Here is a 60,948-nt window from a genome sequence, read left to right on the forward strand (position 1 = left end):
TCCCTCCTATAAATACAAGGGGAGGGGGTGTGAATTGAAGACACACCACACCATTCACTCTTCTCTTGAGTTCTCACTTGGGTGAGAGTTGTCTTAGTGAGTTTAGGAGTAGAGGTACTCAGGAGGGGCGCCGGTAACGGTGCTCTTCTCCAAATTATACCACTACGAGAGTGAGGGAGATAGTCGGGGGAAGTGCCGGGCTTGTCGGCGCTCTTATCTGCTTGTACCTCGATGGATGCTTATTCGGTTGTAAGTGTTCGAGACTTTCTTTGTTTATTTAGAATTAGAGTTTAGATCGCAAGTTATCATCTCTGTCTTATATTAGTTGATGTGTATGCTTAGCGAGTAGCATTTGACTCTAGAGTTGGGCTCCGAATAGAAAAGGATAACCCTCATCGCCCCTGGAGTTAGTAGGGAAAGGCGTAGACGTGGTGTTTAGGCTGGACTATATCACTCAGTTGTCCGATAGTCCCATGGTTTGTAGAGGTAGCCGGCAGGTGGTGACAGCCCTGTTCGAGCCTTAGTAATCCTCCATGTTCGGATATCGGATAGAGCATTATTACTGGAGCTATCGGCTTGAACAAGCCGGTCGAAACCAGTAGCTCGAAGTATAACGGCAATGTGATCTCTTCTTCTAAACATAGATTCTAGATCTTAGCAAGTCCTCTATTTTCTATCCTCCTATACCAGTGTGTGTGCCCTTGGACGAGCCTGAACCCGTAGATAGTGTACTCACGTTCCCCAGTGGATACGATATCCTGGAATACTCTTGGGTGAAAGCTACAGCGGTATCCGTGCGCTTGCGGATTTTATTCGTGACGTTACAAAATACCAACAAGCTTTCTGGCGCCGTTGCCGGGGAACGGCAGCTACATTATCTACGGACTCAATCGTCCTCGTATCTTTTTCATTTTCTTTATTTCTCCCTCAACCCCGGCTACCCATGGAGAATCCATCCTTTCCACAGCTCTCCACCCTAAGGGGCGAGTTCTCTGAGCCATTATCACCTTCCTCATCTAACCATGAACTCGACCCTGGCTTTATAGCCATGGTTTGGAAGCGACCCTTCTCGGGAGAAAATCAAGAAGATCCCTATAAACATTTGCAAGAATTCGAGAAACTGTGTTCGGATTTAGTAATCCTAGGCATGACACAGGAAGCCTTGCAGTGGAAATTGTTCCCCTTCTCTCTTATAGAAAGGGCAGAGCAATGATACACCCGCACGATAAGAAATATGAGCGGTGATTGGGAGGAGCTTCGAGATGACTTTTGTTACTCGTTCTCCCTCACCGGACGCATAGACTCCCTACCGACCGACATCCTCGATTTTGAGCAATTAGAGAAGGAGTCCATAGGTGCAGATTCTCACGCCTTTTGGCATCTATCCCAGACATGACTATACCCGATGAAGTATCGTTGAACGTTTTCTACTCGGGTTTAGACATGGAAACTGCCCTAGAGCTTGACGTCGCCAGCGGAGGATGGTTCGCACACACAACTCCAGAAGAAGGAAGAGACATCCTAGATAGTTTTCTAGAAGACTCTTTCGTCGCTACCGACCATAGTGAACCCCGCCGGGAGGAATCCACGTTGAGCCATAAGAGTCTCTCACCATCTGAATCTGAGTCTTCATCTTCCACATCCCAATATTCGTCTTTTGAGCCCTCTCCCAAACCACGAACAACGAAGGAAGAAAAAATTCAACCTTCGGAGTTTTCTTCCCGATTCGAGGATGATTCTTCAGGAAACATCAGAAATACCTCGAATCATCTTAGGCACGAGGAGCCTATGAAATCGATGTGTCTTTATGAGACTCTCGCTATAATTTTCTGCCATACACCCGCAATTGATTGGTCAAAGGAGGCAAAGCGTGCTTCCGAAGTGATTCGGATTAGCCCAACCTCTGCAACCATCACTTGTTCTATGAAGGAAAAAATCGTAGAAGCTCTTCATGACCCTGCTGCTGAGGTTTGCATCTTACCCGAGTGCCTTTTGGATACTCTTGTGGGTAACAAGCCTTTAACCCCGACCGATAAATACTTTAAAAGTCCATCCGGACTGTACTTTGAATGTCGGGGGATCGCAAGGGATGTGTCTATCACCATAGACAAAATCGGGGTGCATTTAGATTTTACATATACGATATTCTCGATTTTGATCTTCTCCTAGGCCTCCCGCTAGAAAAACTTTTGGCATCTCATGGGAGCTTAGATGACATGCTTAGGGAAACCGGCTCTGCCACTGCTACTCCTTGTTTAGAAAATTTTCTGGCAAAACCTCTTTCCGAGCAAAACCCGCTCGAGGAGATGATGCATACATCTCCGTTCATATCATCCGAGCCCGTTCTCTTGGGAGTTCTAGAATCCTCTGAGAATACGACTCGGAAGATAGCCTTCAGTTTTGTGAAGATGAACGTTCATCATCACTCTTGATCGAGTTTGAGCCTCTTCCCGATGGCCTAGAATCTGTTATTCTCGACCTTGATCGAGATACAACTATGATCTTCCATGATGCATCTCTTGAGATGGCGAAACAATGGGCCACGGAATTTTGTGAGGTGCCGACTTTGGAGTCCAATGAAAAGGATTCCTCAAATAAGTATGGGAATTTCACTTTTGACATACCACAAAAACCGTGCTCATTCAATATAACTCCAGAGTTAGGCATGCTTAGTTCACCGTGCACACATGAGGACTACAACCAACTTAAGGTCCTCTTTTCCAAAATTTTCAGAAGGTTGGTTGTAGATGTATATGTTTATAGTAAACATTACAGATTCCTTGCGTGCACCGTGATGCTAACCTTGTAGCTAGCTGCAACAATTGGTGGTGAAACAATGACCCACCACCAATGATGGCTACAAGAGTTATTATGGTCGAGCTTATGACCAGAAACAAAGCACTGCCAGGAGATTGCCCGAACTATCATTTATCTATTTACTTATGTATTTCCCTTTCAATAAAAAGCAAGAACATGTTCTAGGATATAGTTTTCCTTCGGATATTTTTGGTCGCTAACCTTTCTAGGGAAAAATCAAGAAAAATGATGGACAAGCAATACCTACGAACATGAGAGCTGCACCAACTACAACACCTCGATATGCCTTGATGAAGGAACAACTACAGAAAGAGACTTGAACTCCATACACTTGAAGTTTTGCAAACTCCATGTGTGGGGGAGGTATGTGAGTGCCCCGAAGTAAGTTCCTTTCTCAATCCATATCTTGTCTTGGAATTGGTGTATGTCCTCGCATCTTGCTCTATAAAAAAAAGAGGAGAATTGCCATGGTGACAACATTGAGTCTTCATCAACAAGACACCATGGTAAGTGCTCTCAATGTCCTGCTTTTGATATTAAACAAAACCCTGCCGAGAGGTCGCCCGAGGATCGCCAGGTTCGTGCTCATGCCTATCCCGTCTTAGAATAAAGCTCAATCATGCTTCATGCTCCCTTTATCTGTCCTTGTATGCTCTGATTTAAATGTATGCTGCAGCATGCATTCATAGGCCTTTTAAATCAAACATGGTGTTTGGGTTAAATTGTCCTCTTCAGTCAAACTAGACCTTGTGTCAAGTTTGATTGATGTTCTGGAGTTAATACTTGTATAGATATTGGTTGCATATATGGACTAACCCCTGCAGAAAAAATCAAATCCAATTGGGTGAGTCAGCAAGCTGAATTCAAATGGAAAGGTAAGTAGAGGTTTTGAGTTAATATTGCACAGCATACTCATACTGATGCAATCTTGATTCAGCCTTGCTTGAGTAAGTATCTTGGTGAGATTAAATTTTAGTTTCAATAAATTTTAGAAGCTCCCTGGTTCTTTAAACCAGTAGAGCTATTAGTTTGTTTTCATATTTTTATTTTTGAATAAGCACTAGGTACAAGAAAGTGTGGGGAGATCTCTCGGAACTTTCATGCATATACACTCGAGATCTCCCACAACACATGCACAACACCGAATGAACCAGAATGCAAAAAGCCAAGATGAATCAGAGCTAGTATTGGGCAGTGGGACCTCAGGTTTGGCTGACTAGCACTAGCTCCGATCATCTTCATCGCGACGGTTTGTGCACTCTACCCCTCATACTCTTCCTAACCTATGAGTTTAAATGAAATCTTGATCAATCACAAAAATTAAACTCAAGGTATCCTCTAGTCTTATGCTTCTCTATGATTGGCTTGCATACTTTTTATTCTTTGCTAAACTTGAGCTTGTGAATCATATCTTAGGGAACCCATAATTGTTAAATTGTTGACTAGTGAGATATGGTTTGATGGAAGAATCCTTGCTTTATCTGCTTATGTGTCTAGAAAATTTTTATCAAAAGGAAAACCTCCATAGCTTTACAACTCCACGTGTTTGTCCTACCAAAGCCATATGATGATCTTCATGATACAAATCTTTACACATATATACCTTGTTGTTGCTTTGAGCTTCATCGAACTTTGTGACCCTAGTGAGATGTCTTTCATACTTGTTTGATCAAGATCATGTGCACTCCACCAGCTGAACTTCTACACTGGAAGTCAGCTATGTCATCCCATCCATCCACAAAATAAAACTCCATGTTTAATGATCTCTCTCTAATATCTTTCAAATGAGGCATGGGCTATCAAAAAAAATATGACATGCCCAAGAAGCATGACCCAAAAAAAATGGACACATCAATGTCCATGGAAAAAAGAGAAAAAAATATATTTATAGCTATGTCCTCATGTTATCCAAATAAAGGAGAGAGATATTCATAAAAGAAGTATTGCATTCCATCATCCACCTTCCACACACGTGCACAATCTTGATCAACTTGTGTGATTTGTCATCTCCATGGATTCTTTGTTTGACTAGCAGAGACCCATGTGCGGCACGCACATATTTTTTTTAAAAATCCCAAAAATAAGAATTTTACATTTATCATTAAGGATTATCAGATTTGCTCACGCAAATCATGGGTAGACTTACATGATTGCATAAAGAGTGAATCCACAAGACATTAGTATATCCTCTCATCAATATCTTCATGGCTTGGACACTGGAGGTTGAATTACACATTCTGCAAAATAATATATATGTGTTACAAGATATTCAAATGACAAAAATGATATCCACAGTTTAGGTTCACAAATTTTTTCTGGATCAGTTTTCTTGCCAAAGCCAATGCCAAATTTCATATTTATACTTTGAGATGCACACTGGTAACAAACTGAAATGCTACAAGCAGAAAATATAGTACCTATACACACAGACCAAAATTGGGTGAATTAGGACCACTTATAACACCACATTACTGATGAACAGAAGGCAACCAACAAGAAAACAACTACTCCCTTGTGCATGAGAAAGCTTCAATCTATATCGATTTGACATTTAAAAAAAATAAAAAATCAGTGATCCATCCATTTTTGCACGTATAGTATTTCAAAATAAAGTTACAGAAATGTGTTAGCATTCAAACATATCTTTGATGAAAAGAGCGCAAAAGTAATATAAATTTTAATAATCTGTTAGCTTGAAACAGTATTGTCTGTAACTGATGAATACATGTGTATCATAACATGTTTATCATCCTAAATTCTTATCTATAATAGAGATGGACAATTGAGTAAAGTATAAACCTATTTCTTTTTACCTGAACGGCAAAATGGCCAAGAACCATAATATCCAATTAAGCCCACAATAAGCTTGTCAATTAATTTGGCTGAAGAAAATAATAATTTATTAAACACAAGATTGATCAAAATTCAGTTGGTCTGGTAAGCCAAGTAGAAGATGTCGGTTGTTCAGTGCGGCTTTTGGTAGCTGGTTTGGCACTATTACAAGCACCTTTGGGCGCACCACGACACTCAGCTATCACAAGGAAAATTACAACTAAAATAGACACAAACCACATGGTACCATCTTTTGCAACAATATCTCGAATAGTTCCATCTAACTGAAACCAATGAATTCAATGAAATACTGAACATCAACCCAGTCAACAGTCAAGTATATGATTTATTTGTTATCATACCCTAAAAATGAACGCAAGCTATAACTAAGTGGAATTTAAAAAAATAAACCATGCAGATGAGTAAAGAAGAAGGCACTAATCGATAGGCTGCCTCTACCTGCCATGTGAGTTCTGATATAGTAGCTGTCTTAGCCCATGGACATGACAGCGGCGACGGAGTCATCAGCGAGCGAGGCCTCACGCACACCCTAGAGCCTAGAAGAGGTGTGCTCAGCATCAATTTAATAAAATTGTTATGATTATCAGAAAAAGAAGCACACGCTACAGAATGGCATAGAACAAAACTAACGATGAGATAATAGATATATATTAACATGATGAATATTCATAGAAGACACCCATGTTATTAGCACGATAAAACGTTGAAACGTTGGAGAGCAGATTTCGTCTTGTAAACGTTTAAACGAATATTTAAACGTCGTGACAAATAATATAGGAAAATATCAATATAAATAATTAATTCACACAATATACTAAGTTTAATACCAAACAACTAGTTAAATATCAAACAACCAATGTAGGTTCACATAATAATAGTTCCAAAATAACATGTTCACAACCAAAGCAATCAAGCAAACAACAAAATAAAATAGTAGAATGACAAGTCCACAAGCACAAGTGCATAAGCAAGCAAATCAAATCCACAACCACAAGCACAATAATAAGCACACAAGCATTATTCAATCTCCCATCTATGATGTCTCAAAAACCATCATCTAGTTCATCAAGACCGATATCATCATTCCTTTCCTCTTCACCATTGCCACCATTATTTGTTGCTTCATCGTCATCCATATCAAGGTCATCAAGCACAAAATCATCATCATTCTCATTTTCTTCACCCACATCAGTGTCATCTTCATCTTCATCTTGAACAATTCTTGACACATGACTACCATGAGCTCGCCTAGGAAAATTGCGTCCTTGAAGTTGTGTAGATGCACCAGCGGCTTGATCAACATGGTCCCATGTGAAAAGAGGATCACCCCCAATAGGTGCTGAATTAGCTAATGGATCAACCCACTCATTGTCCCAATCAAAATCTTCAAGAACTAAAGGATCAAAGTTCTTTCCTTCTTCACGCATTTTTTGAAACCTAGCGGCCATCTTTCTATTGTATGAAACATACACCAAATTATTCAATCTCTCATGCTCTAGCCTATTCCTTTTCTTGGTATGCATCTACAAGTTACAACCAAAGTAGCAATACTCAATAAATAAGGAGGTAACAACTAAAATTGAGTAGTGTCATGTAATGTAAGGATATAAACTAACTTACAAATTCAAATGTGCTCCAATTTCGCTCACAACCGGATGATGAAGCACAAAGATTAACAATCCGCCTTGCAAACTTATAGAGCTCAATGGTTCTACCACCATATGCAAGCCACCAGTCAACTAAATAAGAAAATAGGTTGGAATTTAGATGCCGAAAACAACTTACATGTTGCTGAAATAGATATTGGAAGTTTACAAGTATTAGAATACTCACTTGGACTTCTTGTTTGAGCGTTCCTTATAGCCATTGGGTTTGCAAATGATTCTCTTTGGTTCTCATAAAGGACAGCCTGACCATCAATTTTGTCTCTAAGGTCCTCATCTGTCACCATTTTAACAAGCACATCATTGAAGCAACCCCTTAGCTCTCCAACATAGCCATCATCATCACTCTATTTCATCTTGTAGAATTTTCCAGGGTTCAAATATAGTGCTGCTCCATACAAAGGAGTATCCATTTGTTTCACCCAACGGTTCTCAACAATTTTCATGATGCGATTGAGACAAGCTTTCTTGTTTTGAGTGGAGAATGATGCTGAAATTTTTTGTTTTTCTATATTCATAGCTGCTGCCACCTCAGGCAAGGCAGGCTTCTCATCACCATCTACCAATCTTAGCACAACAAGTAGAGGTAAAGAAGCTCTAAGGCAGTCCTCAACTGAATTCCAGAATTGTGTTGAGAAAATAATTTCATAGACCTTTTTCCCTGCCTCTGTTTTAGCCACTTTGGAACGAGTAAAAACATCACCAGAAAATAAAGCTCTCAATGCATCCTTATGCTTGTGTAAACTCCTCAAGGTGAGAAATGCAGTGGCAAATCTAGTAGCAGCCATCCTCACAAGGTCCATACCTTTTGTGAACTTCCTCATCTCATTAAGAATTCTCCCATGCCTATATATAAATGTTGTGACATGACGAGCATGTGTAATAGGCTTCGCAAAATCCTTCAATTTTCCTATATCCTCTAACATAAGGTCCAAGCAATGAGCAGCACAAGGGGTCCAAAATAATGTAGGAGTCCTTTCAACCAAATATCTACCTGCTGCCTTGTAGTTGGCACCATTGTCAGTGACAATCTGTACAACTTTATCCCTGTCAATCTTCTCAATTCTCTGGTCTAATAGGTCTGCAAGCATCATGGCATCATGAGACTCATCTGATGCATCCACTGACTCTAAAAAGAATGTCCCCACTGGGCTGTTAACTAGGAAGTTTATTAGCTGGCGACCCCTCCTATCTGTCCATCCATCTGACATGAGGGTGCAGCCATACTGAGTCCATGCATCCTCATGCCTCTTCTTGTCACCATCTGTCTCTTTGACACACTTCGCAAGTAATGGTTCTCGTAGCTCATGGAAACTAGGGGGCTTGAACCCTGAACCATATTGTGCAATGGACTCTATAGCAATCTCAAACTGTCTTGAGTTGGCAACATTGAATGGTACGCCACACTCATAGAAGCACTTAGCTATCTCTATGCAAACAGCATCTCTTTCTTCTTTGGGCTTCATTGATACATTAATGGTTCTTTGATAAGGACCTTTGGCATGCCTCTCCGCTACGACTCTTGGGGTGTACGTCGTAGCAAAGCATTAATGGGCTTCTTCGATGATGGTGCAGTTGGTAGTTTGCTTGCTGATTCCTTTCTTTTGTTGGTTGATCTTGAGCTACTACTGCTACCTGCTCTAGATGATTCTATTACTTCCACAATATCTTCCTCTCCATCTCCCTCTTCTGAGTCATCATAAACGGGTATGTCCCTCTTAGTCTTTCCTGCATCCAAAGCTGCCTTCATCTCTTTCTGGATTTCAGGTGTGGTTTTGGGACACACAAGAATTTCTGTGCTTCCACCAGCAAGATGCTGCTTGACCCTAATGATTCCCCCTTTAATCTTTCTTGGACAAAGAGCGCATTGGATCAAATCTCGCTTGCCAGGTTCAACATAATAGGCGTACTTCCATCCTGGGTCATTAGATTTTGGCCTTCTTCTTGGATCTTTTAACGGATCGTATCCATCATTCTTAGAACTCTCTGCAGATGCATTAGCTGGTCCAACATCGCCACTACTTGCCATCTGGACAGCACACAACAGTAGCATTCTCATTAATTAAGAACTATGCAAGAGTCAAATACAATCGGAGTCAAATACAACTAACTCCATTCTCACTAATGGTATATGAGCCCTCAGCCCTAAACAAATTCTGATTAAAGACAACATCCTCTTGTGTAAGCAATGAGGAATTGAGGATAACAATGTTTCTTTCAAGAATGGTTATGTAAATCAAGTGGCCACAGGCAAATCACACTGCTAAGTAGCTCAAATCAACCTGGATCTGGATAAGCAGAGCATATAAATTACAGAGGGGTGGTATAGAATGAGAAATGCTTACCTAGTCTGGTCGACAGCAGCGTTCCTTCCGCGGTCCGCGCAGCGTCTTGGCACCGGCGTGGCGGCGTCAAGGAGCTGGAGCAGCTGCTGGAGGTGCGGAGGCGGCGTTGGCTGCAGGCGCAGCGGCAGCGCACTGGCAACCGTGTTCTGCACGGCAGGCGCAGCGGCAGCGCCCTGGTACCGAGCCACCGCCCACCGACGTTCCGCGCAGGCGCGCCCTGGCACCGGCACGGCGCGGCGCGGCGGCGTTCCGCGCAGGAGCAGCGGGAGGCCAATGGAGGAGGCGGCGGCGCGCCGGCACGGAGAAGAAGGGAGGCGGGGCACGGGGGCAGAGAGGAAGGAGGCGGCGCGGCCGGCAGACAGAGTCACGGGAGGGACTCGATTCAGATCTGGATCGGAATAGGATGGGCCGACTGGGAGGGGCTGATGGGCCTAAAACGTCCATGCAGTGGCGTTTAAACGAATTTCACGAGATAAAACGCCAAAACGAATAAAACGAACGTTTAAACGCCATAAAACATCATTTTATGTGATTTTGTCAAAACGTTCGAGCGTTTCACAATCTTATGGTGTTTTATCGTGTAAACGTCGTGAAAACGACGTTTTAATAACCAGGGAAGACACGTAAAGGAATTCAAAAATCCATAAAAAAAGATATTGTAAAGGAATCTAAGAATTTGTCAAAGGTTAAAGGATTAAAAACCATAAGATTATACACCAGACAAGGCAACATCTAATTGAACGATCCATAAAAATTAATAATACAACAAGACACATTCATATAAAGGCTATGATGCTTAATTCCTTAACCTGATGATGGCTGCGCCAGAGAAATCATCCTGCTAGTGGAGAGGGATATCTTCCAACATACATTAGGAAGAACCCTGCTAATGCCCTTCTTTGGCAACTAAACACATACACATCACATGCATATTGCCATGTCGTTGAAAGTTGTGAGCACGGAGGCTTACCTGAGTCCTGAACTCCTGATCATGAGTTCTGTCTGCACGGAGACCTGGTATGGGTGAAACTTGGCATGGATCTCGCTCACCACTGTGCTCGCATGCTTCTGCATCCCACTCTCGCTCGTCCTAGATGTCATCAGCACCGGTGCCTCGCTGAACTGGACGACGAGCACGAGGGAGGCGATGGATGGAGACCTTGACGGCAAGAGCAAGGGTGAGCGGCGGCAGCGGGCTGGGAGGATAATAAAGGGTGTGGGCGACCGGCACGCAGCGTCCGACGGCCGCTGGCAAACTTCTCTCGGCGTGCCGCGCTCGTCCGGAGTGCATCGGCTGCCTGGCAGCGGCTCCGCTATCTAGGGCCTCGCGTAGTGCGCCGCGGCGACGCCGCGGCCGCCGGCCACCTTGCCTCGGCGGCGTCCCGCACTCGTCCGACGCGCTTTGGGCACCTGGCCACGGCTCCGCTGTCTACGGCCTCGCACAGTGCCCCGCGGCTCCGACGACGGCCCGCGCTCCGCGTTGACGCGGTCGCCGGCCACCTTGCCTCGAGGTCACCGTGGACAGGCTCGTAAGAATCTCATCACGATGGACGCGCGATCCAGGGACTCTGCCGATGGAAAGTTCTATAGAAGGAAACCCGTGATCAAGGGACACGCGATCACGGAAATTTGAACCGGATCTCTGCCGATGGAAAGTTCTGTAAAAGGAACCCCCCGTATAGGAACCCACGCGGCGAGGATCCAGGGCAACGAGGGAGGGCGTAATCCGGGGCTGCGAGGAAGGGCCAGGCGCCCCTTTTGGAAGCTAATCACGCTGATTATTTGGGTTGGACAATCAATGGGGAGGCGGGTACACGGAGAGGGCGATTTTCGCTTCACCAGTCATTTCGTCAAACACTTTGCACTTACATGTGAGCCTAAAAGTGGTGGGTTATGAGGTGGGTGGGTAGGCTTTGCTTTGTAAAAAGTGTTTCAATTGTTTAAGTTCTTTATAGTATAGATTTTGCAATATATGTGACACAAGTGCATGCTTCCACTTCTCCTACCATGAGCTCCATATAAGATATCTTTATAAGTAGGATGAAAAGAGACAATGCCTTGGTGAGGATATATACACAGTGAGTGACATGAGAGATTCTATGGAGAAGTAAAGCTATGGTTGGTCTTTGTAAAAATATTTCCAAAACCCCAGACATATAGCAGGAAAGTGGAGGAGCCTGAAGTCAATACCGTTCCGCTCTTCAACATCCCAAACAATTCATGGTAGACACATCAAAATTCACAGGTAAGGGTGAAGTTTAGAATAATCTGTATGCAGGTGTCATATCATATGAAGTCAGGTCCGCCTTAGTTCTTGCCTTTACTCGAGGACGAGCAAAGAACTAAGTGTGGGGGATCTTGTTGACGGTCACTAACGACCCATTTTGACCGTCAACTATCGTGCAAAAGTCGAGCATCGGAGGGAATAAATGTTAGCATATGATGATTATTTGATGAATTCCACAGATGCTGGTCTGAGAATGTGTGCAGCTGAATTTGGGCCAAAACTGCATGTAACAAGCATATTATCCCAGACCTAAATTCCTAGATTAAGTACAAGCAAGCCTAGGGGACAAAATGAGCCTATTTGGCAGCTCACACAAGAAGGAGACTCAGCCCACACGCGTGACACGTCATCGATCCGAAGCAATTCCACCTCGACCAATCAGACGCGAGCAAGAAGATCCATGGACCCACCAGGGCATGCAACCGATATAGTTTCGCGCCAAGTCACCAAAAACCGACCTAAGGGCCCACTCATCAGTCACGTGTCCAAATTTGGAGGCAAAAGGCGGTGGCCAGAGGCCGACCAACCCGACCTGGCACTGGGCCTTTTCGTCTCCAGCTTCCACGTGTCAGTTCCCTATTGGCTCTATAAGGCGGTTTGAGGAGGATTGGCTGCATTCCCGGGGTGGCTCCCTCCTATAAATACAAGGGAAGGGGGTGAGAATTGAAGACGCACCACACACCACACCATTCACTCTTCCCTTGAGTTCTCACTTGGGTGAGAGGTGTCTTAGGGAGTTTAGGAGTAGAGGTACTCAGGAGGAGCGCCGGTAACGGCGCTCCTCTCCAAATTATACCTCTACGAGAGTGAGGGAAATAGTTGGGGGAAGTGCCGGGCTTGTCGGCGCTCTTCTCCGCTTGTACCTCGATGGATGCTTATTCGGTTGTAAGTGTTCGAGACTTTTTTTGTTTATTTAGAATTAGAGTTTAGATCACAAGTTATCATCTCTTCCTTATATTAGTTGATGTGTATGCTTAGCGAGTAGCATTTGACTCTAGAGTTGGGCTCCGGATAGAAAAGGATAACCCTCATCGCCCCTAGAGTTAGTAGGGAAAGGCGTAGACGTGGTGTCTAGGCTGGACTATACTACTCAGTTGTCCGATAGTCCCATGGTTTTTAGAGGTAGCCGGCAGGTGGTGACGGCCCTGTTCGAGCCCTAGTAATCCTCCACGTTCGGATATCGGATAGAGCATTATTACTGGAGCTATCGGCTTGAACAAGCCAGTTGAAACCGGTAGCTCGAAGTATAACGGCGACGTGGTCTCTTCTTCTAAACATAAATTCTAGATCTTAGAAAGTCATCTCTTTTCTATCCTCCTACACCAGTGTGTGTGTCTTTGGACAAGACTGAACCCGTAGATAGTGTACTCACGTTCTCCAGTGGATACGATACCCTGGAATACTCTTGGGTGAAAGCTACAGCGGTATCCGTGCGCTTGCGGATTTTATTCGTGACGTTACAAAATACCAACAGTTCTGTGTTAGTTTTGTGTTAGAAACTAACACTAACATATAACAGTGTTAGTGTATCCAAACAGGGCCATAGTACTCCCTCCATTCCAAATCGTTCCAAATTGTAAGACATGCCAAGAATCTTGAAGAGTTAAAGCAATCTCGAGTTTGACCAAGATTATAGAGAGATATAAAGATATATGATATCAAATCGATGTACTATGAAAATATAACTAATGAAAAATCTAATGATACTTAGTTTATATAATAAATATCATTATTCTATTATATAAATTTAGTTAAACATAAAAAACTTTGACTCTTCAAGATTGTTGGAATGTCTTATAATTTGGAACGGACGGGGTATAAATATATATATTTCAAATAAAACAACTATACTGCACATCTATAAACGCACTATCTTTACGAGGAATCTAGACCCCTTATTCTTCTCTACTCGTCTTAAACGACTGAAACAAACATGTGGTTAAGACAACAGCTTTCTGAAGATAAGAGTATAATTCGCATCAGTTTATATGCCAAAAAACCATTACATGAACCCTATAATCTCTCAATTAACAGCTTCATAGAGCTACACAACCACACGTGTATAACTGGATATTTGTTCGCACTGGCATCCTAATCTCATGCGTGCTTCTGCACCCAAACAGTAGCTGCGGCTCCAACATCCTGAATCTCATGATGATGTGTGCTTCAGAAAATATCCGATCTGTATTTTCTCTCTCGTATATATATCTTTTGCTCCGTCGGGAGGTGTGCGGGAGGTGTGCGTGATGCCACGCTCCCAGTGCTGAATCTACGGTTGACCGTAAATTCCAAAGCTCACGGTCGATCCGCCCACTCCACATCTTAGGTGCGCCGTGCTATCTCCACACCTACCGCTCCCCCTTCCTTATTCTTTTCCCCTTCACCTTCTCATTTTTCCTCCTCCCCCCACCTTCTGCTCCATGGCAGCGAGCGCACGGGCCTCGTCGGGATGGAGCTGGCTCGGTGGCGGCGGAGAGGCACGGCGGCCGGGTGGCGCGACACGGTGGAGTGCGGCGGGGCCGTGGTGGGAGCGGCGGTGCTGGCGGATCCGAGTGGCGCGTCTTAGCTGCGCCATGCTTTCTCCTTCCCCTTCCCCCTTCATCTTCTTCCTCGCGGATCTGAGCCGGCGCGCGCTACGGCGCGCTCGACGCGGCGGCAACCGGAGCGACGCGGCGGCGGCAGGAAGGCACGCGGGGGGAGGTCCGCCGCCGCTCCGATAGGGTTTAATTTTTTAATTTTTTCGTTTTTTTCTTTTTTCTTTTTTTTATTCAAAACATTTTTTATCTGAGTTTTTTATTTTCTGAATGTAAAATTTTTTCTTGAGATTTTTTAATTTTTTTATGTAATTTTTTTTCTGTTGAATTTATTTTAATTTATTTCGTACAATTTTTTTTTAATTTTTTTCTCTTGAAGATTCCCTCTTCCCTAATTTTATCTTGAAAAATTTTTCTACTCTCCAATTTTTTTCTTGATTTTTTCCTTGAAAAAACTTTCTGCTGTCTATTTTTAATTTGCTGCTGCTCCAAAATTTTTCTTGAATTTTTTTCTAAATTTTTTCGCCAATAAAAAACTTACTATAAATGGAAAAAAACACTGTCGGAAAGTCGACCGTACGGAGAGGCTCCGTACGGTCGACCGCAAATTAGCGTGGCCCCGCCACGCTGCCGTTTGTACACCCAAGTAAGGTAGCGATTCTGCAATGTGTTACTTTGCGTCTCCAGCGGATATGCTCCGCTCAGTGCTAATAGAACTGCATCTATACCATACGTTAAGGCAGCATCCGGGAGAGTCCATGGAGACATCAAGGAACTGTCTCTGCTGTTTATGTTGCCGCCCTTGCTCGAGCAGCTGCTCTCTGGTAGATGTCTTCGTATTGGGAGGCTGAAGTGTCCCAGCTGAAATCTATATTCATGTCTTTCTGTACCAACTGTTTCCAGACTTCAGGTTTCCTATGGTAGTAGTTGAAAGCTCTTTCCAATGCACTATCAAAGCCCTATTGGGATGAACACCTCACGTTAGCTGTCTGTAGCCACCAAAATATCATATATTCCAATACGTTAGCTCAGGAAGTACACAGATACGGCAATCACATGCTCATCAGCCTTCAAAAAGGTGAAGCCATTTCGCAGTTCCATGGGTATCGTTTCATCGTCGAAATCGAAGACACTAAAATTACAAAGCAAATTAGAGCAGCATTATCAATGCATCTTTGAAGGTGCCAACAGTGTTGTAGGGATTGATGGCTCAAGATTTACCTGTCATTCAGGCCACCAGTTCTCCGAACAACTGGCACAGAACCATATCGCATAGCTATCATCTATGGAAGAAAAACAGGTCAGAATTGCACACCAGAAGACAAGCACATTTAACTATCAAGCAGAAGTGAACATGAATTTTATGCAGAAATAAAAGCATGTGTCTTTTGAGAGAAAAAAGATAGTAAAAAGTCCAAATTACTCCCCTTAAGTATGGCCAAAGTCCGGATATTTGGTTCAATTTACCTCCCAATAGATTTGTCTTTTTTATTTCTCCATGTACCAGCAGAATCTTAATTTAAGACTTAGCAGAATTGTAGTGGGCAATGTATGTCAAAAAATATATTATGAATTTTCCATCATTATTTTTTCTATAGTTTTGTATCAAAGGGTTAATTTATTATTAAATATTGCACCCTATCAAAATAATGATGAAAAATTCTTGACATATTTTTCTAAAATGTGCTATGATGTCCATTATCATCCTGCAAATTTTTAACTCAAGACTTCGCTTGTGCATGGATAAATAAAAAACATAAAGTTAAATAAGGGTTAAATTGAACTAAATGACATAGTTTAGGGGGGTAAATTGAACTAAGAAATATTTTAGGGGGTTATCCAGACTTTCACGATACTTGAATGGATTAATTTGGACATTTTCGAAAAAGATATAAGGCATGAGTTATATAGTTTACTTATAAAAGATGCCAGATGATGAAGATGGTAAAGGACGTTTGTCAGTAAATGCTATATAGGAAGTTCTTGTAGTTTCCTGTATATATACTAGTACATACCATTAAATTAAATATGAAGAAACCATACCTGAGTGAGACCACATGGCTCAAACATAGAAGGAACAATGAACATGTCTGATGCTGCAAAAATCATATGCGATAGGGCATCATCATACTTCAAAAGTAGCCTGATATTGCTACTGTTCTGAAATTGGTCTGCAATACCCTCGAACTCCCTCTGTGAAAGAAATGACCAATGTATTGTGTTATGATTGTGAGAAAACAGCTGTTCAATAGAGAGCCGAAAAGCATGGTATTTTGAACAATTAATGTGTGCTTCTTCATAATTAATAAATTATACATGAGGAGCTAAAGTCTGTTTTCCTTTTCTTTCAAGGTTCAAGTATGGCCAAATGTAATAAATACTCCACCAAGGAAACACACCTGAATGTTTGGTACGGGACTAGAACCTAGGAGAACGAACTGTCCACCTAACTCAGCTGTTTTATATATTGCATGCCTAATGAGATGTACACCCTTTTGAGGAACAAGCCTTGTAATGCAACCGACCTGCTTGAGGAAACTTCAGTTCTCTAGTAAATCTTGAAGAGAGGAATATGCTCAAATCAAGTACAGAGTCAGCCTATACATACAAAGATTTACGATGGCTTTGAGGATAAAAAACATACGAGTGGTTGGGAAGCATTTGCAGAAGACATCTTGAGCTGCTTCCTGAGAGCTGCTTTATTTGCTGATTTTCCATATAGATCATTAGCACTGTATTGGATCTTGAGAAACCTATCTGTAGAAGGATTCCATGTATCTGTGTTGATGCCATTAAGTATTCCAACAAATTTCTTGGAATGCATTTTAAGTGTATCTTGGAGCCCACGCCCACCCTGAGCAATGGAGCAACTTTGTCAGTAACAAAACACTGAGACAGGATAAAATCATGATTCTAAAACCTAATTATGGCAAATAGTAACACCACAACCAGTTCAACCCTTATCTAAGGACTAAGTAATGTATTTGAATTAGAAAATTTCAAGCATCCATCCTCTTTATACAATTCCTAGGGATGCAAGTGGTGGCCCTAATAGTTAGTCTTGGGGTCAGTTCGTTAGTTCACTTGTATCCCATTTCCTTTGCTTTGAAATCCGTGTAGTTCAATAAAATGTTTTTTTTGTAGAATCAAAACTTGCATCCCTAGCAACTCCCATGCGATGATCTACTTTTGTCCATGGAGAAATATTGAGAAGAAAACATTGCACTGTTAGACAAAGATCCATAACTTACATTCAACAGGTTTGCTTTGGATTGTTCAATAATGTCTCATTTACAAACTCGAAATCCTTATAATAATATACTTTTTGGCCTTAAACCTCAATAATGGACGACTACTGTTCAAACAATGAATTATAGAAGAACTAACTTGGTGCCCCTACAACTACGGAAATTGGCCTCCCTTCATATCAATAACCTTGAAACGCGACAAATGTCGATAATATACATGAATAAATCTTTGATCCTTTGAGGAATCTTTATAGAATTTTGTTTCTTTAGTTTTTTATGCTTTTTATACTATTGAAAGTAATAGGGTTGGGGAAAATAGTGGTACCAGAATGTTTGTTATACAACACTGGACCCGAAGGTAAGAAGAAATATTACCTCTGAGTGCACCTCTTGAGCATATGTTGGTGATACAGTTGTGACAATGTTGGAATACACAATTGCACCCTGAACATCAGAAGCGCATAGAATCATTATTAGTGTACCATAAAGCTAAAACTCTAGTTTTTTAGATTAAGTAAAACTCTAGTTTCAACTCTTCTGCACATTTTCCATTAGGTCGATACCTTGACAACATTTATTCTGCCATGTGAATTATCCCGCATTCTGTCTGGTCTATCCAGGTGCTCAACATCAAGGCCACAGTATGCTAAATCCTGAGCTGGAGCCGTTCCTTGATATTCAAAATTGTGACAGGTAAAACAAATTCTAGCTGAGCTGAAGCCCAGATTTGCATATACATCCCAATAAAGAGGTGCCTGGAGATTGCAATGTAACAAAAAGAATAAATTGCCTTCAACCTAGTAAATCACATAAGGAAAACATGATATTTTACATAATCTTTAAATCTTACAACAAATGCAGTCTGCCAGTCATGACAGTGAATTATGCCAACTTTCTTCCCAGATTGGTAAAGCAATTCCAGTGCCACACGGCTAAAGTAGGAAAAACGTTTGAAGTCATCATGCTCCCCATAGTATTGTGCCCTCCAAAAGAACTTGCCTGGATGCTGCGGCTCAATAAAGTAGACAGGAAGTCCTGCATTTGCTAAATTTGGTTAGGCCTCTGTATATTTAGTATAAAACAACAGTAGAACTGAGTGTTGACTGGAACCTTCAACAGTCCCGGTCCATATTTTGTTGGCAAACATATTTCCCTCAAAGTAGGACTGCACCACAACATCTAGAACCTGCACAATCACTAAACAGCAATCTTAAAAACAAACAAAAGATGCAACTAAATCCATAATACGAGTTGAGAAACCAAATACATACCTTAAGATTATTGATTTGGTTATGCTGCATGCAGTCATATTTGGGAAGAATTATCTCTACTAGGTTCCCCTTTTTCTGAAGTGCCTTCCCAAGACCAGAGATCACATCTGCCAGACCACCAACCTACACAATAATGCGCACAAGAAAGCTAAAAGATGACCAACTGGATCGGAAATTAACTAGTGTATGCACCACATAATACTTTAAAATAATTAATGAACCATCATATTGGTGGTTTGATATAAGGAACCAGCATAATATATATGTATTTTATACTCTGGTACATGGATTGGATATCAATACAATTTAACTAAGCTATAGATTATTTTTAAAGCTTCAGCCAATTTAGTAGTGAACCAACATCAAGACTTTGTCTTTGCAGGTTTAGGTACACTTTCAATTGTATTGAATTTGTTGCCCTCTCCAATCAATCCTTAAGATTCTCAAAATCTGGAAAATACTTGAGTAGAAGAACACTACTGATGAATGAGTTGGAGAATACTATTGGCTGCCTCCCTCGCAAGTCAAAACACACATGCCCCCTATTAGAACTTACTCCAGTTCGAGTCCCAAAAAAAAAAATACTTACTCCAGTTCAAATAGAGCACGAGAAAAAGTGCTACCAACAGGACTGCTAGATTCTGTTTTGCACCTAGTTTTATGCAGCATATTAAACAGATTAAATCACACATGCTTGAAGAAAGAAAAACTGAATCAGTAACAAAGATCACCTTTGCAACAGGAGCCATCTCTGCTGCTATGTGGACAATGTGCAAACCAGAACTGCATTCAATAATAAAATATTTGATCATACCAAATATACAAATAAATATTTTCTGAAGCATAGGTTGTTGTATAAACAAGGTTCTTCCTCTTATTGGCAAAGGAGAAAGTGGTACCTGGTTCCTGTTAGTGCCATCTTTAGAAAACTATCTATCAGTTCCCTCTCTGCCATTCCTCCAGATGACAAGTATGCTTCCCGAAGGCGATTATCTCTTTTCCAAGCCATTTCTCTTAATATATTTGCATCATTGTTGGATATTTTCTTCTCAAGTGACCACCCATCAATCAGAAGAGAGATCCTACTCCAGAACTCTGATGGCATGCCTTCTGCATAATGCTCCATTGACTTCTTCTTACTTTCCTTTATTAGTTTACTGAGAGTAACATGAAACTCCACTATTGAGTGTTCATAAGTTCAATTTGAGAATGCATTTCACGATTACAAGCTTGGAAGCGTTCTTCTATTGATTTTACCCTTTTCTTCAAAAGATCAACCAAATAAAGACAGAACTCTGATATGTTTGTTGCTCCCAATGATGCCTCTAGTTTGTCAATCTTATCTTGGAAGTCGTGATAGCCATCTAGTATCAGAGCAGCATGCTCAACTTGGTTTGCTGTGGACTCAAGCAATTCTTCCAAATTTTCTACTTTCTCCCACCAGGCATCATGTTGCATAGGACCAAGTTTCAACATATCAGACTGGGCAGCTATGAAGGCACACTCCAGCTCCACGGGCATCAGTGGCCTGGCACCGCACTGGGCTTGGCACGGCCCAGGCACGAGCACGAATGATTCCGGGCCGGACCGTTCTCGGGCCGTGCTTTTCCGGACCGGGCCAGTGCCGGCCCGTCGGGCCTGGCCCGTTTGGCCAAACTATAAATCAGACAAGTTGCATCGATCACTTCGGGCTCTCAGTCTCCACTTGTCCCGTGCTCGGCATATATGCACCCTCATCCGCGCCGGTCGGCCTCCGCGCAAGCGAGCACGCACGTGGTCCCGCGTTCCTCGGCTCGTTCGCCCACCACCGGTCCCGTGTCCCGCGAGGCCGCAGCCCGACCCACCCCTCCGCAGGGCCCAGCGATGCCGGCCGGCCAGCCGCACGCGCACGAGGCCGGCGGCGGCGGGGGCGGGGGCGGCGCCGCGAACCACTCCAACCACCACCCGGCGGCCCACTCGCCGCCGCCGCCCGCGCTCCCCGCAGAGGTGGTGCCGGCGTACCCGCCCCCCGAGTCGGAGGACGACGAGACCTGGGTCTGGACCCAGATCAAGGCGGAGGCCCGCCGCGACGCGGACGCGGAGCCGGCGCTCGCCTCGTTCCTCTACGCCACCGTGCTGACCCACCCGTCCCTGCCGCGCTCCCTCTCCTTCCACCTCGCCAACAAGCTCTGCTCCTCCACCCTCCTCTCCACGCTCCTCTACGACCTCTTCCTCGCCACCCTCGCCGCGCACCCCTCCCTCCGCGCCGCCGTCGTCGCCGACCTCCTCGCCGCCCGCTCCCGCGACCCCGCCTGCGTCGGCTTCTCGCACTGCCTCCTCAACTACAAGGGCTTCCTCGCCATCCAGGCCCACCGCGTCGCGCACGTGCTCTGGGCGCAGCAGCGCCGCCCCCTCGCGCTCGCTCTCCAGTCCCGCGTCGCCGACGTCTTCGCCGTCGACATCCACCCCGCCGCCGTCGTAGGGAAGGGCATCCTCCTCGACCACGCCACCGGCGTCGTCATCGGTGAGACGGCCGTCGTCGGCGACAACGTCTCGATCCTACACCACGTCACCTTGGGTGGGACTGGGAAGGCGGTGGGCGATCGGCACCCCAAGATTGGGGATGGTGTGCTGATTGGCGCAGCGGCGACGATCCTTGGTAACGTCAAAATCGGCTCCGGGGCTAAGATTGGGGCTGGATCCGTGGTGCTCATAGATGTGCCGGCGAGGAGCACGGCGGTGGGGAACCCTGCCAGGTTGATCGGTGGGAAGAAGCCCGAGGGTGAGAAGGATGAGGACATGCCGGGGGAGTCCATGGATCACACATCCTTCATACGGCAATGGTCGGACTACACCATATGAGATCAATTTTCCAAGGTCTATCACTCTTCCTCTGTATCGTTAGTAATGGTGATGTACCAAATAGTGATGTACTCCACTTTGTTGTGTGCTATGGTTTTGTCTGCGATGAACTGTATTGTATAAGCATAGATTTGATGATCAGTCGTTTTGTCAGCTGATTGTGCCATGCTCATATACTGATAAATTGCGATTGATGAATGAATAAATCTGTATGTCCATAGAGGAGTTGGTTGAGTTTTGCCGCTTGCCTTGTGAATCAAGCTCCATGGACAGAGGATATCTCATCTGATGGAGTTTTGTTATTCTATATTATGTTGTTTCTCTGATATGGAAAGATTTCTTGGTTGGTCCATAGTAACTCTACCTGTAATTGTGATATCTGAATGGCATGTACTCACCACTAAGTAGATGCTCAAATAAGGTCGCTGTCTCGGTACTACAGTCATGGCTTGTTGTCGTTGGGTGTCGCACGTTGTTTTCTCAGAGGATTGGATCTTGTGTCTTCCAATGGGCCTAGTTGCTTAAAAATAAGTATAAAACTTACTGGTTCTAGAACTTCCAGGTGTCTGTACCACTCCAATTGTGCCAAGTTGATGCGTCCATTATGCATTATTCTGATATATGAAGAGTATTACTGATTAGCTTAGATTTGCAGTGCCACTGATGCATTATGTTATATTATTGCTGACTGTTGACACCTCACCAAACACTATGTTTTCTCCCATTTGGGATCAATATCAGCAGTCAATCTTACTTTTATCTCTTCATATTTCAACAACTACAGAATCTGGCTGTGTTCACCTGTGCCTTCAAGTCTCAATTAATGTTTTATTTTGTCAGCCCCCAAACTCGTATATATGTGCTACTGTCTATGATATTTGCAGCAGGCCAGCACACTTGATCCTAAAGGTGGAAATCTTCTTCACACCGAGCAGAGCAGATTGCTCTAGGTATGGTCTCACTTCTTAGTAGCACATTGGAAGGAAAATGGAGCTTTTATAATGCTAAACATTTGATTGGTTACATTATATTGTCTTAGCTTGACAAACGTGGCTTAACTTGATTAGGCTACTTTTTTTATAGTGGAAATAGGCTAGACTACTTTGCATAACAAGTTGCCTGATTGTTGTATTCAGCCCATGAACACAAGCGCTCAGGCCCAGAGTTGCCATCAGCTTTGGGATCCTGAGCTGCTGGGCGCATGCAAAAGTCGCAGACTAATGGGCTGCACCTCAATGGCATGACTTCAACCATTATCGGTCAATCTAGAAAGTCAAGGAGCTGGTGGAGCTCACTTAGTGCCAAGATGGGTTCCTCTCCTTTAGAACATTAGTCAAAGAAATGCTGAAATGCACTGGATCTGCATCATTGAATGGCGTAATCAGTTTCATTCCTTCAGTATACTTAATCCTCAGGACAAGTTCATCCTGTGGCTAAGCCCTCCCCTCTAAACGTATAACTGAGGCCATTGGTATTTGGTTGGTCTTCTGCTTTTCTGCACCCTGTGAACCTACCCCACTCCTACGGCTAGTGTATTGAAAGATCCAGCCAAGTACAGATTTATGTAATCAATACTACTTCACTAGAGTAAGCGAAGACCGCAGCGGCACTTAGATTCATTGTGGAGTACTCGAATTGCTCCACACCATCTTCAGACAGGCATTCAGCATTGATCCATATGGCATATCCTTCGGGGACGTTTTTCGAATATCGACCCATATCCTTCGTGGCCGGATAAATGTCTATAAGCAGACCACTGCTGAGGAGAACATGTAAAAGGCCAGAGCAGCTGCTTCTTAGGGCCTGTATCATCGATGAGGAGGCCGAGGGGAGGCATGTCAGAATCCAAGCGACAGCTCAAGAGTCATCCTGAGAGATGAAATGCTGCTACCTTCTTGATGGCTCAAGATACAGAGCAATACAAGACAGGGTCAAAGACAAGGTGAGTCATCTTTGGGCCTAATATAGATTCAATCTGGCTAAGCAAATTCACTTGCAGAAAAAGGTAAGATCTAATATGCTAGCTTCTTTTAGCTCTGCTTATTATATAGTATATTAACCTAAACTGTCGATCCACTTATTTATAGATTTAATCACCAATGTCATTATGAAAAAATCAACATACCTGTCAGTGAACAATAATTATCATGTATAATCTCTATATATTATCCACATATACCATTAATAAAAATGAGTCGAATGATGGGAAAAGAAGACAACATAATTTTATTGAGGCATAATTTTTTGCGGCACCTCAAGGTTACAATTCAAATGATATTATTGTGCAAGGTTTAATAAAATGAAAAAAACACTACTACCGAAAATATTTTACGGGCAGGTAAAACAACATTCATAGGAGCGGGTGTGGTATACAAATAGTTGTTTATAGGAGCGAGAATTCATAGGAGCGATTAATGTACCATCTCTTAAATATGCATTTTCACAGTACTGGAATGAACGAGTTAGGTATGACTTGCTCCTACAAATTAATTTCTAAAAAAATAAAAAATAGGGAAAAAATCAAAAACAACAAAGTAAGAAAGAAAAAATATCCCAGCCAACACCACCGTCGACGAGGCTGAGCGGCGGCGCGTCCCGGGCAGGGCCATGCTGCTACAGCTCAACTGCTCAAGGCCCTGAGGGACGAGACGTTCACCTTGACATCGTCCGGTGCCGAGCCACCCTCGTTGGAGGAGGAAGGCGTCGCGACGGCGAGGATGATGGCGACGACGTGGCCCACCGCGCGTTCGCCTTGTCAAGGTTCAACCTGGCGAAGCGCATCCGCTTCCTCTCCGGTGCTCCATACTTCCAGAGGCCACCGAGTCGGGTGCAAGCCCGGACATGTCATTCCTGGATCTGCAAGCCGGGCATGCTCAGCCACCAGCGGGGAAGTACGAGATACTCCTCACCAAGTCTTGGATTCCGCCCTACTTCAACTACATTTGAGCATGTGAGATCCGTGGTATGTGAGAAATATGTAAGAAATAAACATGATTTCAAGGATATGTAAGTGTACGCATTTGGATTGTTGGAGAGAATCAATATACTCCATCTGTTCCAAATTATAAGTCATTCCAAGAATCTTGGAGAGTCAAACCATCTTAAAGTTTGACTAAAATTATAGAGAGAAATATAAAAATTTATAACATCAAATAGGTGCACTATGAAAATATAGCTAACAAAGAATCTAATGATACTTAATTGGTATCATAAATGTTATTATATTGTCATATAAATTTGGTCAAACTTGAAAAATTTTAACTCTCCAAAATTCTTGGAATGACTTATAAATTAGAACGGAGGGAATATATTTCTGTAGTAGAATCAAAGCATCGCGCCTGTTATCGCGGCGCCGTTTAGGGCAAGAAATCCAGCACCACCATGACCTGCGTATTTTGCGCGGGCTGGAGTTGATGTAATGTTGGTGAGGCTAAAATCATCTCAATGAAATTTGCACGACGTAAGCAGACTTTCAATGTTCTTTGCCGTAGATGTACAATCACTCCAGCATTTACTGCCTTTTCGATGTCATGACCTTGTGCCAGCAAAAGGTAGCTCCATCTTATTTCCTGTAACGACCGAATCGGTAGCTCCCAGTGTCGGCTTAAAAATGAGATGACCCTTTCGAGTTTAGGACCCGAACCAACATTCGCCTGGAAGATTAGAATCGCTTAAAAATCGCATATTATCCTGACAAAAGATTTTAGAAAAATGCATATAAAAAGATATAGCCACAGCTGAAATAAAGCTGGATAACCAGCAAGAAATGACTGCTGTCGAAGGAAGGACACTGATAATCTCTGTTACGTGGATACGCCTGGGAAGTGGCGTATCCGTATCCGACACGTATCAGATATGGATACGCATTGGATACGCCTCGGATACATTTTCAGCCGTATCCCAAAAATATGGATACGTATTGGCTCAGATACGGGTATCCGACACGTATTCGAGAGGGTGGAGCTCGCGGCGGAGAGAAGGAGGAACTGAGGAAGGAGGGCCTCCACGGCCCGCGCGCCCCACCCCGGACAGATCCGCCCGAGCTCGGCACGGCGGAGCTCGAGGTCGGCGAGCTCGACGCCTCCGAGCTCGCGGCGAAGGCGTGCGCGGTCCCTGCGAGGGGGTGCGTCGAGGAGAGGGACCCGCGAGGTGGAGGCGTGCCCAGATTCGCTCCGCCTCCTCCCTCCCTGCTCCAGGGCCGGCAGCCGCGAGCTCCAGGGGGCGGTGGCGAGCGCGGGGTCCGCGAGCTCCAGGGGCGGCGGCGGCGGAGGCCGCAAGCTACAGGAGGGGCGGAGGCGAGGAACGGCGGCGGCCTCGCGTGCGCGGGCTCCCGCCGCGGCCGGCCTCGCGTGCCGGAGAGGGGCTGGCGGGGAGGGGCTGGCGGAGGAGGGACGGGCGGAGAGGAGCTGGCGGAGGAGGGGCGGGCGCTTCTTGCGCCGGCGCAGTGGAGGAGAAAGAGGAGGCGGAGGAGCAGAGAGGAGGTAGGGTTACTTCTTTATTGATTTCACTTCTTCTGTCTTTTTTTTTATGGGAACTTCTTCTGTCTTCAGTGTGGCTCTGCGTCACGTGATGTGGGGACAGGTAGTTCTCCAGAGAGTCCAGATGCACTTATTCTCTCCGGTTGAGTAAGACTCTAACTACTGCAATACTAGTTTCATGTAAATGCTACTCTCATGACTAATGAGTGTGATATTTTATGTAAAAATTATTAATATTAAATTATTCTAGCCGTATCCCCGTATCGGTGTTTTTTGAGGAAATACGTATCCGCGTATCCGATACATATCGTATCCGATACTCATACCGATATCCGAGTAACATAGCTGATAATAGCCTGACAAAATTCTTACAAGCAACTCTGATATACAAAGGGGCCGTTTAGTTCCCAAAAATTTTTGGGGTCATTTGACCACTGAATAGAAACATTAAATATAGATTAATTATAAAACTAATTACACGAATGGACGGAAAATCGCAAGACGAATCTATTAAAACTAATTAATTTGTCATTAGAGGTTGGTTACTGTAGCACAATATTATCTAATCATTGCATAATTAGATTCATTAGATTCGTCTCGCGATTTCACCCGGGCGTTATGGAATGGGTTTTGTCAATTATCTATATTTAATACTCCAAATTGGTAGTCAAACATTGCAAGTGCTGTAGTGCGTGAAAATTTTTGAGAACTAAACGGGCTCAAAGTTGACTGACACAGCAGGGGATAAATATCCAACACCATTATGTCTGATTAGAATTGGCACGGTAATCTGCAGAAAAAACAGGGCTCGACACTGACAACAAAGATGTGTTTTCTGGCAGCAAATTCTGTTTTCTGACACAAAGGTGTGTTTCACTTCCCACCAAGCGACGGGAATTGGAATTTATCTTGAATTGCAGGAGCAACTGGTGGAGCACGGTAACCCCCACCATATCCCGCTCTGAAGCCACCACGGTCCCCACGACCCCTGCCACGACCTCGCCCACCATAGTACCTTTCTCCATCAGCAGGTTTCAAGAACTCATTGATGCTCACAGACTGAAAAAAAAAGAATTTCCACATTAGCAGCAGCTATAATAAATAATAAAGTAGAAAAGGAACATGTAAATCCTGACATTCATTTCAATGCACCAATGAGGAGAAATAGCTATAGCAGTTGTAACCACTGGACAGATGACCAGTAAATGAACCCAAGAGAGCAGATAATACTGATGGGTTCATGCTTCATGGAGTTCATAAAGAACTTCCACATTAGCAGCAGATATAGAGTAGAAAAGGAACGTGTAAATCCTGACATTCATTTCAATGCACCAATGAGGAGAAATAGCTATAGCAGTTGTAACCACTGAACAGAGGACGAGTAAATGAACCCAAGAGCGCAGATAATTCTGGTGTGTTCATGCTTCATGGAGTTCATAAGGGGCCCAAAATAGGCTGTGCCACAATAAATTGCTATTTTCAATTTCACCAGAATGGAAATCAAACTCTTTTAGTATTTTTAAGCGCTTGATAAGAGGAAATATGGAAGCGGAGGATGATGCAAGACCTTCTTAGCACGCTCATCACGTTCAGCATTTTCTTTCTTCTTCAGAGCATCCTTATCAGAACCCTACAGAACAAATAGTTAATCAGTAGGCTCAGACACCTCCATCAGGTTATAAAAGCATGAAAATATTAATAGGCATAATGTAAAATTACCAGTTTTACGAAAATTTCATCATTTCCTTTCTTGGTGGAAAGCGGCTGCATGGACTGCAGGTCCTTATCAACTTCAACCTTCCTCTCTTCAGTCTTTAGGGCAAGAAGCGCCTTCCGCTTTTCCTCCCTTATTTTCTCAAACTCCTCCAGGGTCATCTCCTGCATAATCGAGTATTCAAACAGACGATCATCAACATGCAAACATATATCAGGAAACAAAAGATCTTCATTATGGGGAACAGAAGTAATGATCACCCAGCTTAAAACTGCCCCTGGATGAGAAACAATGGAGATGGAAATATAAAAAATTGAAAGTTTCAAGTTGGATATTGCAACTGTAGCTATTGCTAATTACGTGTTGATGCTTAAGGTAGATTCACGAACCATATCAGTATTGCAATCAAGCATTAAAATGGGTATTCCATAGGATAGGTAGTACATTGCTGATGAAAGAGAAACAAAGGAAACAGACCTCAAAGTTTCCAAGAAAACTTTTGTCTGTCTATTACACTCTCCTCTATTGGTTCCATGAAAATATGCACATCATAAAGTCATAGCAACTCTATAGATACCAAACAAATAGATTGTATATGCCTGCATTTGGTGCATGATTATTGTAGATCATTCCGTTCCTGAACAAACATTAAAAGATCCCACTGATTGACAAAAAAATAACAGTGATTTGAAATGACAAATAACTAAGGCAAGATCCACAAGTTAACTGCAGACCAATTCAATATGCAAGCAAATAACATAGGACCAAGACAAACAAATAACAACCAAACATAAAGTTAACAGCAAAGTAATAACCTTTTGTCGATAATCTGAAAGCAGGAACAAGATGTTAACAAATCACACTTATTGTGAGGCTGAGATGGGCAGCTGAGACATTGCGATTTTGCCTCCAAAATGAACTATAAACAATACAACTCCAACAAAAAAGTATACCTTATCCTCTTCCTTCTCTTCTTCCTCATTTGTGTCCTTGTTATCTTTGTTCTCCTCTGCCTGTGGAGCATCCTCCAGTGCACCCTGCTTCTCTGGAACAGGGGCCTTCTCATCCAGCTTCAGGCCTTCCTCAGTTTCCCTGGTCATCCAAACATTGCTTGTTAACTCAGTTGACTAATGTGGTCCTCAACAGATTACAGCAAAACACAGCTATCTTACTGGGCGATAATTTCATCAGTGGTAGTTCCCCAGTTCCCACGGCCTGCACCCTCGCGCTTCATTTCAAACCCACGGCCAGTACCGCTATGGCGCTCATAGGTCCTCCGGTATGGCCTCTCAGAGTCATCACCAAACTCACCATCACGGTACCCACCCCACCGGCCACCTCCACCTCCCCGGTAGGGTGGCCGAGGACCTCTGTCTTGGGCATCTTCTTCACCTCCAGCCCTGGCACCACCTCCCGCACCATATCCTCCCTGAAACCCATTAGCATCTTCGCTGCCATTCTCACGGTTCTGTCCATACCCTCGCCCGCCTCTGCCACGGCCGCGTTCTCCACGCCCGTATCGTCCACGAGAGGGAGCACCACCACTGCGAGACTCCCTCACTGAAACATGTATATAACATAAGCACTCCATACCCACAAAAAAACATCTTTATGGCAGAAACTACTAAAAACGTGACTATCTGTTTCAAACATCACAGATATTATTTCTCAGGACAACATCAAAACAACGTTCTGTATGCTAATCAACAGGATATCCTAAAATTGTACCCAAAAAACAACATTTTTTTATAATCCAACCTTCAAAATGGGGGGCAAAACCTATCTTAAACCCCAGATCCAAACACCACGCAACCGAACACCGAACTCACCGGCCTGGGCTGGGGGAGCAAGCTTGGTTGGCAACTTGGCGGGGGCTGGCTGCGCGCCCTTTCCTGTGGCCGCAGCCGCCGCCGCCGCCGCCTGCTTCTTCAACTCGGCCTTCTGCTTCGCTGCCGCAGCAGCGGCCAGCAGCTGCGTGGGATCGTCGTTGTCGTCGGCGCCCAGGATGTCAAAGGGATTGATGGTCGCCATGGAGACGGCGGGAAAGGTCACCCCCTACAGCCGCGTTCTTGTATGTGGGGACTGGGGAACTGACCCTTCTGGCTACAACATCCGCCTGCCGGACCGCATCGCCATCGCTCTGCCGAGGTCGAGGGGCGGGGGGGGGGGGGGGGGCTACGGTCTCGGGCTCTCGGCGGCGGCGGCGGCGATAGGGTGTGGAGACGAAGCGGGGGCTCGATTGGGCGAAGAAGTGTGCGAGGAGGTGCCAACCCTAGCCGCATTTCTAGTCCCACTCCTACCGGCTCCGCTCGAACCCATATCCTTTCGCCATCGACCTGGTGCAGGAAATGACCTCTCTACCCTCGCGCTGATGAGGGGGTGCGCGGAGGCAGCTGGGGCGCCTAGCGGTGCCAGTGGTGGGCAGTTGCGGGAATTCGCGGGTTCGTTGGGCCCGCGGGATTGATGCTGCGCTAGTGGGCTGGGGGCGGCAGTGGGTCGGGGCCGTGAGATTTCAATTGAGCGGCTGAGATCGTTCCTCCTTGTGCAGAACGGGGGGCAGGGCCTGTCGGTGTCGAAGGATTCTCCGCGGCCGTGCTCCGTGGCGAGGTTTTTATGGTGCGTCCAGGGTTTAACCTTCGATTAAACGGCTACACGTAGTCACGTCCGCTTATGCAACCTATCCAATTCTAGCATATATACATAGAACAGCACTGGGTCTTCCGTAAGAAATTATTTGCTTTTTTCACACGATGATATAAAAGGATAATCACAATGGTTATAAACAAGTTTATATTTTACCGTAAATTGCGAATTCATGACCTCCGCCCTAATTGTTTGCAGAAATCAAGTCGATCAAAATTTTAAGACCCATTATCAGAAATTATGCCCGAAAGGATGATAAGGATCCACGTGTGGATTTTATTAGAATACAAGGCCAAGGAATAACATGTCTATTAACATTTTCCAAAATTTCGAAGCATCCGAGTTGCTGTGGTGTAGTGGTTATCACGTCAGTCTTACACACTGAAGGTCTCCATTTCAATCCTGTGCAGCAACAATATTTGTCTCTTTGACCTTTTTCCCCCCTCCGTTGTAACCTCCACCCCTTTTTTAAATTTTTATTCCTCCATGCTCTGTTAATTCCCCTCTTTTTTCCCCCGCACACTTGAACGCTCCTCGTTGGATATTCGAGCTCTGATCATGTCGTTGCATTTCCACGCAGCCGCGCAGCCCTACACTGCCTGCAAGAATTTCTCCCCGCAAAAAAAGAAAAAAGAACACCGCCAGCGCATGCGCATCACGGCGATGTGAGCACGGGAACCTTCAGGTTCAGTTCAGGCAACACGGCGACACCACGCCACCTCAGTGCTGCTGCATTTGGTCGTTCAGGTGCGCGCGCGCGGCCGGGCGAGAGAGCACGCGGAAGCGGAAACAGAGGGAACTCAGGGTCAGGGAAGGGAGCGAGGGAGCCTGCCGATCTGCCACCGCCACCGGCATCGTGAATTCGGGACCCCACCGGCAGAGACACTAACCCTAGGCATTGGTCCGGGAGGGATCATCCATCCGGGCATCTTCCTTCCTTCCCAGGCGCGGGCGTCCGTGGCGGCGATGGGCGCGGGCGGGAGCCGGGCGCGGCAGAACGCGATGCGGTCGGGGGTCGTGGTGCTGGGCGCCGTCGCCTTCGGCTACCTCTCCTTCCGCGTCGGCTTCAAGCCCTACCTCGACCTGGCGCAGGAGGCCATCGACTCCTCCCACGACCCCGCCGCCGCCGCCGCATCCGACGACTCCGGCGCCGACCATCCCGGGGAAGGTGTGGCCGACCCCGCGCCGTCCAAGGACCCGGCCGTCGTGCTCCGCGACTGAGGCGCCCGCGGGGGTCGCGGGGAGCGGTGCTCTCCTCGCGCGTTTGGTTGCGCCATTTCGACGAACGCCTTGTACGCAGTCCTTGCTTCGACTGTGTTTCGTGCACTGGAATTGGAATCTTTCAGTTTCTCAGCTTATTTTGTGCTTTTTCCTACTGTTTTGAACTGGTTTGTACTTGATGCCGATTACAAAGTTTGCTGTTTGATTGATTTGCATGGAGGAATAAGAGTCCTGTGTTAGCTTCGGGTGATGCGAGCAGAAGATTGTGCTGTCACATGTAGACTGTAGTGACGTTCTAGCTGATGAGCTGGTCAGGGAGATCAGAGTAGGACGAAGGTGCTAAGTGAAATTTCCACCAGATGCTTTAGAAGGTATTGATCAATGTCATGAAACTGATCATGGAGGATACTGAGAGCACTATTAGCATGCTTACGACGCTTAGGATCTCATTCTCATATCATGTAGTTGCGCCTCCTTTGGTGGAGCTTCACCTGGCTCCGGCTCCATCATTGTAGCATTGCTGAAGCCACAGTTCCTTGTAGTTTTGTGAGGAAGAGGAGGAGAAAGAAAATAAACTTTAGGGAACAGTGTTGCGGCATATGAAGTCGAAGCCGTTCGGAGCCCGGCCAAGTGTTGCGGCATATCAGCTCTTTGTAATGGAGGAAGCTTTCAGGCAATTTTTGTGTTGATGTGATCTAGGCTGATCCGCCCACTAGGTGCAATTTTCTCGAGCACCAAGCAAATTTCAAATGTGTATATGTGACATGTCGCTAAAACTCAGGTGCCAAACTTGTCCTTCGCATCTTGCATTTATTCTGGTAGTTCAAAAGTTTAACTCTAAATTGAAAAGCTTCTCTCCATCCGTCCACAAACATGTGACTTTCTGAAAACATGAGTGGACGTGGTCAATTTTTCCTACATGAGCTGTAAAGTTGTACTTTTATTACTTCAAATCATTTACATGCTTTTTTTCAAGAGGCTGAAAACTCGATACATGACGTGAATTTGCATATCAATGGATTTTTGGTGGGACTCAAACAATCGTACGAATCGAGCTGTTCCATAAAAAACGCCGCAGTAACAGGTTAAAGAAACTCTACGAACCGAAGTACCGAACCATGTAGTAAAGCAACGGCGTTGGATGGATCCCGACTCTCGCGGCACGAATCGTAAAGCAAAACCCCTCCCGTGTTCTGCTCTCCTTCGTCGTCCGTTCCGGTCGCCTTCTCGGCTTGTCCTCCTTGGCTCCTGAGCCCGCGTTCAAATTTCCCCGTTTCCGGAGCCTTCCCTTCCCGACCGTTGCGCCCCTCTCCCCAAAGGCCCAAACCCCACTCCATCCCCATCTCCCTCCCCCAAGCTATGCAGAAGAGCCTTGGAGCCAAGTCGACGGCGCGGCGGCGCCCGCTCCGCGTCGTCTCCGTCAACAAGGCGCGCCCGGCGCCGCAATCCCTGCTCCGCAAGCCGCCTCCTCCCGCACCCGCCGCCGCCGACGCCGACGCGGCGCTCGACCGCCTCCTCCGCGCCCGCTCCGACCTCGCCGGCATCGTCTCCCAGGTCGACACACCCCCTCGAACCCTGGCTCCCTGATCCCCATCTCAATCAGTATTTGGTGACTGAACCTGTGCTATCCTTTGAGAAAATGGATTCCCACTCGAACTATCTGACCAGATTAGTTTGGTAGTTTACTAGGGCTTTACTGCCTAAGTGAGTTGACCTCTGTGCTGTGCTGGTATTAGTCGCGATTTGGATTGGGGTTTTTTTTGTGATGTTCTGCATCACAGAGTGCCTGCATGCATACTAGTTTCGTATAGGTTCAGAAAGGCGTGGCATAAGAAACACCACATCCTGCTTTGTTGCTATGTTATTGTAGAGTTTATCTGTTTGCGTACTCTTCTAGCAAATGAACGGAATGTTGCCTCTATAAATAAAGGGGGAAAGCATAATTTCTTTGTGTTTTCCTGAATTGGAATGCGAATTGTTCCTTGTGCACAAATCAGTTAGTCGCTTGCTGATCCCTTAATCAGCTGTAGTATACAGTAATACAGGATTATGTGTACTCCATAATTATTTTTAAATGAAATTTTTTTCCATTTGTATAACATAAACATATCAAATTTTCTGTTCTTTATAACGTTTTGTATTCTGTCTGCCAGATTGATAGATTGATTTCTGACGCCCTTCGATACCAAACTGTGTCCCAAAGAGGGAAACAAGAGATACAATCCTTCAATGGCTTCTTATCAGAAACTAATTATTCCTTGAAGGTGTGTGCGGTCATCAAATATTCCATGATTCTTAAACATCTAGACATAAAGGTGTGTGCCTTTCTTAATCTTAACCAGTTTCTGTATTTTACCGTCGCGTTTCTTTTCTTTTGTTAGCAGCAATGGTCTTCAAGACTGAAGAAGGCACTAGAAACTGGTCCGGAAAATACAGAAAATGTCTCAAAACACAATCCGGGAACTTGCTCAGATTCTGTTGCAAAAAGGGATGGCAAGCTGATCTGCAGCAGCAGCAACTTGCCTGATACAGATCCAGTAGCATCACCTTGCAGCAACTTTACTGAGGCTGACATGACTGTCTCACCTTCACCACTTGTCTCATGGCGTACTGGGGCTTGTATGGTTGACAGCGGAAAGCAGTTATTTCTCTTGACACCATTGCCAAAAACAAAAGCATGCTCATCAAGGTGCCCAACAACAAAAACTCAAATGAAGATAGCTTCTAGCATGGACCAGTTGGATCTTCCCAGTTTACCTGTTTGGAAGCTAACCATTTCTGATGATGATCGACCTGATCAAGGCGTGAAGGTAAAGGAAGCGAGGACTGGCACCATTATGACACCTCATGTTTCTACAGAAAACAAGTGCTCACTAGAAGATATGCTCTGTTCGCCTCGCACTTTCTCAATTCAGAAGAGCATGGGGGCATTACCTAGATCATGCCTGAAGACAACGTTATCTAGTAAACATCAGTTGTTCTCTCCAATACCGGAGGGTTCAAGGAAGGAAGACATTGACAGCAATGGACCAAGCCAGGGTGACAAACGTTCTGAATCATCGGATGAAGTCTCAAAGGATCTGGCATCAAGGTATGACATTTATGGGCTCCAGCAATCTACCAAAAGTACATACCGCAGAAGAGAAGACGAAGATGCTCTTCAGTGGTACCTGTCACCGCTCAAGACCTGTGTGTTAATGGATCCACAGGATGCTAAGCCACTTCCAACTCCAGCAAGAAGTAACACGAAGGGAATATACAATGTTCCAGATGACAAGCCAATCCAAACCCCTGCCGTGCATAGCAAGGCCTTGCTTGGTACCCACTGGAAAGACCTGGAAAGCACGAACCTGAAGGAAAGGCAGGCTGGAGAAACTACTCTCAAGAAGGAACTGTGGACTCGATTCGAGGCAGCCTCGACAAATGAGCTGCACTTGGATAAGTCACTCTTCCAGAAGATGGACGGAAAGCGTTTCCTGGACATGCTCGAAGAGGCTTTGTGATTCTAGAATAGAATGTGGAGTAGCAGGTCGGTTCGCACTTGGGTAATGATGTTTTGTTGTAGCAAGAGATCTGGGACTGGACACTGCAATCAGACCCTCTTCTCCACACGGGTTTAGCCCATGCCATAGTGTTTAGAGCCAAACTAAATGTATGTCAAGTGTTATGGCACTGCCTTTGCTTGGTCAGGCTGAGGTTGCAAGGGTGTGCTGAATGGCCCCAAAGGGTTGCTGCTAGTCTTTTGTAGTCCCTCGATGTTTTGTCAGCTGATCATAAAACTGATTATCTTTCTTCATTGTCCGATGCTGAGTTTACGCTCTCAATGGTATAACGCTAACTTGGTACTAGAGTGGTGTGCTCATCGCTTGAGGCTTATTTGCCGCTTGCCTAGAAGCCCACCTAGCAGTCTCTGCCTCTCTCTGCACATCATCAGCGCTCCTTGTTTGTTACCACGAAGGCACTCCTCATAAGGTTCATTCCACTTTAACACGTGCTACTATTTCCTGCAACAGAAAATGCATAATACTGTATATATATGCACTAAGCGCTCCTTAAACATGCAATTAGTTGGGCATGCAGGCTAGGGTCCCGTCCACGGACACAAAATTTCCCTGACAGAATGCGAGAGCTTGCAACTCTGGGTTTCTTTCTTTGTATATTACCGTTAATTTGTAACCTACATCAAGCTGCCCGTCTAGCTCAGTCGGTAGAGCGCAAGGCTCTTAACCTTGTGGTCGTGGGTTCGAGCCCCACGGTGGGCGCATGTTCATTTTTTGTGCTGAAATTTTATTTTAGCAGCCCAGATGATTATTGGTCATCAGCAGCATCGCGGGATTAGCGGTACAGCTATGTTCATTTTTTGTGCTGAAATTTTATTTTAGCAGCCCAGATGATTATTGGTCATCAGCAGCATCGCGGGATTAGCGGTACAGCTATGTTCATTTTTTGTGCTGAAATTTTATTTTAGCAGCCCAGATGATTATTGGTCATCAGCAGCATCGCGGGATTAGCGGTACAGCTGCCTGCTGTGTGCCGCGTGCAGACTCGTCCATGATCATCCCACCCAACCTGACCGGCTAGCCTAGCCGTGAGCTGACATCCACTGCACCCGCGCATGCTGTATCTGCGTCACTGCGTGTGCCGTGCGGGCTTATGCGTGATCCAATCTGCCGCGGTGCTTTGCGCCTCTCAGCCTCTGCAGTTCGGCTGGTGCCCCACAAGGGACAAGGCCACAACCTCTGAAGTCTGAACTCCCCTAGTCTATATTCTTTTTAACGATGAAGACTATCTTATACAGTTACATTTTGTGGAAAAAAAAGAGGCTAGCAGTCTAAGACAACTTTCCGACGAGCAAAGCAACAGCCAGGCACAATCTCAATGAACAGAATTGAATATTGATTTGCGCTGTTATGTACAACAACAATGAAGAATAACTATGGACAACTTTCGCCGGGGCGCAATTACAGGCCCCGGCCCTAATCGAATCAGCTTGTATTCCGGTACACGCTTGTATAAGTGTGTGGGAGTCCAGACTCCGCCGAAAAACTTTGCGTCACATAGCACCCATCCCCGCGGCGACGGGCTTGGGAACACGCCTCCGTGAGCTCGACTTCTCCTTTTTCCGCTTCACGGAGGGCTTCTTCGACGGGGGAGCTTTCCTGCTGCCCGGCCGAAGCTTTCGGGACGGTGGTGCGTCGGTCGTTGAGGGGGGCCTCCTACCGGATGCAATCATTTGCTCCAGTAGCTCCCTGTGGTACGCCTGGTGCCAGTGTCAACAGCAACGAAAAGCACTTGAGTTTAACATGCGCGTCCGGTAGGAATACACCCAAGATAAAGGCCATTAGATTGTTATAGTTTAGTTGTGTGCTAACTGTCAGGCAGCTGTGCAACAAGAAAGTGCGGGAGGACCGAAGACCACAATGGGATTGTGGATGAAGTGCATTACCTGAACGACAAAGTTGCGCCTTTCGCAGTCCAGGAACATTTCAGGCATCCAGCCAACCCTGGCCCTGATTTTGTCTCGGACGGTGCTGAAACTTATCTGATCCCTGGAGGTGAAGCGGTCAACTTCATTGAACCATAGGCATGTGAAGAGGTTCGTGATGGGGATATGTTCTCTGATGATCACACAACCTTCAGGGACATCTGCATGCGAAGCAAACGAGGCAAGATTAGGATTCCAGTGAGAAACTTATGCACTCTTAACAGAAGAATCTGACGAGATCACTGACCACTTGTGATGGGAAACTTAGCAGGAGAATAATGTGACAGGCCCTCATTTCTGTAAAACTCTATCTGGTAATCAATTGACGCGTTGTCATATTTTCCAGCAGCTTTATTTGCTTCTGCTTCTTCAAACACATCAAAGCGTTTGTAATGCCTAGATATCGCAAAAGTGGCATTCTTCCTCCACAGGAACCTATAATTAGAGTTAGCAATCAGATTATAATTGCTGGATGGAACCCAATGGCTGAGTTTTAATACCACAGTAAAATAAATGCAGTTCTAAAATTATCAAATGCAAACACAAGAAACATTGTCTAAGTGAGCAGTTATCACAGAAGAAAGTTTTCCTGAGATAGCATATTCTGCAGTCTAAACCCACTGTAAGCATCTAGGCCCTCAAGGTATGTTTCGGTGATTAATGACAACCATTATTGTGACTAATGAGTTTGTGCAGCTTAATAGATCATTATCGCTCATTTGGTCATATGTCAAAAGAGGCCCCTCAATTCCATTGTTCAAAAAAGCGATCTCGGTTTTCAACTCATATGTATGTCAAGACTAAGGATCTTTCTAGTCCTAAGTGTCATAAGTTTGAGAAGGACACTTAGGTTAGTATAGGTTTTGTAGTTTTGTAGTGATCGCACTATTAAGAGGGGTTAAGGCCAAGTAACTTTAGCATGGACATGGTCAATCAAAAATAGATGCACACTATGGTCACTCAGGTTCCTAGAAGTTCAAATAAGTGGTTCTCAACTCATATCTCAAGAACATTTGGATTTCATTCAAGACTCAAATCAGAAAAGGCAAATTCAGAAAAAAGTCTTTAACACCGGTTTAACCGACGCTTACATTTTTCTATACGTCGGTTAAACGAAGTCAGCAGAGTCTGGACAAGTCAATACACCGGTTAAACCGACGTGTTTGAATTGAACGTCGGTGCATTAGTCCAGAGTTGGTTTTTCCAGGGTGTTTCAAGGTTCTATACACCGGTTAAACCGACGATGTTTGAATTGAGACGTCGGTGCAATTGACCAGTGAGATGGTTTTTCCAGGGATTTCTGAAGTTGTACTCACCGGTTAAACCGACGATGGTTTTGAGTTAACATCGGTGCAGTTGTCCAGAGACTTGATTTTTCAGTTGATCAGTGGACAACTACACTCACCGGTTAAACCGATGATACGTCGGTTAATCTACCCAAGTTGTAACGACTAGTTTTCAGAAGGGGCAGTTTACATTCATCGGTTAAACCAACGCTGGCTATTGGAGGTACGTCGGATTAACCGGCGCTAAGCAGTTTTCTGGCAGCTTTTCTCCAACGGCTCTATTCGTGTGAGCTGCCTATATATACCCCTCCAATGGGTCATTTTGCTACTCTTGACACCAGGCAACATCCATACACTTATACAATAGTCAAGAGCCACCTTGAGCTTCATGTTCCATCAAATTGATCATTCAATCATTCAAGAAGCAAGGCTAAGGACTTGAGTAGAGAGAAGCTTGTGTGCATCCGTTCTTGCTCAAGTGAAGGTTCTAGCTTGTTACTCTTGGTGATTGGCATCACCTAGGCGATTTTGGTGATCGAGGTGTTTCTCGCGGAGATTGCCAAGGATTGTGGGAGCCCGGAGAAGAAGATTGTACGTGGCTTGATCTCCACCACGCCGGGATGGTGAACGGAGACTCTTAGTGAGCGCCCTCGTCTCGGTGACTTGGGAAGTGACAAGACTCTTTGTGAGTGTCACAACGTGGACTAGGGTTGTGTGCCAACACATCGATACCACGGGAAAAAATCCGGTCGTCTCTTGTCTACTCTCTTTATTCAAACATTTTATTTCATGCAATTTATTCATGTGCTTGACTTAGAGATCATAACTTAGCTCTACCTTGCTAGGCTTTACTTCTCGTTTTATCTCTCATAGCTTGTGTAGGTAGCTTTGTTATCCGGTTGGTGAATTGGTGCCTTACTAGCTTTGCATAGGTTAAGGTTGCTTTATTGTGTTTTAGAAATTGAAAAAACCCCAATTCACCCCCCCTCTTGGTCCATCGATCCTTTCACCCACAAAAGACCTGCTATAACCAGTTTACCACAGAAATGGCACGTTGTGGTCGTAAGATATTAAAGGTGTCTTTAGGCAGCCCGATATTTTGTTTAGCTCTCACCAATTTGACAAAGTCATGTATATTTTCCAGATGTTCTCTTTTAAGAATATAACCAAGAAAATATATCATATTGCAAATAAGCTATTCACATCAAGAATACCTCTCAAGCAGAAGATAGGGATCAGCAACAAGCTCAAGTTTTGCATCTATCCAAACTGAAAACCTCACATTAGGAAAAAGCCTATGGAGCAGAAGTTTTGGAATCTGCACAAATAAGTATGTGTCCATTCAACATGATCAAAAACAGTGTATATAAGGAGATAACCATGACAATGCAATTGCAAATAACAAATACATCTCCTGCAATTGAATAACTGCTAAAGTCAATGAAGCTAAAATTTATTTATAAGAATTTTCAGACACATGGAAGTAATTACTTTTAACAACCACCAAAATTCCAATAAAAGTTTAAATTTGTGACTTCTCATTGTAGGATAGTTTTGTGAGGTACGAAATAAATTATGGTTTTGTGAGCTAAGCCAAGACAGAAGAGCATCCTATGAAAATCTGTTAAATAGGTTAGCATATAAATATTGAGTATCTACGAAACAGAAATGATGTATAGCTCAAGAGCATTTTATTTTTTGCACGGTAGTTTCCTGAACAAGTTTGCCACACATATAGAATGTTATCACTTTATCCTTTTTTTCACAGAATATACATGATCCAAACTTCCTATGATGTGTTAATCTATGATTATAATTAAATGCCTAGTGTCATTAATATATAATTTACGTATCATGCCAGCAACCTTCTACTTGCAAATGAGCCTGTGGGTCCATTACATGGCAGAATTGTAGTTAATTCGGTCCAAAAACAAGTTTATGCGCTTATATTAGGTGCTCTGTCAGGTATGATGTTTGTATCCATTAGGGAAAATGATGGAATCTACCACTTTCTGTTGCTTACGATAAACATTGCTAATAGAAAAAGCACATATCAGGAGAACTGACAGTTATTGCAATTAGTAAGAAAGGCACCTTTCCCGTACGCCTTGGGTCTTCATAAGGGAGGTTTCGGACAACTACTAGCCTCCATAGTCCAACTTTATTATTATTGTACAAAGAACTAGAATTCTTGACATAAGCCTCTGTTTCTTCATCTACAAACATGTAAAAGCATGCATTTGCCTTTGAAAATTCACTGATGTTCCTTGGATGTTGAATCATGTCATAATTTCCTGGGCAATGGCATAGCATAGTGAGAAGATAAATTCATCACAGCCATAGATAAGATACATCTTTTAAGACCAAGGTATATAAGACTATCAATATACAGTTATGATTACCAAAAATAGCAGAAGCCACAACTAATTCACGGCATTGCTCCATCTCTAGTAGGTCATCATCCTTGATGTCGAATCCAGTACCTTGGCCAGGCTTCTTTCCTCGGACAAAGCTGATAAAAAATGCATAAAGCATTCAATTGAGTATTCACATGCCACATAACTTTTTGTTTACAAGTATAGATTTAATCTGGACTAGGAGATGCATGTAGCCTACCCGCAGTGGACAGTCATTGATTCACTAATGTCGAAAGATTTATTTCTCTGCTCCAGAGATGGATGTCCTCCAAATCCAGAGCCCTGACTTGATAAATTTGCAATGATGCCGTCCTCAGATATATAGTTTAGGTTCTTTAGGACATGTGATGGTGAAGCCTCTAGAGGCATCAGGGCAAATGCCTGATCTACAGATACATAGCAAACAGGACATGCTACAGGAGGAAATTAGCACAAATCACATGATCAGCGACATCTTAAATACAAATAAACTGCAATGCTAGTAGAAAGATGAGAAGAAAAACTCTTACGTCGGGGTCCAGTGCGTTTCTTATCAACCAGGGCAGGAGGAACTGAGAAACTTTCACAAGGATGTGTGAAATTTGCATACGAAAGATGAATCCGATTTGGAAGCTCGATTTTGTTGACAACACTGGAGTATTGGTTTCCAGACATCATTAGAGGTCGCGTTGTGCTTGGATACACTGACTTCTGTATGGCATTTGGGACTTCATAATTATTCACAATGCTAATTGAACTACTGTCATCTGAAACAAGTTGACAGGAAAATAGTTAGTAGCAATACTCTGTAACAACAATGCGCATTCCAATAGAAAACTTCTGTTGGCACATCTTGAGGATACTACATTAACAAAAGCATACAGCACAAGCAGCAAAAGGTATATTGATGATTAGAGACAGCATGCAAGTTTTCATGTCTGTGTCCCAATTACGAATTGCCAACAAATTGATTGCCAAAGGCCATGCTAAATAGGCAGTGCCAGAGCTTAGCTCAACTCTACCGTCTGAAACACTTCTTTTGTTTAGAAATTAAAACCATACTAAACATTTGAGAACATAATTCCATTCGAACTACCCTGTAAATCAGCAAAAAAAAAGTATACACCTTACCCACACCAAAATACGTGCATTAGCAATAGACCAGGTCGCTGGCTACAATACCAACCATCCACAACTGACACAGGACTGCGTCGTAAGAAGAGGGTCCCTTCACACTATCCGCGAGTATGCAACTGGTGCAGACATTTGGCAGCGTATATGATGAGCGCGCGCACGCTATTACCATGCCACTACCAATTCAAATTCTGTAAACGCCAGCTGCATAACCCCAAGCAAAAGGCTACCTTAACGGCGCCCAAACGAGACAAGCGCGCGCAGCGGCAGTGTAAACAAGCAGGCGAGCCGGGAGCAGAGGGTGAGGATCGGCGTCGCGCGGACCTTTGACGACGGCGAAGAGGGAGCAGAACACGGCGGCGGACGCGACGGCGAGCAGCAGCAGCACGCCGGCCCTGCGCCGGCCGACGAGCCGCAGCGCGCGGTGCAGCAGCTGCAGCCGCTCCTTCTCCCCGCGCAGCGCCCACCCCCTCGCGCCCGCCTTCCTCGCGCCGCCGCTGCCGCCGACGGCGGCCGGGAGGGAGCCGTAGCTCCCGGACCGCAGCCCCAGCCCCGCCGCCGCCGCCGAGCCGCCGCTCATCGCCGGCGCCCCGCTCTCATCCCAATCCCCGGATCCCGGGGCCGCGAGATCCGCGCCGCGGGCGCGGGATTCGGCGTCCGCGTGGGCGAGCCGCGGCCGAGGGCCGGGGGTCGCGGACCAGATCAGAGGGGAGGGGGGAGGAAACCGAGGCGGTCGCTAGTTAACGCCGCGCGGGCGGGGGGGGGGGGGGGGGGTGGCTGGCTGGACCTGGACGGGCGGCGCGCGGCGTGGGCGGGAGGGGAGGGAGGGAGGGATCGGAGGGGGACTTGGGTGGGGGTTAGAAGCGCGATGCGGCGGGGGCCGTGGCGGGCGGCGACGCGATTCGCCGGTTCGGAATTGGGGCGGAGCGGAGAAGGGTAGGTGATGCGCCGGCCGAGCGAGCGAGAGCGAGCATGTGACGGGACGCGATGTGATTTTTGCGCGTCCCGCTCCCGGGACGACGAGGGTCGCTGCGCTCGGGGACGGGTTGGTTCCTTCCTACCGCGCCGCGCGCGCTGGTTTCCTCGCGGCCTTCGTCCGCGACGCGGCCCTGCGACTACGACTGCGAGTGACTGCGAGGCGGGCGGTTAAAGGCGCGGCCGCCGGGCCGGTTTGATGTCGACGGGGACGTCAACGGGATGACGACGCCCCACCCGGATCTGGGAGCCTTTTGCACGCAAAACGCAACGCAAGCCGACGGGGTAACGGGCTCGGCGTCCGTGCCGGTGATTAAGGAAAAAACATTACTAATTGGCTGGTCCGATTGTTTCTTCGCCTGCCGCGCGTGGCTGTTGCCATTTGGCGGACCGCGAGACCGCACCGCACGGCGAGGACGACGGGTCAGTCAGTGCGGTGGCGAGGAGTGTTCCTTCGGCAAGTGAGAGCACGTTTCGATGTTTTGGTGCAAAAGCGAGAGCGTTGAGGAAAGCGCGTGGTGCTTTTCCTTTTGGCTGCTGCCCTTTTTTTTCTGAGGCGACGTTTTAGCGTCCCCGTTTTGGTGGAACGGGCGACGAGTACACCTGGACTGGAGTCTCGGCTCGTTTCGTCTGCGCCGGTGAGGCTCGGAAGCTTCAGCTGCTCTGCTCAGCTGTCACCACCACATCGGTGCGCCAATCATTGCGCGTACGGTTCGGATGGGCTGGATCTGCGGCCCGATTTGGTAGCTTCTGAACTCGCTACTGCAGCTGTCACGGAGCTGCTGCCTGGTGGAAAATGGCCAGATGCGAACGGCCGAAGAAGGCGCCTGGCACCACAAGCCACTAGGGAGCCTCACGCCACGCGACGGTCATAACGTAGGCAGGCATGCGGATCTGTCGTGTGTGAGGCGGCTCATAGTGTTCCGGCATAGATGCGCTTGGATGCCGCGCTCCGCAAAACGTTGCCAGCGACGCCGAGGGGTATCTTTTGCAACGGACCACTGCTTCTCCGTTTCCATCGTGTAGTGTTGATTTTTTTTTTTCTAGATGATGATGGGATAACGGTGGTGGTCTTGCCGTCCAAGGTTCGCGCCCTGTACGTTCTTTTTCTTCATATATAATCGTGAAAGCGCCTCGCGCTGCCAAACTTGGCCAGGTCGCCGGCAGGTTGGTTTGCAAACTTTGCCCGAGTCGGATTCAACGCACTGCAGTAAGGTAAGAGCAACTCTAACAGATTGATTTTCTCATTTCCCCTTTCTAACCATATAGAGAAATTCCGTTTCTGAATTTCAACATATATGGAAGAAGTGATCCAGCAGATTAATTTTCCTCCCTTTCTATATGAAAAGGGAGATGTGATGTCTCCCCTTTCTATTGAGGGCTGGAGAGAAATTATTGGGGATTGAGAAAAAATAAAGGGGAAAGAGAGATAGAAAATCAATCTGCTGGAGTAGATTTTTTCAACATCAATTCTCTATATTGAGAAAAGTGGAAAGAAAAAAGGAGAAGATCAATCTGTTGAAGTTGCTCTAAGAGGCTTTCTGGTTTGGTGATTTTTTTTGAGAAATGGTGAATTTGTTCGGCGTTAGACTATGATGACAATCAGTTTTGGGCCTAGCAACTGCCCATCCGAACCTTTTTTAGCTTTCTACAGGCCCGGCCCAAGGTAGCACTCAAGGGCCTGGGCTTACAATTCCTTGCTACCACACCTTATGCATCCGGAAATCCTATACATTTTTTGGAAGATTTTTTCCTCCCCATCTTCCAGTGTTTGAGATTCGTGCAAACTCTCAATCCTAACCTTTCTTCCTCATCATGCGCCGCGCGCCGCCCCTTGAGCTCGCCCGCCGCCCGCCGCGCTTCTGCTGCTCGCCGCCGCCGCTTGCTCCTGCTGCGTGCTGCTCGCTCGCCGCCGCTGCTTTGCCGCTGCTGCAATTGCTGCGCGCCGCTGCTTGCTGCTGCGGCTGCGCTACCGCCTCCCGAGCGCGCTGCGGCCCACCGTCGCCCCACTGCTGCGCTGCCGCTGCCCGAGCGCGCCGAGCTGCCGCCACCGGCCGCTGGAGCCGGAGAAGATGAAGATGATGTTGGGTTCAACATTTTTAAAATATTGATTCAACATTTTCGAAACACTAGTTCAACATTTCCCAATTGTTGAATCAACATTTTCAAAATATTGGTTCAACATTTTTGAAATATTAGTTTAATATTTTTTTCAATAAATAGGCTTTATAGATAACTTGGTTAACTATCTTTCACAAGATGTATAGGAAACCGCTGATGCATCCCTCTCTTTTTTTTGTGCGTGTTGAGCGCTTGTGTTTTCAGTTTACTCGCTAGTAAAAAAAAATCGTTGCCGTTGCTTACCATGCATGTCTCAGGATATTTCAAAACAGAGAAGTTTTCACAGATTCACCTCACCACCTCCTGAACAAAGACTACTGAAGATAACACATGCAGAGTAAGAGAAACTACTCCCAGAGTTCTCTAATCAATGCAGCCAGGTTAAGTAGTACTAGTAACAGAGAAGGCTTAACAAGTACAGAAAACAACAGCTTACATGCATGTGCTCGATCCACATTTTATTATTCCAGCAATCCAGTCGATCAAGGAGCACACAGAAACAGAACTTTCAACACAAGTAGAGCAGCACATTAATTAATTAATTAAAATCACCCCGCTAACCCACCTCCAGGAGCCAACAATCAACCTAGTAGTAGCAGGTTTATTCTTGAAGCCGTTTTTCCCTGCCGCCAACCTAACCCGACGTACGCGCGCACGAGGCAAACTATAAAACCCTAGGCCCTCCTGCATATATACTCTGCTATCATCAGTAGCACCTGCCCGGGTACTTTGGGCGGAAGAGGCGGTTGCCGACGGAGTACATCCCCTGCAGGCCGTTGCCGCGGTTGACGAACTCCTGGAACTTGAGCGGGAGCCCCTTGTTGCGGCCGGACGGGTAGGCGGGCACCCCGCACGCGCGCACCGGCGAGGTCGGCACGTACACCCGGCACTGCTGGCTCGTGAACGACGACACCTGCCGCGACGTCTGGATCAGGAAGTAGCCGCCGGGGCCCGACCGCCCCGGCACCGTCACCGCCCGCCGCCCGTGCTTGCACCGCAGGTACACCTCCGCGCCTGCACGCACGCGAGAATGAATGTTCAGAACGAGGAACGGGAGATGATGCAGAGAAAGCCACTCCTACTAGCTAGGGAATGGATGCGTGCTTAATTAATTAGGGCGGCGGGGACAGACAGACCTGGGAGTGGGGAGGCGTCCATGGGCGGGAAGTAGCCGGGGTACCGGCACGACTTGCACCACACCACGCCCTGCACGCCGATGCTGAAGTTCACCATCGGCGGCGGCGGCGGCAGGCCGCCCATGCCGGAGGCGCCGCCGCCGAGGGAGAGCAGCAGCACGGCGGGGAGGGAGATTAGCAGCGCGTAATTGACCAGCAAAGCCATCGCGATCTAGCTAGCTCTAGCCTTACCTACACGGGCTAGCCCAACGGTCAATGCCCAGCTCCACAGTACACAGCGGTGGCTTGATCTACCGTACTGCGCTACTGTTCAGATTCAGGTGAGGACAATAGAAGCAGTAGGGGATACAGGTTGCGAAGACAGGAAGCGAGAGCGCTGCAATTTATAGCGGGTTTTGCAATCGTTTTGATTTGAATTCCTACTAGGTGCGCGGGCGCGAGATCGTTCGTGATTGCCGTTTCGGCTTGTGGATCAGAGGGAGGGAGGCCCTTCAAGTTGCGCGGGAATTGCGAGGGCTCGCCGCGGAATCGAGGGCCGGGCATGATGAACTCCCATGTGGCATTGGAGTGCACTGCAAGCGAATGCTGCTTCGTTAGCATCAGCTTGCCCCGTTAATTGCTCGATCGGGACACGATTTCAAAACAAAAAATTGCTCGGGACAATTTAAAAAACACAGTCCACGTCACCTCCGTGCAGAGTTCCAGGCGCACGTTAGATTCTGCATCACCCACCCTTTCTTCGCTTGATCCGTTTGTTCCTCAGGACGAGGTCGGGTCAGAATGTCAGGTCAATTAAGACCACCCTCGGTTGAGCATTGGCCCTGTTTGGTTCATGCTACGCTATGCCACGGGAGAATCTTCTATGCATGAAGTAGTAAATAAAGTCAATTTGCAAAAAATTTTTAGAGATGTGTGTAATTTTTCGCGACGAATATAATGATGGTAATTAACAGATAATTGACTACAGTGATACTACAGTAACTATTCTCTAATCGCGTGGTCAAATGCCTCATTAGATTCTTCAGGGTTCCTAGTGCGGGGTTCTGAAGTTAGTTTTATCAATTGACTTTATTTGACACTGTAATTAGCGGTCAAAGTGTCGCTATTCACTAGCACAGCGCAAACTAAACGGGGGTATTCGGCCCGGCTGGTCTTGATCGGGAGATCGAGGCCGCCGCATGGGGCGAAAACAAAAGATGCAACGCAAGTTGATCGTGTGCTCGCGCATCGGGAAAATCCAACCCAGCAAACGTAGCGTTCAAGGCATCGGATCCATTTCGATCGGGAATGTAAGCTCCCCGCGTCACTGAATACTAGTATCTGGTGACGAGTTGTTCGAGGTACGTACTCGTTCGGATCTGTAACTGGAGATAAGGTAAAGCCGTGATAGGATCGAGCAGGTAAAATACGAAGCAATGCGACTGCTCAACGGTTTCTGATGGCTACAGCAAATTAAATGGGTACAGTACTGATGCGCTTACTATACAGTATCATGTAGTTTTTTTTTTCTATCGGGGTACTTAATCTAGTTGATGATGAGCAAGATTTCCTCCTCTTTTGAGTGGAGGCGAGGCGACTGAGATGATTATAGTACGTTTGATGTGCTTGTGCAGAGAAGTGCTGTCCTTATATGCCTCCAGCCCACGGCCTGTTTCCCTAAGCAACGGCCCGCGTCAGAAGATAGCTGGGCTTCGATTTGAGATGGAGAGGCAACGTAAAAGGGAAATTTCCAACGTAAAAAGAAGAAGGAAAAAAATCCTTTCCGTCTCCCTCAACTTTGGACCGAATTCGTTTTTCCTCCTTAGACCACAAAATCAGTTATTTAGACTTCTCGAACTTCCGAAACTGTTCGCGCGACCTCCTTTGAGCGGTTTCAGGGTGACGTGGCAGCGGTTTTCTCTTTTTCTTTTATATTTATTTTGACTGAATCTTTGAAAAATCATATTAAATTATAAAAAAAATCATAAAATAGAAAATTCAATTTTATTAGACTCCACATGACTAGATCTATGCAGTGAACATATTATATAGTATACTTTAGTATAAATATTTTGATGTAATTATATATATATACTTTTCTGTAATTAATTTATAGATACAGTTTCCATTGTCTAATTATGGTGAAATTTTTATGGTGAGCTAATCATTATATGGTGGAGCTGTAGTAAAAATTTTATGATTATAGGATCATGTATGACTGAGATATAGATTCGTCTAAATTTATTTAAGTTTATATAGATAAATCTATATCTCAGTCATACTTGATCCCATAATTATAACATTTTTACTACAGCTCCACCATATAATGATTAGCCCACTATAAAATTTTTACCATAATTAGACAACGGAAACTGTATCTATAAATTAATTATAGAAAAGTATATATATAAAATTATAATAAAAAATTATAATAAAGTATGCCATATAATATATTCACTGTGTAGATCTACTTATGTGGAGTCTAATAAAATTAGATTTTCTATTTTATAATTTTTTTGTGATTTAATATGATTTTTTAAAGATTTAGTCAAAATAAATATAAAAGAAAAAGAGAAAATCGCTGCCACGTCACCCTGAAACCGCTCAAAGGAGGTCGCACGAACGGTTCCGGAATTTCGAGGAGTCTAAATAACCGGTTTTGTGGTTCCGGGAGGAAAAGCGGATTCGGTCCAAAGTTGAGGGAGACAAAAAAGACTTTTTCCAATGAGGGCCCAAAATGTTGGCCTGCACTCAGGAAAAAAAAAACTACCCATGCCGCCACCCAACGACTAGTTCAGGTTCGATCAGGAGATGGTTGGTGCTCCGTCAGCAGACCTCCTTTTTCCACGGTCCACGGACGATCAGTTCGTGTTCGAGTTGGACCACAGGGTGACAGACTGACAGGGGTAGCTTATAAGCGCGGCGCGTAGAGCAGCCGCGCCGGCCCCGCGCGTGCCATCGGGCGGCGCGGCAGACCAGCGGCTCGGGGTTACCGGGTTAGTTCGATTCGTTCACGGTCAGCACCGCGGTGGAGTGACACGGTTTGGGCTCGACCGGTGATCATGCGATGCGCGCGTTGCCATCGCTGATCAGCAATAATTCTTGTTGTGAAACGGTGCCGGTTGGCGTACATGCACCCATTCACTATCGATCTTATCAAAGACTTAACAGTTAGTTTTGTATTAGCAGTTAGGCTTGTCACCAAAGGGACATGTCCTTTGGCGTTTCTCCCGAACAGTCGCGTCCGTACTACATCCATACGACGCAACCGTTCACTTGTATATATTCCAAAGAGATCAATGAAAACATCGGTTGTTCCCAAATCTTGTTCATTTACATTCACGCTTTAATACGTTATCAGCACCTCTCTACGAGAACATGTAGAGGAGAACGCACTTCTCAGTTCTGCGCTCTCGAGAGGGAATCCAGAAGGGGATCGAAGTCGCACTGTCGCCGGAACTCGTCGCCCCGCCTCCTCTGCCTCGTTCATGACGATGGCGAGGCTGACAACCGCTGCTCTGGCCTTCGACAATCCGGCGATACAGCCATGCTCTAGCACTTCTCCAAGATACGACGATTACGAGAAGGAATACTGGATTAAGGTAACTGCCGTGATTCGTACCTTCCTCATCGTCAATCTGAAATCTTCCCCAACTCCATCGCGCTCACCGGCACCATGCTTGGCGAGCCCCCGCGGCGGCCCTCGCTCGGCCAGGCCCAGGCCCAATCCGCGCCGCGGTCAGCGGCCACGCACTGCGGATGACTGCGCCCCGCGCGGCGCAAGCACAGCCACGCAGCGGCTCCCAGTCAGCCCTGGCGGCCACGCCCGCGACGAGGCGTCTGGCGGCCTCATGCCCCGGAACCGCGGCAGGGCCTGCGGCCTCGCCGTGGTGGGGCGGTCTGGCTAGGCAGAGGCTCGTGCCCCATGCCCATGGCTGGGCGGCCAGCGGCTACGCCCGCTCCCGGGACCCAAGCCCATGGCCGGTCGGAGACAGCCCCGGCGGCCTCGCTCTCCTAGCGGCGGGTGGCCGGCTGGCACGCGCATGTTGCCGGAGGCAGCCTCGGCGGCCTCGCGCCCTCAGAGGCTGGCTGCCGGCTGGCTCGCGCCCGCGCCTGGAGCCCGGAGGCAGCCCGCCTGCGGCAGCGATGGCGCTCACGGTCGAAAGACCGAGCGTCGTTTTTCTTTCCCGTGAACTACGTCCGTGGGGGAACGGGAGCCAGGGAAGGATAAGATTGTACAGATTTGCATTAAGACCCTTATGTTTTCTGCGAATCATGTAACAATATATACACAAATTAATTATGCATTCTGTTTTATGGTTTAGCCTTGGATTTCTTTTCCCCCGTAAACCATATTACAGACGCTGGAAAGCAAATAACTTTTGCACTGTTATTTCATCCAGTTCTTTGCATAAAATACCATGATACGTATTATTTACCTTAGTAAATAATATTTTTGAGACCATGCGTCATCAAAAAATTACATCATAATATGTATTTCTATATATGAATTTACCATAGTAAACTCATACATTCCAGATCCTATTTTTCTGGATTTCTTTTTAGTATCGTTCAAAGTGTTTGTCCAAATTGGCAAACCCAACAAAATGATACTATTAGCATTACATGTTCAAAGTGTTTGTTCAAATTAACAAATCCAATAAACATGTGTTCTATTATATGTTCGAAGAGTTTGTTCAAATTAGCAAACCCAATAAACATATAATATTTTTATTATGGTATTGTTCAAAGTATTTGTCTCAATATATGGCAAATCCAATAAACAAATATCATCACAAATATAGTCCCACATGTGTGTATTATCTTAGTCATAAGAACCACTGATATACCAAACTTATTTCTCTAAATCTTAAATTTAGAGCAAATTATCCTGGACGCGGGATAAATCCATTTTACATGGAATTGTTTGTATTTTGGGAACTATAAATTTTGAGTACCTTATGTCCATATCAATAATGGTTTGTTTGAATCTCTTATTGAGAATCAACTTAATTGCATGATCCATTAAAATAGAATTGTAATTACCAACACTAAGTTGTTTTCATGTGGCCTTACACACCACATCCATAATTCAAATTCATTAAACTGCACTTATACAACTCCCTCCGTTGCAGTATGTACGTGGAGCTTTGGCCATAGCCAAACATTCCATATCTGCGCATCGAGTATGTTTGCACATACCGATATCACCACCCCAACATATCAATGGGCATTAGGGGTCCCAATGAGGTCTTATTATCCATCATTCATACAATACCTCGGATCTCTATAGGGGATTTATATAGCCCGTATGTTGATCACAATTTGAGGAGAATTCCAGGCATTATGGGGAGACTTATACCACACAAAGAATGCCAGGAATCAAAAGAGTATCACATATTGATATTCAATCCTCATATCCACGTACCAAAAAGAATCTAAACCAAATCGTTTATACCATCTTATATTTTTGCATCATATTGCAAAGAATCTGCCAAAAGCATTTACTGATAATAAGGGTGTCACAAAATCCTCTTATCCTACTCACAATGTGCCCGAAAGAATGGAGGTACCAATGAAAACCATTCATCTCCCACTTCCAAAGATGAGGGGGAGAAGTACGGCCGCTTGTAAGGATAATGCTCTAAGTAAGCATCTGAGGATACCGAGGATTGATCTATCCTCCAAGTCAGTAAATCCAAACCAACCTCAAAGTTGGTAGACACCCAATGGACGAGCATCCAATACCAGGATCGAAGTCCACCCAAATCAACGGTGCATCCAAATTCTGATTTCGGGATATCGGAACACCCTGACTCTATAATAATGGGAATGACAAAGAGTCCAAAAGGGTTAAAATTTTCACATGCTATATTGATTCCAAGCAATGAATCAATCATTTAAAGGCTACAAAATGTCGCGACATATACTCCTCAAAGATTGTTGTATACCTTACTGGATCCAGACCAAAAGTCCTAGGCAGAGTGTCTTCACACTCAAATTGGGTCAAACTAAAAGGTGGCAATCAAGGAGAATTGCTCTTGTTCAATGATGAGAAGTATTAGTACAACTTATGTCTTCTCTCACATAGCTTATTTTAAGAAGCAAGGTGGTGAACAACGAGAGCTTGTAGCATATGGTTTCACATGGAGACCCAGCATAATGTTAACATACCTAAGGGTATGTGTGAAAATTATGTTCCTAAATTCAATCATTGGCAGGTCAAATAAATTTGATAGATTCGGACATATAAGTCCCAATGGACTTCACATTCTGAATCCAAATACAAATCGCAACATACATTGTGTATAATTCAGGTCATCATAGCATGACTTGAGATAGTTAAGTTGATTGTGGTACAACTTATTGATTGAGTTCCTTCCATAGAAGGATTACTCTACTCATGATTGCATATATGTGTAAAGAAATCCCTAATTGGATTCTTTATCATCTCAACACATATTGATTATTTCAATACCTTGAAATAATAAAGCAATCATTCAAGGTACAATTTCCATTATGTGGAATTGGCTTCTAAGACGGAATTTGAGATGAGATATGCTTAAGTCTCAACTTAAGTACATATATCAGTATACCAATATCCAATTGATATTGTTTGTCAATATCCAAATTATATATTGGACTTCATATCCACATTCAATCCCTAAATATGGACTTATATCCATTTAGACCCTGGGATGACAACCATAATGCCGTAAAGCGCTCATGTATCTTACAATTGCAACATGCCTGATATTGCATTTGTAGATACTTTGCTAGCACAAAATAGCGCAACTTCTACAACACTGAAGGGTGGGAGTCAAGGGATATCCATAGATATCCATATGGTAGTGGATATCACTGGCTATTTAATCCCCATGCCATATTACATACTGATTTGATTACAGTGGAATCTCCACACACACGAGTCATCAAATTTGACTCCAATGGTTACTTCCACTTATCATTCTGAAGTATCACATATGCATGGCTTCATAGAGTGATCAAATGTGATTCCATAGAATCACCAACCATTATCTGTAAAGATAAGGTTGCTTGTATTGTCAAGATGGAAACAGGTCATATAAGAGCATACATTATTGTTCAAAATGTTTTATCTCCATATTGGGAAATAAACATCTTGCCAAAGTAGTCTTGCAATCATTTTGCAGATTCACTCACTAAGTCCATACCTACATCCATATTTCATGGAATTGGTATTCAATGACTTTGAGAGTTGCAAGGTTCAGGGGGAGTCTTTTCCTGGATTATAACCTGTTCAAACATCATATTGTACTATTTTCCCTCTATGAGTTTTCCTCACAAAGGTTTCTCATAAAAGGTTTTTAACGAGGCAATATCAATACAAAAATGTGTCATATTTTCTATTTTCCCCATCGGGGTTTTTGTGGGAAATGTCAAAGACACATATTGCCCTCACAACTCATTCATGATTTTTCCCTGAAAAGGTTTTTCATGTGAGTTATCCAAGAGGCAATACCAATAATATACCGTCATATTTTCTCCTATTTTTTCCACTGGGTTTTTATAGGAGTTTTTGCGGTATATCAACTTATACAGCTCCTCATATTTTTCCCAAAGGGTTTTTGAGGGAGTTAACAATATGTCGTATCTCCAATATTTTTTCCCCACTAGGGTTTTTAATGGGATACCAATGACATAGTGATTTATTTTAAATCACACATATATGCTATTTTCTCCTTATTTTCCTACAAGGTTTAAAGGAGTTTTTATGGCATATTATACATACATATTCCTCAGATTTTTCCCACAGGGTTTTTCGAGGAATCCAAGCTTTCAACTTCATTGATCTCAAGTAATATTCGATCGAGGGGGAGTGTTGTGAAACGGTGCCTGTTGGCGTACATGCACCCATTCACTATCGATTTCATCAAAGGCTTAGCAGTTAGTTTTGTATTAGCAGTTAGACTTGTCACGAAAGGACATGTCCTTTGGCGTTTCTCCCGAACAGTCGCGTCCGTACGACGTCCATATGACGCAACCGTTGACTTGTATATATTCCAAAGAGATCAATGAAAACATCGGTTGTTCCCAAATCTTGTTCATTTACATTCACGCTTTAACAATTCTCAGCATGCCCTTTCGTGGCTTGCTAACTTTGCAGTTTTTCAGACAAAACGAATAATAATTAAACGTTTGCCGGGATTCCTTCATTCGAGGGACAGGGGACCGATTCAGAAATAGTAGGTTACACAGACGAGACGACGACCGAACCACACAATGCATTGCAACGTAGTAGTACAGTAGTCAACAAACACTCCATCGAGCCATGCACCACCGACTGACCAAACGGACGACACACTTACTATGTGACAACGACCATGGACCTCAGCTTATTCTTGCCTCCGACGACGACGACATCTCTTGAGCTCCTAGCGTCAGTAGGGCGGCGGGCACCTGCCGCCGGCGCCCGGCGCGTACATGAGCGCGGTCCTGGCGTGGTAGACGCCGCGCGCGCCCCTGGGCGCCGTGGCCGCGCGGTCCCGCACCAGGGTGAGCCCGAGCTTGGGATTGGACGGGACGGAGGGCGCGGCGCAGAGCGGCGTCGGCGACGCCCGCAGGTACAGCCGGCAGGTGTGCCTGTCGAACATGTCCACGTCGTACACCATCACGATGAAGTAGCCGTTCCTGTCCGCCGCCGTGCTCGTCTGGTTCAGCACTCGGTACCCGCTCTCCTCGTCGCCGTAGCACACCAGGCTCACCGTCGCGTCTGCAAGTATATACAAGTACAACACACGGGTTTAATTATCAGATAAGATCATCAGTAGAATTGTAGAAAAAAAACAAGGGAAAATAAAGCTGAGGAGTGATGAGGGACTGACTGGGGAGAGGGGATGCGTCCATGCCGCTGTTGTAGCCCCTGAGCTTGCACGACTTGCAGTAGATGACGCCGTGGACGACGACCACCGGCTGGACCGGTACCGGCGGCGGCGGGGTGTAAGACGACGCAGGCTGCGGCGGGGGCGCTGGAGCCGCGGGCTCGTCGACCATCGTCGACGCGTGGGAAGAAGGGAGCACGACGGCGAGGAAGATCACCGCTACCGCTGCCAGTGCAGCCCCATTATTGACCTTCAAGCAGGAGGCCGCCATCGATCCTTACGTTCCTCTCTCAAAAAAGAGTAACCTAGCTAGCTCGATCCGATTCAGCAATGGAATTGAGAAGCGACGACTGAGTGTGGCTCATTCGTTACAGGAACATACATGTGCTAATTTATAGAGAGGGGCCGGGGAGCTCTAGGGTTTCCGTCTGGTTTGCTTTCTGATCAAACAAACCGAGGACGAGCTAGCCGGCGGGGCCGTCAGAGAGATTCCATTTGCAGTTAATGCTGTTTTGTCTGACATACCACACTTAGCAGACAGAGCAGTGAACTGCACCACAAGGTCAATTTCTACATCATGTCTTTGACAGCCGCGACAGTAGTGAAGGAGCAATGACCACGCACCGGAGCTGGATTGTTCAGCGATTCAGGCCGTGTGTTTAGTTTTCTTGCAAAAAATTTTTGCAAAGGAATCTTACTAATTTGAAGTACTAAATGAAGTTTATTTATAAAAATTTTTGCACAGATGAGTTGTAAATCGCGAGACGAATCTAATGGTGTAATTAATTCATGATTAATTAATAATTAGCGGATGATTACTGTAGCATCACCGTTCCAAATCATAGTTTAAGTAGGCTCATTAAATTTGTCTCGAGATTTACAGCTCATTCATGTAAAAATTTTTGTAAATAGACTTTATTTAATACTCCATGCATATATCGAAATATTTGATGTGACTTTTTTTTCGGTTTAAAGGGTTTACGGGATCGGATCTGTGCCTCGTCCTTGTGCTGCTACCTATCGCCGTAGTTCCCAGCACCCGATTCAATCTGATTCTGAATGTTGACCCTGACGACACTGATCAAGCCTTTATAACAAGCCGGATTCAATCTTAACGCCTAATTCATGGTGGAATTTGGGCTAGGCCTATGAATAATTTCAGAAATTCCAAATAAATCTCAAAGGCCTATGGTGCATGAAGAAAGTGAGCTAGGGTGCAAATCTTTAATCCCACATTGCTAGGGGAAGTTGAGGAGGTCCTATGGATCTCCTATATATTTAACTCATATGCTACCATAAGAGTATACATCAACTCAAGCTAAAGTTACAAAACTGAGCTAGGGTTACAAACCTAGAGTTTTGCATCTTTCTCCTTGCTGCGCCGCCATCATAGTCTAATCCATCCCGAACGACGGCGTGCACCGGCGAACGGGAGAGCAGGTCTCCGAAACCGCTCGCTCGTGTGATCCTGCACCGGGAGAGAGCGAAATTGGTTTTTGGGAAGCGCTAAGCGCGACTGCTCATCTTCTTCGCCACGGCTCGTCCTCCATCCAAGTCAGGAGCTGCGGCGTACCGTCATCTGCAACGCCGATTGCTGCGCTCCGTTCGAAGGACCGTCTTTGTCTCGTCTGCGCCTCTCGTCTTCCCGGTGGCTCCCGCACAGTACGTATTTTGTGATCAGATCTGTTTCATAATCATATTTTCTGAGATCATGTTTATGATATACGTATTGTCTAGTTTATTAGAGTCATGCATGCTAGGTTTAATTCTCGTCATGATAAATCTAGTTCGGAATTTAAACTTACAGTTGTCTATTTATCCAACAATCCAAAAACCTTATTATAGGCAATCTGTTGATTTAACAATGGCTAGTTTCGCTGAGTCACTGAGGCCAGAAAAGTTTACTGGTGTGAACTTTAAGATCTAGAAGTCAAAGGTTCGCCTCTGGTTTACTGCTATGCACATCTGGGACATGAGACTTGGCAAGCCTGAGAGTGTACTTACTGCTAAAGAGCAGAAGAAGTACGATGAGGCCAATAATCTCTTTGTCGGATGTATCATTAGCAATCTGTCAGATGGATTAGTCCGCGTGTACATTGATAAGACATAGGCGAAGACGCTGTGGGATGCTCTAGTTGCAAAGTATGATGCAACAGATGCGGGCAATGAACTGTACCTCATGGAGAGTTTCCATGACTACAGGATGGTGAATAACCGTTCTGTGGTGGAACAAGCGCATGAGTTGCAGTGCATTGTCAAAGATCTTGATCTCCTTAAGTGTCCTATTCCCGACAAATTTGTGGCTGGATGCATTATTGCAAAGTTGACTTCCCAGTGGAGGAACTTCACCACAACTCTGAAATACAAAAGACAGGAGATATCAGTTGAAAATCTGATAGCAACTCTTGATGTTGAGGAGAAGGCTTGGAAGAAGGACGTGCCTAAGAAAGAAGATCAAGGTCAGTCCAGCGCCAACCTGGTCCAGAAGTTCCCACGTGGCAAGAACAAAGGGAACAACAAGCCTAACAAAACCACTACCTTCAAGAAGAAGAAGAACAAGGTTTTGGAAAAGTGATATACATGTGGTAAGCTTGGACACTTCTCCAATGAGTGCCCAGATCGGGCAGACCGCAGGGCCAAGAAAGCAAATGAGTCCAAGGATGTCAACATGGTGACCATGAGCAACACTAAGATGGGTACAGTAATTTACCTACAGTTCTTTCAGTTTTTCAATCCACGAGTTGGTGGCTTGATACGGGTGCTAATGTTCATGTGTGTGCTGACATCTCTATATTTTCTTCTTACCAGACCGTCCGGGACTTCTTCGTGCTGATAGGGAACGGCTCACATGCTTCTGTTCATGGTGTTGGCACAGTAGATCTGAAGTTTACTTCGGGGAAGATCGTGTAGCTGAGTAACGTGCAGCATGTGCCCACTATCAACAAGAATCTGGTCAGCGGGTCAGTCCTATGCAAAGACGGGTTTAAGGTAGTGTTAGAGTCCAATAAGTTTGTCGTGTTGAAACATGGACAATTCGTTGGTAAAGGTTATGATTGCGGTGGCTTGTTCCACTTTTCTCTTGCTGATTTTTGTAATAAGTCAGTGAACTATATTTGTGGCAACGTTAGCGATGATGCGAGTGTTTGGCATTCACGTTTGTGTCATGTTAATTTTGGTTTGATGTCTCGGCTTTCCAGCATGTGTTTAATTCTGAAATTCTCCATTGCCAAAGGTTCTAAGTGCCATAGTTGTGTGCAATCAAAGCAACCTCGGAAGCCTCACAAGGCTGCTGAGGAGAGACACTTGGAACCTCTAGAACTCATACATTCTGATCTATGTGAGATGAATGGTGTGTTGACAAAAGGTGGGAAAAGATATTTCATGACGTTAATTGACGATGCGACTAGATTTTGCTATGTTTATTTGTTGCGAACTAAGGACGAAGCGTTAGACTACTTTAAAATCTATAAAGCTGAAGTTGAGAATCAACTAGAGAGAAAGATCAAGCGTCTAAGGTCAGATCGTGGTGGCGAGTATTTTTTTTCAAAATATTTGATGAATTCTGTGAGGAGCATGGAATTATTCAAGAAAGGACGCCTCCCTATTCTCCCAAATCAAACGGGATTGCCGAGAGGAAAAATCGCACGGTGACTGACTTGGTTAATTCCATGTTAGACACAGCTGGTCTTTCTAAGGCATGGTGGGGGCAGGCTGTATTGACTTCGTGTCATGTCTTGAATAAAGTTCCAAACAAGAATCAAGATCAAACTCCATATGAGATGTGGAATGGGAGAAAACCATCACTTTCTTATCTGCGCACGTGGGGGTGCTTAGCGAAAGTTAATGTGCCTATTCCAAAGAAGCGCAAGTTGGGACCTAAGACAGTAGATTGTGTCTTTCTAGGATATGCTCAGAGGAGCATTGCCTATAGATTCTTATTGGTTAAATCTGAGATACCAGATGTGCATGTTGATACTATTATGGAATCTCGTGATGCAACATTTTTTGAGAATATTTTTTCTATGAAAGATATGCATAGCAATTCTAGATTTTCGACAGAGATAACTCCTCAACCTGCAGCACCTATTGTAACACCCCTGGTGTTAATCTTGTACATTAGCCGCTAAGCATCGCTTAATCATGATCATTAGTTTAAGCTTTGTCATTAGTGGTAATTATGCATGCATAATTATATTTTGAATTCATATCATCACATGCATTCAAGTTTAATTATGTTTGTGCAATTTCTGCTAATTATAAACCAGCAGTCAAAATCCAGTCCAATCTCTGTCTGAACCCCTCTTTGCGCTGAGTCTAAAATTAGCTTTGATCTTCTTTTGACCCAATTTTATCTCTCAAATCATTGATCAAAACAACTTTTATCCAATACCAATGTTGTAGATTTTTTCTTCCTCTACAACTTTTATTTTGGCCAAATTTCAAATTGTTGTGCGAAAATTTTAGTTTTGGGCGCTCCAAAATCGAATCTATTTTGCCCCAAACCACGGAGGTTCCGGGTTTGAAAACCGGAAGTTCCGGTTTTGAAAACCGGAAGTTCCGGTTTTGCTCTGTTTCACCTACTCCGGCGCCCATACCGGCGACTGTGCCGCCGGCGACGCCACGTGTCGCCGCGCCGGTGAAACCCTCACCGCTGCTCGCTTCTCCTTCTCCCTTCCCGTGCCCGCGCGAAGTCGGTAGGCAGAGCAAAGCCGCCGCTCGCTGCAGCTCGCCGCCGCTCGTCGCGTCGGCCATCCCGCCGCCGTTCTTCGAGCCCGAGTCCTCCCCGAGCCGCTCCACCTCACCCCGCACCTCCACCGCCCCATCCCGAGCTCGGCCGAGCCCTATCCCGGCCGAATCGGCCCCTCCTCCGTCGACCCGCCAATGCCGTCCCCGTCGAAGCTCCGCCTCTCACGCCGACGACCCCTCTCCGGCCGTCCTCTGCCTGATTCAAGCCCGTGGTGAGCTTTCCTGCGAGTCCCTCATCCTCCCCGACCCTTTTCCCCTTCGATCCGGTCGGCGTCGGAACGTCGCTGCGCCGCTGTGGCCGCCGAGCTGTGCCGCTGGCGCACGCCGCGGGCTGCTCCTGCGCCGGCCCGGCCGCCACCGCATCAAGCCCCGGGGTTGCAGGGCTCCCCTGGCCGCGGGCCAGCCCCGCACGCCGCCGGCCGGCCACGCAGCCGGCGGGGAACGCAGAGCGCCGCCGCCCCTGCCCTTGCGCGCCATGCGTCGGCCATGACCTTGGCCTGGCTTTCCCCTGTTTTTGCCCCCAAAACCGGAACTGCTGGTTTTGGAACTCGGAGGTTCCGGTTTCCAGTTAAATTCCAGTTTCAGTTTTGTGTACTGATCCTGTTAAATGGGTCGTAAATAGCAAAAAAATGTGAAAATATGCAAACAAAATTTTGTTAGGTTTCTAAAATTAAGACCTTCAGAGGAAAAATACTCATGCTTGTGAAATATTACTTTTGCCCCTGCTAAAATTTTAGTTTGTGCTTAGGCTGGTTAGCTAATTACCTAAATTGCATCGGAATCTAATTCTCGACCCGTGGTGCTGGGCAAGGGTTGACGGATGGTGAAGTCGTCCACGGGTTCACCGGGTGTTCGCACGTGCGGGGCTCATCATCCGGGTGTTTGCGGGCTTGATTCAGGCTTCGGGGTAATC

At 45.4% G+C, this 60,948-nt stretch overlaps 9 protein-coding genes, 1 long non-coding RNA gene and 1 other non-coding gene across 12 annotated transcripts; 4 read left to right on the forward strand and 7 right to left on the reverse strand.

The window, feature by feature from the left end:
• Positions 1-7,681: 7,681 nt before the first annotated feature.
• On the reverse strand, positions 7,682-9,366 carry LOC120700668. Its single transcript, XM_039984915.1, has 2 exons — positions 9,152-9,366; positions 7,682-8,180 (listed from the first exon to the last, which is right to left on the reverse strand). The coding sequence occupies exons 1-2, from the start codon at positions 9,361-9,363 to the stop codon at positions 7,682-7,684; spliced, it is 711 nt and encodes a 236-aa protein (XP_039840849.1). The 5' UTR covers positions 9,364-9,366.
• Positions 9,367-15,017: 5,651 nt separating this feature from the next.
• On the reverse strand, positions 15,018-20,540 carry LOC120700669 (probable starch synthase 4, chloroplastic/amyloplastic). The gene is given in 14 exon segments (XM_039984916.1): positions 15,018-15,459; positions 15,557-15,632; positions 15,722-15,783; positions 16,544-16,693; positions 16,900-17,025; positions 17,145-17,354; positions 18,124-18,192; positions 18,312-18,503; positions 18,599-18,783; positions 18,859-18,934; positions 19,020-19,142; positions 19,751-19,802; positions 19,919-20,216; positions 20,219-20,540. Coding segments are annotated over 14 exon segments (2,112 nt in total). The 3' UTR covers positions 15,018-15,288.
• Positions 20,541-20,722: 182 nt separating this feature from the next.
• On the forward strand, positions 20,723-22,098 carry LOC120698022 (probable serine acetyltransferase 5). The gene has a single exon (XM_039981467.1). It carries the CDS (start codon positions 20,745-20,747, stop codon positions 21,858-21,860), a length of 1,116 nt encoding a protein of 371 aa, XP_039837401.1. The 5' UTR covers positions 20,723-20,744; the 3' UTR covers positions 21,861-22,098.
• A 4,929-nt stretch (positions 22,099-27,027) lies between these two features.
• On the reverse strand, positions 27,028-30,339 carry LOC120698021 (RGG repeats nuclear RNA binding protein A-like). The gene is made up of 6 exons (XM_039981466.1): positions 29,882-30,339; positions 29,225-29,612; positions 29,006-29,144; positions 28,058-28,216; positions 27,906-27,968; positions 27,028-27,397 (listed from the first exon to the last, which is right to left on the reverse strand). Exons 1-6 carry the CDS (start codon positions 30,081-30,083, stop codon positions 27,212-27,214), a joined length of 1,137 nt encoding a protein of 378 aa, XP_039837400.1. The 5' UTR covers positions 30,084-30,339; the 3' UTR covers positions 27,028-27,211.
• Positions 30,340-31,199: 860 nt separating this feature from the next.
• LOC120698023 lies at positions 31,200-32,166 on the forward strand. Its single transcript, XM_039981468.1, has one exon. It carries the CDS (start codon positions 31,662-31,664, stop codon positions 31,914-31,916), a length of 255 nt encoding a protein of 84 aa, XP_039837402.1. The 5' UTR covers positions 31,200-31,661; the 3' UTR covers positions 31,917-32,166.
• Positions 32,167-33,202: 1,036 nt separating this feature from the next.
• Positions 33,203-35,717, forward strand: LOC120698024. 2 transcript variants are annotated; one of them, XM_039981470.1, is made up of 3 exons: positions 33,203-33,470; positions 34,070-34,180; positions 34,301-35,717. In XM_039981470.1, exons 1-3 carry the CDS (start codon positions 33,276-33,278, stop codon positions 35,417-35,419), a joined length of 1,425 nt encoding a protein of 474 aa, XP_039837404.1. In that variant the 5' UTR covers positions 33,203-33,275; the 3' UTR covers positions 35,420-35,717. The 2 variants fall into 2 exon arrangements, with proteins under 2 accessions (XP_039837404.1, XP_039837403.1); XM_039981469.1 differs by having other exon boundaries at positions 33,205-33,470; positions 34,298-35,717.
• Positions 35,718-36,105: 388 nt separating this feature from the next.
• On the forward strand, positions 36,106-36,178 carry TRNAK-CUU. Its single transcript has one exon. It is a non-coding gene; the product is annotated as a tRNA-Lys (tRNA).
• A 579-nt stretch (positions 36,179-36,757) lies between these two features.
• On the reverse strand, positions 36,758-42,930 carry LOC120698025 (probable hexosyltransferase MUCI70). Its single transcript, XM_039981471.1, has 9 exons — positions 42,542-42,930; positions 41,614-41,850; positions 41,304-41,517; positions 41,090-41,199; positions 40,782-40,981; positions 39,902-40,005; positions 37,649-37,836; positions 37,363-37,562; positions 36,758-37,176 (listed from the first exon to the last, which is right to left on the reverse strand). The coding sequence occupies exons 1-9, from the start codon at positions 42,795-42,797 to the stop codon at positions 36,970-36,972; spliced, it is 1,716 nt and encodes a 571-aa protein (XP_039837405.1). The 5' UTR covers positions 42,798-42,930; the 3' UTR covers positions 36,758-36,969.
• A 2,754-nt stretch (positions 42,931-45,684) lies between these two features.
• LOC120701275 (non-classical arabinogalactan protein 31-like) lies at positions 45,685-46,812 on the reverse strand. The gene is made up of 2 exons (XM_039985391.1): positions 46,450-46,812; positions 45,685-46,327 (listed from the first exon to the last, which is right to left on the reverse strand). The coding sequence occupies exons 1-2, from the start codon at positions 46,652-46,654 to the stop codon at positions 46,020-46,022; spliced, it is 513 nt and encodes a 170-aa protein (XP_039841325.1). The 5' UTR covers positions 46,655-46,812; the 3' UTR covers positions 45,685-46,019.
• A 2,874-nt stretch (positions 46,813-49,686) lies between these two features.
• LOC120698026 lies at positions 49,687-50,652 on the reverse strand. Its single transcript, XR_005684668.1, has 2 exons — positions 50,051-50,652; positions 49,687-49,986 (listed from the first exon to the last, which is right to left on the reverse strand). It is a non-coding gene; the product is annotated as an uncharacterized LOC120698026 (long non-coding RNA).
• Positions 50,653-54,592: 3,940 nt separating this feature from the next.
• LOC120701277 (non-classical arabinogalactan protein 30-like) lies at positions 54,593-55,663 on the reverse strand. The gene is made up of 2 exons (XM_039985392.1): positions 55,293-55,663; positions 54,593-55,180 (listed from the first exon to the last, which is right to left on the reverse strand). Exons 1-2 carry the CDS (start codon positions 55,558-55,560, stop codon positions 54,849-54,851), a joined length of 600 nt encoding a protein of 199 aa, XP_039841326.1. The 5' UTR covers positions 55,561-55,663; the 3' UTR covers positions 54,593-54,848.
• Positions 55,664-60,948: the final 5,285 nt, after the last annotated feature.

The sequence above is a fragment of the Panicum virgatum genome, chromosome 3K (assembly GCF_016808335.1).
Source record: "Panicum virgatum strain AP13 chromosome 3K, P.virgatum_v5, whole genome shotgun sequence".
Classification (NCBI taxonomy): Eukaryota; Viridiplantae; Streptophyta; class Magnoliopsida; order Poales; family Poaceae; genus Panicum; species Panicum virgatum.

Bases quoted from the DNA above. Each gene is read 5' to 3' on its own strand.
- LOC120700668 (XM_039984915.1), bottom strand. From the start codon at position 9,363: ATGGCAAGTAGTGGCGATGTTGGACCAGCTAATGCATCTGCAGAGAGT. The intron at 8,181-9,151 runs GCATCTTGCTGG...ATTTATATATAG, and splicing joins GGAATCATTAGGGTCAAGCA to GCATGGGAGAATTCTTAATG.
- LOC120698022 (XM_039981467.1), top strand. From the start codon at position 20,745: ATGCACCCTCATCCGCGCCGGTCGGCCTCCGCGCAAGCGAGCACGCAC.
- LOC120698021 (XM_039981466.1), bottom strand. From the start codon at position 30,083: ATGGCGACCATCAATCCCTTTGACATCCTGGGCGCCGACGACAACGAC. The intron at 29,613-29,881 runs GTGAGTTCGGTG...TACATGTTTCAG, and splicing joins TGCTCCCCCAGCCCAGGCCG to TGAGGGAGTCTCGCAGTGGT. The intron at 29,145-29,224 runs GTAAGATAGCTG...TTGGATGACCAG, and splicing joins ACTGATGAAATTATCGCCCA to GGAAACTGAGGAAGGCCTGA.
- LOC120698023 (XM_039981468.1), top strand. From the start codon at position 31,662: ATGGGCGCGGGCGGGAGCCGGGCGCGGCAGAACGCGATGCGGTCGGGG.
- LOC120698024 (XM_039981469.1), top strand. From the start codon at position 33,276: ATGCAGAAGAGCCTTGGAGCCAAGTCGACGGCGCGGCGGCGCCCGCTC. The intron at 33,471-34,069 runs GTCGACACACCC...TCTGTCTGCCAG, and splicing joins TCGCCGGCATCGTCTCCCAG to ATTGATAGATTGATTTCTGA. The intron at 34,181-34,297 runs GTGTGTGCGGTC...TTCTTTTGTTAG, and splicing joins AAACTAATTATTCCTTGAAG to CAGCAATGGTCTTCAAGACT.
- LOC120698025 (XM_039981471.1), bottom strand. From the start codon at position 42,797: ATGAGCGGCGGCTCGGCGGCGGCGGCGGGGCTGGGGCTGCGGTCCGGG. The intron at 41,518-41,613 runs GTAAGAGTTTTT...TTCCTCCTGTAG, and splicing joins GAAACGCACTGGACCCCGAC to CATGTCCTGTTTGCTATGTA. The intron at 37,837-39,901 runs GTATTCTTGATG...CTCTAATTATAG, and splicing joins CCCTATCTTCTGCTTGAGAG to GTTCCTGTGGAGGAAGAATG.
- LOC120701275 (XM_039985391.1), bottom strand. From the start codon at position 46,654: ATGGCTTTGCTGGTCAATTACGCGCTGCTAATCTCCCTCCCCGCCGTG. The intron at 46,328-46,449 runs GTCTGTCTGTCC...GCGTGCGTGCAG, and splicing joins GGACGCCTCCCCACTCCCAG to GCGCGGAGGTGTACCTGCGG.
- LOC120701277 (XM_039985392.1), bottom strand. From the start codon at position 55,560: ATGGCGGCCTCCTGCTTGAAGGTCAATAATGGGGCTGCACTGGCAGCG. The intron at 55,181-55,292 runs GTCAGTCCCTCA...ATATACTTGCAG, and splicing joins GGACGCATCCCCTCTCCCCA to ACGCGACGGTGAGCCTGGTG.